We start from the raw sequence: 66,383 nt of genomic DNA, 5'->3' as shown, positions 1-66,383 counted from the left end.
TTTAGGGTTAAGGTGAGGTTTAGGGTTAGGATTAGGGTTAGAGTGAGGTTTAGGGTTAGGCTTAGAGTTAGGGTGAGGATGAGGGTGACGGTGAGTGTTAGGGTGAGGGTAAGGCTTAGAGGGAGAATTAGTGTTAGGGTAACGTTAATGTTTAGATTTGGTGTGATGTTTAGGGTAAGGGTTAGGATTAGGGGTAGGGTGAGTGTTCAGGTGAGGGTGAGGGTTAGAGTGTGGGTGACGGTTAGGGTTAGGGTGAGGGTTAGACTGACGGTGAGGGTTAGTGTGAAGGTGAGGTTTATAGTTATGGTTAGGGTTAGGGTGAGGGTTAGAATTAGGAGTAGTGTGAGGGTTAGGGTGTGGGGTAAGCTAAGAATAAGGGTGAGGGTTAGGGTTAGGGTTAGGGTTAGGTTGAGGGTTAGGGTCACGATGAGGGTTAAGTGTGAGGGTTAGGTTTAGGTTTAGTGTTAGGGTTAGGGTGTGTGTTTGGGTGAGGGTGAGGATGAGGGTTAGTGTTAGCAATAAAGTTAGGATTAGGATTAGGGATAGGGTGAGGGTTAGGTTTAGGTAAGGTTTAGTGTGTGGGTTACGGTAAGGGTGAGGTTTAGGGTTTGAGTTAGGGTGAGGTTTAGCGTGAGGGTTAGGGTTAGGTTTAGGGTTAGGGTGAGGGTTAAGGTGAGGGTTAGGGTTAGGGATAGGGTTAGGGTTAGGTTTAGGGTGAAGGTAATGGTAAGGGTGAGGTTTAGGGTGAGGATGAGTGTTAGGTTTAGGTTTAGGGTTAGGGTGAGTGTTAGGGTCAGGGTGAGTGTTAAGGTTAGGGTGAGCTTTAGGGTTAGGGTGAGGGTTAGGGTTAGGGTGAGGGTTAGGATGAGGTTTAGGGTGAAGATAAGGTTACGTGTGAGGGTTAGGGTGAGGGGGAGTTTTAGGATAAGGGTTAGGGTTAGGGTGAAGTTTAGCATTAGGGTAAGGGTTAGGGTTAGTGTGAGGGTTAGGGTTAGGTTTAGGGTTAGGGTTAGGGTGAGGGTTAGGGTTAGGGATAGGGTTAGGGTTAGGGTTAGGATGAAGTTAAGGGTTAGGGTGGGGGTGAGGGTTAGCGTGAGGTTTAAGGTGAAGGGTTGGTTTATTGTTAGTGTGAGTGTTAGGGTTAAGGTTAGGGTTAGAGTGAGCAGTAGGGTTATGGTTTGGTTGAGCTTTAGGGTTAGTGTGAGAGTTTTGGTTAGGGTTAGGTTTAGGATGAGGGTGAGGGTTAGGGTGAGGTTTAGGTTTAGTGTTAAGGTGAGGTTGAGGGTGAGGCTGAGCATTAGGGTGAGGGTGAGGTTTAGGGATAGGGATAGGTTTAGTGTTCGGATGAGGGTGAAGGTGAGAGGTTGGGTTAGGATTAGGATTAAGTCTAGGGCTGGGCTGACAGTGAGGGTGAGCGTGAGGTTTAAGGTTAGGGTTATAGTGAGAATAAGTGTTAGGGTGAGGGTTAGGGTGAGAGTGAGTGCTACGTTTAGCCTGAGTGTTAGGGTGAGGGTTAGGGTGAGTGTTAGGCTGAAGGTTAGGTTTAGGGTTAGTGTGAGTTTTAGGTTTAATCTGAGGGTTTGGGTTAGGGTTAAGGTAAGGGTTAGGATGAGGGTAAGGGTTGGGGTGAGTATTAGTGTTAGGTTTAGGGTTATGGTTTGGGTTAGGGTGAGGGGTAGGGTTAGGGTTAGGTTGAGGCTTAGTGTTAGTGTGAGGGTCAGAGATAGTTTTGGGGTTAGGGTGAGGGTAAGGGTTAGGGTGAGGTTTAGGAATAGGGTGAGATTTAAGGTTAGAATGAGGATAAGGGTTAGGTTGAGGGTTAGGGTGAGGGTTAGGGTTAGGTTTAGGGTGAGTATGACGGTTACGGTTAAGGTTGGGATTAGGGTTATGGTGAGGGTAAGGGTTAGGTTTAGGTTTAGGGTTAGGTTTAGGGTGAGTGTAAGGGTTAGGGTGAGGTTTAGAGTGAGTGTGTGTTTTAGGGTTAACCTTAGGGTTATGGTGAGGGTTAGGGTTAGGTTTATGGATAGGGTGAGGGTTAGGATTAGGTTTAGGTTTAGGATCAGTGTGAGGGTGAGGGTTAGGGTTCGATGAGGTTTAGAGTTAGGGTGAGGGTTAGGGTTGGGTAAGGGTTAGAGTTATGGTGAGGGTGAGGGTGAAGTTTAGGTTTAGGAGTAGGGTTAGGGTTAGGTTTAGGATTACTTTTAGGGTTAGGTTTCGACTCAGGGTGATGGTGAAGGTGAGGGTTTGGTTTAGGGTTATGGTGAGGCTTAGGTTTAGGGTTAGTGTTAGGGTGAGGTTTAGGGTTAGGGTGAGGTTTAGGGTCAGGGTTAGGGTTAGTGTGAGGGTTCGGGTTAGGGTTAAGGTTAGGATGAGTGTTAGGTTGAGGGTTAGGGTTACAGTTAGTTTGAGAGTTAGGGTTAGGTTGAGGGTTAGGGTGAATTTTAGGATTAGGGTTAGGGTTAGGTTTAGGATTAGTGTGAGTGTTAGGGTTAGCGTTAGGGTTAGGGTGAGTGCAAGGTTTAGGGTGAGGTTAAGGGTGATAGTGAGGGTTAGGGTGAGCGTGAGGGTTAGGTTGAGGGTTAGGGTGAGGTTTAAGTTTACGGTGAGGGTGAGGGTTAGGGTTTGGGTTTGGGTTATGGTGAGTGTGAGGGTGAGGGATAGGGTTCGGTGAGGGTTAGATTTAGCGTGAGGGTTAATGTTGGGTAAGGGTTAGAGTTAGGGTCAGGTGAGGGTCAGGGTGAGGGTTAGGTTTAGGATTAGGTTTAGGGTTAGGGATAGGATTAGGTTTAGGGTTAGGGTTAGATTGAGGGTGAGGTTGAGGGTGAGTGTGAGGGTTGGGGTCGGGTGAGGGTTAGGATTTGGGTTAGGGTTAGCATGAGGGTAAGGGTTGTTGTTAGTTTTAGGATGAGTCTTAGGGTGAGGAGTAGGGATACGCTTAGGGTGAGGGTTAGAGTGAGGGTGAGGGTTAGGGTTAGGTTTAGGTTTAGGGTGAGGTTAAGGGTTACTGTGAGGGTTAGTGTGAGCGTTATGGATAGGGTTAGGGTTAGGGTGAGGTCTAGGGTGAGGGTAAGGTTTAAGGTTTGGGTTAGGGTTAGGCTTAGCATTAGGGTGGGGTTGAGATCTAGGTTTAGGATTAGTTTTTGCTTTAGGGTTAGGCTTAGGGTGAGGGTGAGAGTGAGTGTGAGTTTTAGGGTGAGGGTTAGGGTAAGGGTTAGGGTGAGGGTTAGGGTTAGGGTGAAGTTTAGTTTGAGGGTGAGGTGTATGGTTTGGGTGAGAGTTCAGGTGAGTGTGAGGGTCAGGGTGTGGGTGACGGTTAGGGTTAGGGTGAGGGTTAGGGTGATGGTGAGGGTTAGGTTGAGGGTGAGGTTTAGGGTCAGTTTTAGGGTTAGGTTTAGTGTGTGGCTTAGGGTTATGTTTGGGGTTAGGGTTAGGGTGAGTGTAAGAGTTAGAGTGAGGATAAGTGTTAGATTGAGGGTTAGGGTAAGGGTTAGAGTTTGGGTTAAGTTGAGGCCTAGGAGGAGGGTGAGGGTTAAGGTTTGTGTTTGGGTTAGGGTTATGTTTAGGGTGAGTGTGAGATTTAGGGTTAGGTTTGGGGTTAGGGTTAGGGTGAATGTAAGGGTTAGGGTTAGGGTGAGGGTGAGGGTGAGTGTATGGGTTACGGTGAGGTTTAGGGTGAGGGTGAAGGTTAGGTTTAGCCCTAGGGTTAGGGTGAGGGTTAGGGTTAGGTTTAGGGTGAGGGTGAAGATGAGGGTTAGGGTTCGGGTGAGGGTGAGGGTGAGGGTTAGGGTTGGGCAAGGGTTAGAGTTAGTTTGAGGGTGAGGTTGAAGGTTAAGTTTAGGAGTAAGGTTAGGGTTAAGGTTATGATTAGGGTTAGCGATAGGGTTAGACTGAGGGTGAGGTTGAGTGTAAGGGTGAGGTTTTGGGTTAGGGTGATGGTTAGAGTTAGGGTTAGGGTTGGGGTGAGGGTTAGGGTTAGGGTGAGGGTTTGGGTTGAGTGTTAGGTTGAGGGGTAGGGTTATGTTTAGGGTGAGTGTTAGTGTTAGTGTGAGGGTAGTGTTACGGTTCAGGTTTGAGTTAGGATTAGGGTGATGTTTAGGTTGATGTTGACGATTAGGGTGAGGGTTAGGGTGAGGGTGAGGGTTAGGGTTAGGGTTAGATTTAGGGTGAGGGCTAGGGTTCGGGTGAGGGTTAGTTTTAGGGTTAGCGATAGGGTTAGAATTAAGGTTAGGGTTAGGATTAGCTTGAGTGTTAGGCTGAGGGGTAGACTTAGGTTTAGGTTGAGGGTTAGGTTTAGTCTGAGAGTGATGGTTAGGGTTAAGGTTATGGTTAAGGTGAGTGTAAATATCAGGGTGAGGATTACAGTGAGGGTGAGGGGTAGGGTTAGCATTTCAGTTAGGGTGATGTTTAGGTTGAGTTTTAGCGTTAAGTTTAGGGTTAGGGTAAGGGTGAGGTTAAGGGTTAGGGAGAGGGTTAGTGTGAGGTTTAGGGTTAGGTTGAGGGTTAGGGTTAGGGTTAGGGTTAGCGTGCGGGTGAGGGTGAGGCTGAGGTTTAGGGTTAGGGTGAGAATGAGGGGGAGGGTTATTGTTAGGGTTAGGTTTAGGGTTAGTATGAAGTTGAAGGTGAGCTTTAGGGTTAGGATTAGGTTTAGGGGTAGGGTTAGGCTGAGCGTGAGGGTGAGAGTGAGGCTGAGGGTGAGTTTTAGGGTGAGGTTTAGGGTGAGAGTAAGTGTTAGGCTGAGGTTTTGGGTGAGAGTGAGTTTTAGGGTTGGCCTGAGTGTTAGGGTGAGGTATAGGCTGAGGGGTAGGGTTAGGTTTAGGGTGAGGTTAAGGTTTAGTCTGAGGGTTACGGTTAGGGTTAAGGTCACGGTTACGTTGAGGGTAAGGGTTAGGGTGTGGGTTAGGGTTAGGTTTAGGGTTAGGATGAGGTTTAGGGTTAGTGTGAGGATTAGGTGTATGTGTAGGGTTAGGTTTAGGTGTAGGGTGAGTGGTAGGGTTAGGGTTAGGGTGAATGTTAGGTTGATGTTTAGGTTTAGGGTTAGGTTTAGGGTTAGGATTAGTGTGAGTGTTAGGGTTAGGGTAAGGGTTAGGGTTAGGGTGAGTGTAAGGTTTAGGGCTAAGTTTAGGATGAAGGTGAGGTTTAGTGTTAGCCTTAGGGTTAGGGTGAGGGTTAGGGTGAGTGTTTGGGTTAGGTTTAAGGTTAGGGTGAGGGTGAGTGTTAGGGTTAAGTTTAGGGTTAGGGTTAGGGTGAGTGTGAGGGTGAGATTTAGGGTTCGGTGAGGATTAGTGTTAAGGTGAGGTTGAGGGTTAGGGTTAGGGTGAGGGTTAGAGTGAGGTTTAGGGTTAGGTTGAGGGTTAGGTTTATGTTTAGGGTGAGGGTTAAGGTTAGTGTGAGGGTTAGGGTTACTTTTACGGTTAGGGTGAGGGTGAGGGTTAGGGTTAGCATTTTGTTTAGGGTGAGCCTTATGGTGAGTGTTAGGGTTAAGTGTAGGGTTAGGGTAAGTTTGAGGGTGAGGGTTAGGCTTAATGCTAGGGTGAGGCTTAAGGTTAGGGTGAGGGTTAGGGTTAGTGTTCTGGTTAGGGTGAGGTTGACTGTGAGTCTGAGGGTTAGGGTTAGAGTGAGTGTGAGGGTGAGGTTTAGGGGTAGGGATAGGATTACGGTTTGGGTGAGGGTGAAGGTGTGCGTTAGGGTTAGGATTAGGTTAGGGTTAAGGTTAGGCTTAGGGTGAGGGTGAGGGTGAGGGTTAGTTTTAGGGTTGGGGTTAGGGTGAGAGTTAGTGTTAGGGTGAGGGTTAGGGTGAGGGTGAGGGTTAGGGTTAGCTTGAGTGTTAGGGTGATGGTTAGGCTAAGGGTTAGGGTTAGGGTAATTATGAGGGTGAGATTTAGTCTGCGGGTTAGGGTTAGGTTAAGGTGAGGGTTAGGATGAGGGTAATGATTGGGGTGAGGGTTAGGTTTACGGTTAGGGTTACGGGGAGGTTTAGAGTTAGTGTGAGGATTAGAGTTAGGATTAGGTTTAGGGTTAGGGTTAGGTTGAGGGGTAGGGTTAGGTTGAGGGTTAGGTTTAGTGTGAGGATTAGCGTCAGGCTTAGGGTGAGGGTTAGGGTTAGGGTGAGGATAAGGGTTAGGTTGAGGGTTAGGGTGAGGGTTAAGGTTTGGGTTAGGGTTAGGGTTAGCATTAGGGTGAGGATGAGATTTAGGATTAGGATTAGTGTTTGCTTCAGGGTTAGGCATAGTGTGAGTTTGAGGGTGAGCTTGATGGTTAGGTTGAGGGTTAGGGTAAGGGTTAGGGTGAGGGTTAGGTTTAGGCTGATGTTTAATGTGAGGGTGAGGTTTCTGGTTGGGTGAGTGTTAGGGATAGTTTTAGGGTTAGGGTGAGGCTGAGGGTTCAGGTTAGGGTTAGGGTTAGTGTGAGGGTGGGGATTAGGGTTCGGTGAGGTTTAGAGTTAGGGTGAGCGTTAGGGTTGGGCAAGGGTTAGAGTTAGGGTGAGGGTGAGGGTGAAGGTTAGGTTTAGGAGTAGGGTTAGGGTTAGGTTTAGGATTAGGGTTAGCATTAGGGTTAGACTGAGGGTGAGGGTGAGGGTAAGGGTGAGGTTTTGGGTTAGGGTGAGGGTTAGAGTTAGGGTTAGGGTTAGGGTGAGGGTTAGGTTTAGGTTTAGGGTTAGGTTTAGGGTTAGGGTTAAGATGAGTGTGATTGTCAGTGGTATAGTTATGTTTAGGGTGAGGTTTAGGTTTAGTGTGAGGGTTAGGGTTAGGGTTCGGGTGAGGCTTAGTGTTAGGGTGATGTTTACGGTGATGTTGAGGCTTAGGGTGGGGTTCGGGTTCGGGTGATGGTTAGGGTGAGGGTTAGAGTTAGGGTGATGGCTAGGGTGAGGGTGAGGGTTAGGTTTAGGGTTAGGGATAGGGTTAGAATTAGGGTTAGGTTTAGGGTTAGGGTGAGTGTTAGGCTGAGGGGTAGGTTTAGGTTTAGTGTGAGGGTTAGGTTTAGTCTAAGGGTGATGGTTAGGGATAATGTTATGATTAATGTGAGGATAAGTGTTAGGGTGAGGGTTAGGGTGAGATTGAGGGTTAGGTTTAGCATTTCGTTTAGGGTGAGGATTAGGTTGAGTGTTAGGCTTACGGTTAGGCTTAGGGTAAGGGTGAGGGTAAGGGTTAAAGTTAGGGTTAGTGTGAGGCTTTTGTTTAGGGTTAGGGTTAGGGTTAGTGTTAGCGTGCGGGTGAGGATGAGGCTGGGTTAAGGTTAGTGTGAGGTTGAGGGTGAGGGTTACCGTTAGGGTTAGGTTTAGGTTTAGTGTGAGGTGAGGGTGAGCTTTACGGTTAGGAATAGGGTCAGGGTTAAGTTTAGGCAGAGGGTGAGGGTGAGCTTAAGGGTGAGGATTAGGGTTAGGTTTAGTGTTAGGCTGAGGGTGAGGGTGAGTGTGAGGGTGAGCGTGATTTTAGGGTGAGGGTTAGGGTGAGAGTAAGTGTTAGGCTGAGGGTTAGGGTGAGAGTGAGGGTTAGGGTTAGCCTGAATGTTAGGGTGAGGGTTAGCCTGAGGGGAAGGCTTAGGTTTAGGGTGAGGGTTAGGTTTAGTCTGAGGTTTAGGGTTAGGGTAAAGGTTAGGGTTAGGGTGAGGGGAAGGGTTTGGGTGAGGGTTAGGGTTAAGTTTAGGGTTAGGGTTAGGATGAGTTTTAGGGTTATTGTAAGGATTATGGTTAGGTTTAGGGTTAGGTTTAAATGTAGGGTGAGTGGTAGGGTTATGGTTAGGGTGAGGGTTAGTTTTAGGGTTCTGATTAGTTTGAGTGTTAGGGTTAGGGTTAGGGTTACGGTGAGTGTAAGGGTTAGGGTGAGGTTTAGGTTGAAGGTGAGGTTTAGTGTTAGCCTTAGGGTTAGGGTGAGGGTTAGGGTGAAGGTTAGGGTTATGTTTAAGGTTAGGGTAAGGGTTAGGATTAGGGTTAGGGTGAGTGTGAGGATGAGAATTAGGGAGAGGTGAGGGTTAGAGTTAGGGTGAGGGTTAAGGTTGGGTAAGGGTTAGAGTTAGGGTGAGGGTGAAGGTTAGGTTTAGGATTAGCGTTAGGGTTAGGGTTAGGATTAGGGTTAGGGTTAGGGTTAGGGATAGACGAAGGGTTAGGTTGAGTGTGTTTTTGATGCTTTGGGTTAGGGTGAGGGTTAGGGTTAGGGTTAGGGTTAGTGTGAGGGTTAGGGTTAGGATGAGTGTTAGGTTGAGGGGTAGGGTAATGGTTAGGGTGACTGTTAGCGTGAGGGTGATGTTTAATGATAGGGTGAGGTTTATGGTTAGGGTGCGTGTTAGGGTTATGTTTAGGGTTAGGTTGAGGGTGAGTGTTGGGGTTAGGGTTAGGCTGAGTGTGAGGGTGAGGGTTAGGGTTCGGTGAGGTTTAGAGTTAGGGTGAGGGTGAGGGTTTGGCAAGGGTTAGAGTTAGGGTGAGGGTGAAGGTTAGGTTTAGGAGTAGGGTTAGGGTTAGGTTTAGGATTAGGCTTCTCGTTAGTGTTAGACTGAGGGTAAGGGTGAGGGTGAGGGTGAGGGTTTGGGTTAGGGTGAGGGTTAGAGTTAGGGTTAGGGTTAGGGTGACCGTTCGGGTTAGGGTTAGGTTTAGGGTTAGGGTTAAGTTCAGTGTTAGGGTGAGGGGTAAATTTATGTTTAGGGTGAGGGTTAGGTTTAGTGTGAGGTTAGGGTTAGGGTTCGGGTGAGGGTTAGGGTTAGGTTGATGTTTAGGGTGAGGGTAAGTGTTAGGGTGAGGGTGAGGGTTTGGGTGAGGGTTAGGGTTATGGTTAGATTTAGGGTGAGGGCTAGGGTGCGGGTCAGGGTTAGGTTTAGGTTTAGGTATAGGGTGAGAATTTGAGTTAGGGTTACGGTTAGGATTAGGATAAGGGTTAGGGTTAGGCTGAGGTGAGGGTGAGGGTGAGGGGGTGGGTTAGGGTTAGGGCTAGGGTTACAGTTAGGGTGAGGATGAGTGTAAGTTTTAGTGTGAGGGTTAGGGTTAGGGTGAGGTTTAGGGTTAGGGTTAGGGTTAAGGTTAGGTTGAGGGTGAGTGGGAGGGTGATGGTTAGGGTTAAGGTGAGGGTTAGCGTTAGGCTTAGTGTTAGGGTGAGGGTGAGTGTGAGGGTGAGGGTGAGGGTTAGGGTGAGTGTGAGGATTAAGGTTAGGGTGAAGATTACTGTTAGGATTAGCGATAGCGTGAGGGCTAAGGTGAGGTTGAGGGTTAGGGTTACTTTTAGGGTGAGGGTGAGTGTCAGGGTGAGTGTTAGTTTTAGTGTTATTGTTAGGTTTATGTTGACTGTGATGGTGAAGGTGAGGGTTAGGTTTAGGTTTAGGGTTAGGGTTTTGGTTAGGTTGAGGGTGAGGTTGAGGGTGAGGGTGAATGTTAGGTTTAGGTTAGGGTCAGGGTAAGGGTTAGGCTGAGGGTTAGTGTTAGGGTTAGGATGAGGGTTAGGATAAGGGGTAGGATTGTTGTTAGGGTGACCGTTAGGGTTAGTGTGAGTGTTAGGGTGAGGTTTAATGTTAGGTTGAGGATGAGGATTAGGTTTAGTGCTAGGGTGAGTATTAGGGTTAGGGTGAGGGTTAGGGTTATTGTGAGAGTAAGTGTCAGAGTGAGGATTAATGTGAGGGTGAGGGTTAGTGTTAATATTAGGGTTAGGGTGAGTGTTAGGGTTTGGGTTAGGTGAGGGTAAGAGTTAGGGTGAGGGATAGGCTGAGGGGTAGGTTTAGGGTTAGGTTGATGGTTAGGTTTAGAGTGAGGGTCAGCGTTAAGGTTAGGATGAGGGTTTGGGTGAGAATAAGGGTTAGGTTGAGAGTTAGTGTGAGGGGAAGTTGTAGGGTTAGCATTAGGGTTAAGGTTACGGTTAGGGTTAGGTTTAGGGTTAGGGTTAGGGTGAGGGTGAGGGTGAGGGTTAGGGTAAGGGTGATTGTTAGGTTTAGTGTGAGGGTTAGGGTTAGAGTTAGAGTTATGGTGAGGGGAAGGGTTAGGGTGAGGGTGAGGGTTAGGGTTAACATTAGGTTTAGGGTTAGGGTTAGTGTGAGGGTTAGGTTTAGGATTAGGATTAGGGTGAGGGTTAGGGTGAGGGTGAGGGTGAGGTTGAGGTTGAAGGTGAGGGTGAGGGTTAGGGTTAAGTTTAGGGTTAGGGGGTGAGTGAGGGTGAGGGTTAGAGTTAGGATTAATGTTAGTGTTAATGTTAGGCTGAGGTTGAGGGTGAGGGTTTGGTTAAGTGTGAGGGTTAGGTTTAGTTTGAGGGTTAGGGTTAGGGTTAGAGATAGGGTGAGGTTAAGGTTTAAGGTGAGGTTTAGGGTGAGAGTGAGTGTTAAGCATAGCATGATATTAGGGTGAGTGTTAGGTTGAGGGATAATTTTAGGGTTAGTGTTATGGTTAGGGTCAGGTCTATGGTGAGAGTGAGGGTTAGGGTTAGGGTTAGGGATAGGTTGAGGATTAGGCTGAGGGGTTTAGTATGAGGTTTAGGGTGAGGGTGAGGGTGAGGATTAGGGTTATGGTGAGGTTTAGGCTTAGGGTTAGGGTTAGGGTGAGGGTTAGTGTTAGGGTTAGTGTTAAGTTGAGAGTGACGATTAAGTTGAGGGTTAGGGATGGGGTGACGGTGAGGGTGAGGGTTAGGGTTAGGGTTAGGTTGAGGGTTAGGGTTAGGGTGCATGTTAGGATTAGGGTTAGGTTTAGGCTTTGGGTGAGGGCGAGGGTTAGGGTGAGGGTGAGGTTGAGGTTGAGGGTGAGGGTGAGGGTGAGGGTTAGGATTAAGTTTAAGGTTAGGGAGTGAGTGAGGGTGAGGGTTAGGGTTAGGATTAGTGTTAGGGTTAGTTTTAGGCTGAGGGTGAGGGTGAGGGTGAAGGTTAAATTTAGGGTTAGGGTGTAGGTTAGGGTTAGTGTGATGATTAGGGTGAGGGTGAGTGTAAGGGTTAGGTTGAGAATTAGTGTGAGCTTGACGTTTAGGATTAGGGTTAGGGTGAGGGTCAGGGTGATGGTGAGGGTTAGGCTGGTGGTGAATGTTATGGTTATGGTGAGGATTAGGTTTAGGATTAGTGTTAGGGTGAGGGGTAGGGTTAGTGTTAGGGTAAGCGTTAGGGATAGGGTTAGAGTGAGGTTTAGGTTTAAGGTGAGGGTGTGTGTTTGAGTTTGGGTTATGGTTAGGGTTAGGGTGAGGGTTAGGTTTAGTTTTAGGGTTAGTGTTAGGGTTATATTTAGGGTTAGGGTTAGGTTGAGGGTGAGTGTGTGGGATAGAGTTAGGGTTAGGTTAGGGTGAGGTTGAGAGTGAGAGTGAGGGTGAGTGTTTTAGATAGGAAAGAGTTAGGGTTTGGGTGAGGATTAGGGTGAGGGTGAGGTTTAGGATGAGGGCTAGGGTTTGGGTGAATGTTAGGGTGAGAGTTCGGGTTAGGATTAGGGTTAGGGTTAATTTGAGGGTGAGGCTTAGGTTTAGGGTTAAGGTTAGGCTGAAGTTGAGTGTTAGGGTTAGGGTTAGTGTTATGGTGAGCGTTAGGGATAGTGTGAGAGTTAGGATTAGGATTACTGTTAGGGTTAGGTTGAGAGTGAGGTTTAGGGTTAGGTTTAGTGTGAGGGTGAGGTGAGATGGAGAGTAAGGGTTAGGTTGAAGGTGAGGGCTACGGTGAGGGTGAGGGTTAGGGTGAGGGTTAGTGTGAGGGATAGGGTTAGGGTTATCGTGAGGTTTAAATTTAGTGCGAGGGTTAGGATTAGGGTTAGGATGAGGATAAATTTTAGGGTGAGGGTTTGGGTGAGGGTGAGGGTTAGGGCTAGCGTTAGGGTTAGGGTAACGTTTAGGTTGAGGGTAAGGTGAGGGTTAGGTTTAGGGGTAGGGTTCGGGTGAGGTTTAGGGTTAGGTTTAGGGTGAGTGTGATTGTTAGGATTAGGGTTAGGATGAGGGTTAGGCTGAGGGTGAGGGTTAGTGTGAGCGTGAGGGTTAGGTTTAGGGTGAGAATTAGGGTTATGATTAGGGTTAGGGTGAGGGCTACGGTGAGGGTGAAGGTTAGGGTTAGCGTTAGGGTGAGGGTTAGTGTGAGGATGAGGGTAAGGATTAGTGTTAGAGTTATGGTTAGGTTAGTGTGAGGGTTATATTTAGTGTGAGGGCTAGGGGTAGCCTTAGGGTTAGGGTTATTTTAGGGTTAGGGTTAGGGTTAGGGTGAATGTGAGTGTGAGGGTGAGGGTTAGATATAGTGTTAGGGTTAGGGTGAGGGTGAGGGTGAGGGTGAGGGTTAGAGTTAGGATTAGGGTTAGGGTTATGATTAGGCTGAGGGTGAGGGTTAGGGTTAGGGTTAGGTTGCGGTTTAGGGTTAATTTGAGGTTTAGGTTTAGGGTTAGGATGAGGCTTAGGTTGAGGGGTAGGGTGAGGGTTAAGGTGAGCGCTAGGGTTAGGGTGAGGGTTAGTGTGAGGTTAAGTGTTAAGGTGAGTGATAGGGCGAGAGTGAGTTTTAGGCTTAGTGTGAGGGTAAGGGTTAGGGTGAGGGTTAGGGTGAGGATAAGCATTAGGGTTAGGGAGAATGTGAGATTTAGGGTTAGGTGTAGGGTTAGGCTGAGCATTAGGGTTAGGGTGAGGGTTAGAGTTAAGTTGAGGTGAAATTTAGGGTTAGATTTATGGTGAGGTGCAGGTTAGCGTGAGGGTGAGGGTGAATGTGAGGGTGAGGGTTAGGGTTAAGGTCAGGGCGACGGTGAGGATTAGGGTGAGCATTAGTGTTAGGGTTAAGGTTAGGCTGAGGGTGAGGGTGAGGGTGAGGGTTAGGGTGAGGGATAGTTTTAAGGTTAGGGTGAGGGTTAGGTTTAGTGTTAGGGTTAGGTTTATGTTTAGGGTTTGTTTTAGGGTTAGGGTTAGGGTGAGGTTTAGGGTTAGGGTGAAGGTGAGGGTTAGGGTGAGGGGTACCGTTAGGTTTAATGTGCGGGCTAGGGTTAAAGTTAGCATTAGGGTTAGTGTTAGGGTTAGTGTGAGGGTTAGGGTTAGGGTTAAGATTAGGTTTAGGGTGAGGATAATGGTTAGGGTGAGGGTAAGTGTGAGGGTGAGTGTTAGGGTTAGGGGTAGGGATAGGGTGAGCGTTAAGGTTAGTGTGAGGGTTAGGGTGAGGGTAAGGGAAAGGGTTAGGGTGAGGTTTAGGGTGTGGGTTAGGTTTAGGGTAAGGGTTATGGTTAGGATGAGGGTTAGGGTTATGGGAAGTGTGAGGGTGAGGTTTAGGGTGAGGGTTAGGGTGAGGTTAAGGGTTAGGGTGAGTGTTATGGTGAAGGTGAGGGTTAGGGTTAGTGTGAGGGTAAGTGTTAGAGTGAGGGTTAGGGTGAGGGTGAGAATTAAGGTTAGAGTGAGGGTGAGGTTTAGGGTTAGGGTGCGCACTATTTTTAGGATGACAGTGAAGGTTAGGATTAGGGTTAGAAGACGGTTAGGGTGAGGATGAGGTATAGGGTTAGGTTTAGGGTGAGGGTTAGTGTTAGTGTGAGGATTAAGGTCAGGGTGAGGGTAAGGGTTAGGGTGAGAGTTAAGGTGAGGTTGAGGGTTAGGGTGAGGGTTATGGTTAGGGTTATGGTGAGGATGAAGTTTAGGGTGAGGGTGAGTGTGAATGTGATGGTGAGGGTTAGGGTTAGGATTAGGGTGAGGGTGAGAGTGAGGTTTAGGATTAGGATTAGGGTTAGGGTTCGGTTTAGGCTGAGGGTGAGTGTGACGGTGAGAGTGAAGGTCACGGTTAGTGTTAGGGTGAAGTTTAGGGTTAGTGTTAGGGTTAGGGTGAGGGTTACGGTGAGGGTGACTGTTAGTGTGAGGGTGAGGGTTAGGTTTAGGGTGAATATTAGAGTTAGAATTACGGTTATGGTGAGGGCTAAAGTGAGTGTGAGGTTTAGGGTTAGGGTTACGGTGCGGGTAAGAGTTAGGTTGAGGGGTAGGGTTAGTTTTAGTATGAGGGTTAAGTTAATTTGAGGGTTAGGGGTAGGGTAAGAGTTATGGTTATTTTTAGGTTTAGGGTTAGTTTTAGGGTGAGGGTGAGTGTGAGGGTGAGGGTTAGTTATAGTGTTAGCGTTAGGGTTAATGTGAGGGTGAGGGTGAAGTTGAGGGTTAGGCTTAGGTTTATGGTTAGGGTTATGATTAGGCTGATGGTGAGGGTTAGGGTGAGGGTTAGGGTAAGTGTTAGTGAGAGGGTTAGGGTTAGGGTGAGGGTTAGGTTTAGGGTTAGGATGAGGCTTAGGGTGAGGAGTCCAGTGAGGATTAAGATGAAGGTTAGTTTTAGGGTGAAGATTAGGGTGAGGTTAAGTGTTAGGGTGAGTGTTAGGTTTGGGGTGGGGTTGAGGTTTAAGGTGAGGATGAGAATTAGGGTTAGTGTGAGTGTGATGTTTAGGGTTTTCTGTTAGAATTAGGGTGAGCATTGGGGTTACGGTGAGGATGAGGGTTAGGGTTAGGGATAGGGAGACGGTTAGGTTGAGGGTGAGGTTTAGGGTTAGGGATAGGTGAGGGTTAGGGTTAGTGTGAGGGTTAGGGTGAGGGTGAGGTTAAGGGTTAGGGTGAGAGTTAAGGTGAGGGTGAAGGTTAGGGTGAGGATTAGCGTTAGGGTGAGGGTTAGGGTTATGGGGAGGGTTAGGTTGAGGGTTAGGGTGAGGGTTAGTTTGAGCGATAGGGTTAGGGTTAGGGGGAGTGTGAGGGTTTGGATTAGGGTTAAGGTTAGGTTTAGCGTGAGCATAAGGGTTAGGGTGAGGGTTAAGGTGAGGGTGAGCATTAATTTTAGGGTGAAGGTGAGGTTTAGGGTTAGGGTGAGGGTGAGGGTTACGGTTTGGGTTAGGGAGACAGTTAGGTTGAGGGTGAGGGTTAGGGTTAGGTTTAGGGTGAGTGTTAGGGTTAGTGTGATGTATAGGGTGAGAATGAGTGTAAAGGTCAGGGTGAGAATTAAGTTGAGGGTGATCGTTAAGGTTAGGTTAGGGCAATGGTGAGGGTGATGGTTAGGGTTAGGGTTAAGGTTAGGGTGACAGCTAGATTGAGGGTTAGGTTTAGGGTTACTGTTAAGGTTAGGGTCAGGGTTAAAGTTAGGGTTAGGGTGAGGGTAACTTTAGGGTGAGGGTGAGTGTGAGGGTGAGAGTTATGTTTAGTGTTAGGATTAGGTTTAGGATGAGTGTGAGGGTGAGGTTGAGGTTGAGGGTTAGAGTTAGGTTTAGGGTTAGGGTTAGGATTAGGCTGAGCATGAGGGTTAGGGTGAGGGTTAGGTTTAGTGTTAGGGTGAGGGCTAGGGTTAGGGTGAGTTTGAGGTTTAGGGTGAGGGGTACGGTTAGGTTGTGTGTCAGGGTAAAGTTTAGTGAGAGTTTTAGGGTAAGGGTTAGGTTTAGGGTTATTTTTAGGGTTAGGGTTACGTTTATGGTAAGAGTGAGTGTGAGGGTGAGAGTTATGTTTAGTTTTAGGGTTAGGGTGAGGGTGAGGGTGAGGGTTAGAGTTAGTATTAGGGTTAGGGTTAGGGTTATGATTAGGCTGAGCTTGTGGGTGAGGGTGAGGGTTAGTGTTAGTGTTAGGGTTAGGGTTAGGGTTAGGGTGAGGGTTAGGTTTAGGTTTAGGATGAGGCTTAGGTTGAGGTGTAGGGTGAGGATTAGGGTGAGCATTGGGGTTAATTTGTGGGTTAGTGTGAGGTTTAGGTTTAGGGTTAGGGTGAGGGGGATGGTTAAGGTTAGGATTAGGGTGAGGGTAAGGTTTAGGGTGAGGGTTAGGGTTAGGGTGAGTGTAAGGGTTAGGGAGAGGGTTAGGGTGAGGATGAGGGTTAGTGTTAGCATTAGGGTTAGGGTGAGGGTAGGGTTAGGGTTAGCGTGAGGGTGACGGTTTGGGGGAAGGTTAGGGTTAGGTTACGGGTGAGAATTAAGGTGAAAGTTAGGGTTAGGTTTAGGGTGAGGGGTAGGGTGAGAGATAGGGTTAGTCTTAGGGTGAGGTTGAGGGTGAGGGTGAGGGTGAGAGTTAGGGTTGGGGATAGGGTGAGGATTAAGGTGACAGTGAGGGTTAGAGTGAGGGTGAGGTTTAAGTTAGGGTTAGGGTGAGGATTAGGGTGAGGGTTAGGGTTAGGGTGAGGGTGAGGGTGAGGCTGAGGGTCAGGGTTAGGTTTAGGATTAGAGTTAGGGTTAGGGTTAGGCTTAGGGTGAGGGTGAGGGTGAGGGTGAGGGATGGGGTTAGTGTTAGGGTTAGTGTTAGGGTTAGGGTTAGGGTTAGGGTTAGGGTGAGGTTTAGGGTGAGGGATAGGGTGAGGGTTAGGGTGAGGGTGAGGGTGAAGGTAAGGTTGAGGGTGAGTGTTAGGGTTGGTGTTAGTGGTAGGGTTAATTTGACAGTGAGTGTTAGAGTGAGGGTGAGGGTTAGGGTTAGGGTTAGGATGAGGATTATTTTGAAGGTAAGCGTTAGGGATAGAGTTAGGGAGACGAGCAGGTTTATGGTTAGGGTGAGGGTTAGTGTTAGTATGAGGTTTAGGGTTAGGGTGAGGTTTACGGTTAGGGTTTGGGTGATGTTTAGGGTGAGGTTGAGGGTTAGGGTGAGTTTGAGTTTTCGGGTGAGGGTGAGGCCTATTGTGTGGATGAGGGTTAGCGTTAGGTTGAGGGTTTGGGTGAAAGGTAGGGTTAGGATTAGGGTGAGGTTTAGGGTTAGTGTGAGGGTTATGGTTAGTGTTAAGATTTGGGTAATTTTTAGGTTGAGGTTTAGGGTGTGGGTAAGTGTTAGGATAAGGGTTAGGGAGAGGGATAGTTTTAGGGTGGGGTTTAGGATTAGGGTTAAATTTACGGTTAGGGTGAGGATAATGGTTTGGGTGAGGGTTATGGTGAGGGTGAGGGTTAAGGTTACCTTTAGGATCAGGGTGAGGGTTTGTGTGAGGGTTAGCGTTATGGTTAGGTTGATGTTAATGGTTAGGCTTAGGGATAGGGCGAGGGTTTGGGTTAGGGTGAGGTTTAGGGTTATGTTTAGGCTTAGGGTGAGGGAGAGGGTTAGGGTTAGGTTTAGGGTGAGGGTTAGTGTGAGGGGTAAGGTTAGGGTTAGTGTAATTGTTAGGGTGAGGGTTAGGGTTACGGTTAGGGTTTGGGTGAGGGTTAGGCTGCGAGTGAGGGTTAAGGTTAATGTACGTGTTAGCGTGAGGGTTAGGGTTAGGGTTAGGGTAAAGGTTAGGGTGAGGGTGAGGGTTAGGGTTAGGGTGATGTTAGGGGTGAGGTTGAGGGTTAGGGTGAGGTTTCGCATGAGGGATCGCGTGAGGGTGAGGGTGAGTTTTAGGGTTAGGGTGAGGGTTAGGGTTAGGGTTAGGGTGAGGGTTAGTGTTATGGTTAGGGTTAGAATGAGGATTCGTGTTAGGATTAGGGTGAGGTTTAGGTTTCGGTTTAGGGTGAGGGTTAGGGGTAATGTCATGTTCAGGGTGACGGTGAGGGTTAAGGTGAGTGTTCGCGTTCAGGTTCGTGTGAGGGTGAAAGCGAGGGTGAGGGTTAGGGTTAGGTTTAGGGTGAGGGTTAGGGTGAATGTTAGGTTTGTGTTTAGGATGAAAGTTCGGGTTAGGGATAGGGTTAGGTTTAGGGATAGGGTGAGGGTTGGGGTTAGGGTTAGGGTTAGGGAGAGGGTGAGGTTAGTGCGATGTTAAGGGTGAGGTTTAGGGTGAGGGTGAGTGTTCAGATGAGGGTGAGGGTTAGGGTGAAGGAATTGATTAGGGTTAGGGTAAGGGTTAGGGTTAGGCTTAGGGTTAGGGTGAGTTTTAAGGTGAGGGTTAGGTTTAGGGTGATGTTTAGGGTGAGGGTTAGAGTGGTGGTGAGTGTGAGGGTGAGTGTGAGGGTGACGGTTAGGTTTAGGTTGAGGGTGCGGGTAATGGTTAGGGTTAAGGTGAGGGCTAGGGTGAGGGTGAGGGTTAGGGTGAGGGTTAGTTTTAGGGTAAGGGTGAGGGTGAGTGTGAGGGTGAGGATTAGGGTTAGGGTCAGGCTGAGGTTGAGGTTTACTGTTAGGGTTAGTGTGAGGTTTAGGGTGAGGGTAAGGGTTAGGGTGAGTTATAGGTTGAGGGTTATGTTAGCGTTAGGGTTATGGTGATGGTTAGTTTGAGGGTTATGTTTAGAGATAGGGTTAGGGTGGGGAGGATGTTTAGGGTTAGGGTTAATGTGAGGGTTAAGGTTATGTTGAGGTTTAGGGATAAGATTAGTGTTTCGGTGAGGTTGAGGGTGAGGGTTAATATTAGAGTTATTGTTAGAGTTAGGGTGAGGGTGAAATTGAGGGTGAGGGTTAGGATTAGGTTTAGGGTTTTGGTTAGGCTGAGGGGGAAGGTAATTGTGAGGGTGAGGGTTAGGTTAGGATGAGGGTTTGGGTTATGGTTACAGTTAGGGTTAGGGTGAGGTTTAGGGGTTGTGTTAGGGTCAGGGTGAGGGTGAGGATTAGGATTAGGGTAATGGTTTGAGTTTAGGTGAGGTTGAGCGGGAGAGTTAGGTTTAGGGTTATGGTTATGGTTATGGTTAGGGTTAGTATGAGGGTGAGGGTAAGGGTGAGGTTTAGGGTTAGTGTTAGTGTTAGTATGAGTGTTAGGCTGAGGTGTACTGTTAGGGTTAGCGTGAGGGTTAGGGTTAGTGTGAGTGTTAGGGTTAGGTTGAGGGTTAGGGTTAGGGTGAGGGTGAGGGTTAGGGTTAGGCTTAGGTTTGGGGTGAGGGTTAGGGTTTGTATGAGGGTTTGGGTTAGGTTTAGGTTTAGGGTGAGGAAAAGTGTTAGGCTGAGGGTTAGGGTGAGCATGAGGAATAGGTTGAGGGTGAGGGTTAGGTTTTGTATTATGGTTAGGGTTAGGGTTAGGGAGAGTGTTAGCATTAGGGTTAGGTTAAGAATGAGAGTTAGGCTGAGGGGTAGGGTTAGGGTTAGGGTGAGGGTTAGGGTTAGTGTGATGTTTAGGGTGAGCGTGAGGTTTTGCGTGAGTATGAGGGTTTGGGTGAGGTTGAGGGTTATGGTTATGGTAAGAATAAGGGTTAGGTTGAGGGTTAGGGTGAAGGTGAGGGTTAGGGTTTACATTAACGTGAGATTTAGGGTTCGGTGAGTGTAAGGGTTAGGGTTAGACTGAGGGTGAGGGTTAGGGTTAGGGTTAGGTTTAGAGTTAAGATGAGGGAGAGGGTGAGTGCTAGGGTTAGGATTAGGGTTAGGGTTAGGGTTAGGCTGAGGTTGAGGTTTACAATTAGCGTTAGGGTGAGGTTTAGGGGGAGGGTAAGTGTTAGGGTGAGGTATAGGGTGAGGATTAGGTTAGCGTTAGGGTTAGGGTGATGGTTAGGGTGAGGGTTAGGTTTAGTGTTAGGTTTAGGGGGAGGGGAGGACTGTGTTAAGGTTAATGTGCGGGTTAGGGTTACGGTGAGGTTTATGGATAGGGTTAGGTTTACTGTGAGATGAGGGTGAGGGGTAGGATTAGGGTTATGGTTAGAGTTAAAGTGAGGGTGAAGGTGAGAGTTCGGGTAAGGATTAGGGTTAGGGTTAGGGTTAGGCTGAGGGGGAGGGTAATTGTGTGGGTGAGGGTTAGGTTAGGATGAGGGTTAGGGTTAGGGTTAGGGTTAGGTTGAGGGTTAGCGTTAGGGTTAGGGTTAGGATGAGATTTAGGCTGAGGGGTAGGGTTAGGGTTAGGGTGAGGGTTAGGGTTAGTGTGAGACTTTGGATTAGTGTTTGGGTTATGGTGAGAATAAGGTTTAGGATGAGGGTTATGGTGGGGGTAATGTTTAGGTTTAGGGTTAGGGTAAGGCTTAGGATGAGGGTGAGGGTTAGGGTTAGGGTCAGGCTGAGGGTTAGGGTGATGGTGAGGGTTAGGTTGAGAGTGAGTATTAGGTTTAGGGTTAGGGATAGGGTGAGGATTAGGGTTAGGCTTAGGGTGAGGGTGATGGTGAGGGTGAGGGTGAGGGTTAGGGTTAGGGTTAGGGTTAGGGTGAGGGTTAGGGTTAGGATGATATTTAGGGTGAGGCTGAAGCTGAGGGTTCGATAGAAGGTGAGGATTAGGTTGTGGGTGAAAGATAGGATTCGGGTAATGGTTAGGGTGAGGGTGATGGTTAGTGTTAGGGTTAGGGTGAGGGTTAGGTTTAGGGTGATGTTTAGGAATAGGGTAAGGGTTAGTGTGATGGTGAAGTTGAGGGTTAGTGAGAGGGTTAGGGTTAGTATTAGGGTTAGGTTTAGGGTTAGTGTTAGGGTGAGGGTTAAGGTGAGGGTAAGGGTTAGGATGAGGTTGAGGGTTAGGTTTAGGGTTAGCTTTAGGGTAAGGGTTACGGTGAGGCTTTGGTTTAGGGTAAGGGTGAGGGTTAAGGTGAGTGTAATGGTTAGGGTTAGGGTTAGGGTGAGGGTTAGGGTGAGGGTAAGTGTTAGAGTGAGGTTTAGTTTGAGGCTTAGGATTAGCTTTAGGGTTAGGGTCAGGTTTCAGATGAGGGTTAGGTTAAATGTTACGGTTTGGGTGAGTGTGAGTTTTAGGGGTAGGGTTAGGGTGAGGGTAGGGTTAGTGTGAGGTTTAGGGATATGGTTAAGGTTAGGGTGAGGTTGAGGTTGAGGGTTAGCATTAGGTTAGGGTTAGAGATAGGCTGAGGGTGAGTGTGAGGGTTAGGTTTAGGATTAGGTTTAGGGTTAGGGTTAGGTTGAGACTGAGGATGAGGGTAATGGTGACAGTGAGGGTGGGGGTTAGGGTTCAGTTGAAGGTTAGGGTTAGGGTTAGAGTAAGGGTTAGGATTAGGTTTAGGGTGAGAGTTAGGTTGAGAATGAAGGTTAGGGTTAGGTTTAGGGTTAGGGTGAGTGTTAGAGTTAGGGTGAGGGTTATTGTTAGTGTTAGGTTTAGGGTGAGAGTGAGGGTTAGAATTAGGGTTAGGGTTAGAGTTAGGGTGAGGGTGAGGATGAGTGCTAATATTAGTATTAGGGTTAGGGTTAGTGTGAGGCAGAGAGTGAGGGTGAGGGTGAGAGTTATGGTTAGGGTGAGGTTTAGGGTTAGGTTTAGGTTTAGGGTGAGGGTTAGGGTTAGGTTTAGGGTTAAGATGAGTGTTAGGTTGAGGGGTAGGTTTAGGGTTAGGGTGAAGGTTAAGGTCAGTGTGAGTGTTAGGGTTAATATAAGGTTTAGGATTAGGTTGAGCATAAGGGTTAGATTGAGGGTTAGGGTGAGGGTTAGTGTTAGGTTTAGGGTTGGGCTGAGGGTTAGGGTGAGGGTTAGGGTTAAAGTAAGGGTGAGGTTTAGGCTGAGGGTTACGGTTCGGGTTAGGGTTAGGGTGAGGTTTAGGGTCAGGGTAACGGTTAGGGTGAGCGTTTGAATTAGGGTTAGGTTAAGGGTTAGGGTGAGGGTTAGGGTTAGTGTTAGGTTTAGGTATAGTGGGATGGTTAGAGTGAGGATGCGGTTTAGGGTTAGCATTAGGTTTAGTGTGAGGGTTAGGGTGAGGGTGAGGGTTAGGGTTAGGATGAGGTTTAGGTTTAGGTTGAGGGTTAGAGTTAAGTTTAGTGTTATGGTGAGGGCTAGTGTGAGCGTGAGGGTTAGGTTTAGGGTTAGTGATAGGTTGAGGATTAGGATTAGGTTTAGGGTTAGGGTGAGGGTTAGGCTGAGGGTTAGGGTTTGTGTTAGGTGGATGTTTACGTTAGTGTGAGTGTTAGGGTGAGCATTTGGGTTACAGTGAGGTTGAGTGTAAGGTTTAGGGTGAGGTTTAGGGTGAGGGTGAAGTTTATGGTTAAAGTTTGGGTTAGGGTGTATTTTAGGGTAGGTTTAGGGTTAGGGTTAGTTTTAGGTTGAGGGTGAGGGTTTTGGTTAGGTTTAGTGTGAGGGTTAGGGTTAGGATTAGGTTGAGGGTTAGGGTGACGATGAGGTTTAGGGTGAGGTTGAGGGTGAGGTTTAGGGTTAGCATTAGGGTTAGGGTTAGGGTGAGGTTGAGGTTTAGGGTGAGGTTGAGGGTGAGGCTTAGGCTTAGCATTAGTGTTAGTGTTAGGGGTAGGGTGAGGGCTAGTGTTAGTGCTAGGTTTAGGGTGAGGGTGAGGGTTAGGTTTAGTGTGAGGGTTTGTTAGGGTTAGGGATAGTGTTAGGGTTAGGGTAACGGCGAGAGATAGGGTTAGGATGAGGGTTAAGGTGAGGGTGAGGGTTAGGGTTAGCATTAGGGTTAGGGTTAGGGTTAGGAAGAGACTTAGAGTTAGGTTTAGTGTTAGGGTGAGGGTGAGGGTGAGGGTGAGTGTTAGGTTTAGGGTTAGGATAAGGGTTAGGATTAGGGTGAGGGTTAGGGTTAGGTTTAGGTTGAGGGTTAGTGTTAGGGTGTGTGTTAGGGTGACGATGAGGATTAGGGTGAAGGTTAGGGTTACGGTGAGGTTTAGAATTAGGGTGTGGGTAAGGGTGAGGGTTAGGGTTACCGTGAGGGTTAGATTGAGTTTTAGGATTAGGGTTAGGGTTAGGGTGAGGGCTAGTTTGAGGGTCAGGGTTAGGGTTAGAGATAGTGTGAGGATTAGAGTAAGGGTTAGGGTTAGAGTGAGGTTTAGGCTGAGGTTTAGCGTTAGGTTTAGGTTGAGGGTTAGGTTTAATGTGAGGGTTAGTGTTAGTGTTAGCGTTAGGGTTAGGTTGAGGGTAAGCGTTAGGGTGAGGGTTAGTGTTAGTTTTAGCGTTATGGTTAGGTTGAGAGTAAGGGTTAGGGTGAGATTGAGGGTGAGAGTGAGGGTTAGTGTTAGCATTAGGGTTAGGCAGAGGGTTAGGGTTAGGTTCAGTATTTGGGTGAGTGTGAGGTTGAGGGTTAGGTTTAAGGTGAGGGTTAGTGATAGGGTGAGGGTTAGGGTGAGGTTAAGGGTGAGGGTGAGGGAGAGGGTGAGAGATAATGTTAGGGTTAGGGTAAGGGTTAGAGTGAGTTTGAGGGTTCGGGTTAGGTTTAGGATGAGGTTGATTGTTAGAGTGAGGGTGAGGGTTAGGGTTAGTATTAGGGTTAGTGTGAAGGCTAGGGTGAAGGTGAGGTTTAGGGTTAAGGTTAGGGTGACGGTTAGGGTGAGGGTTAGGGTTAAGGTTAGGGTTAGGGTTAGTGTTAGGCTTAGGGTTAGGCTTAGGGTTAGGGTTAGGGTTAGGGTTAGGTTTAGGGTTAGGGTAAAGTTTAGGGTGAAGGTGAGGGTTAGCGTTAGGATGATGTTAGGGGTGAGAGTGAGGGTTAGGGGAGGGTTCGTGTGAGGGAGCCCGTGAGGGTGAGGGTGATGTTTAGGTTTAGGCTGAGGGTTAGGGTTATGGTTAGGGTGAGGCTTAGTGTTAAGTTTAGGGTTAGAATGAGGGTTCGTGTTTGGATTAAGGTGAGGTTTCGTGTTAGGTTTAGGGTGAAGGTTAGGGGTAGCGTGATGTTTAGGGTGAGGGTGAGGGTTAGAGTGAGGGTAAGGGTTAGGGTGAAGTATAGGTTGAGGGTTAGTTTAGCGTTGGGGTTTGGGTGATGATTAGACTGAGGGCTCTGTTTAGTGTTAGGGTTAGGCTGGGGGCGATGGTTAGGGTGAGGGTTAATGTGAGGGTTAGGGTGACGGTGAATGTTAGAGTGATGGTGAGGGTTAGCGTGTGGGTGAGGGTTAGGGTTATTGTGAGGATTAGAGTGACGGTGAGTATTAGGGTGATGGTGTGGTTTAGGGTGATGGTGAGGGTTAGGGTGAAGGTGAGGTTTTGGGTTATGGTTAGGGTTAGGGTGAGAGTAAGGTTTAGGGTTATGGTTAAGTTTAGGGTGCGAGTTAGGGTGAGGGTGACGGTTGGGGTTAGCGTTAGCGTGACGGTTAGGGTTAGGTTTAGGTTGAGGTTGAGGGTTACGGTTAGACTTAGAATGAGGGTGAGGGTGAGGGTAAGCTTGGGGTTTATGGTTAGCTTTAAGGTGAGGGTTAGGGTTAGTGTGAGGGTTAGGGTGAGGGTTAGGGATAGGGTTAGGGTTAGTGTGAGCAGTAGGGTTAGGGTTAGGGTGAAGGTATAGTTTAGGGTGAGGTTTAGGGTGAGAGTTAGGTTAGCTTTAGGCTTAGGGTGAGGGTGACGGTTGGGGTTAGTGTTAGCGTGACAGTTAGGGTTAGGGTTAGGTTTAGGTTGAGGTTGAGGGTTACGGTTAGACTTAGAATGAGGGTGAGGGTGAGGGTAAGCTTGGGGTTTATGGTTAGCTTTAAGGTGAGGGTTAGGGTTAGTGTGAGGGTTAGGGTTAGGGTCAGAGTGAGGGTTAGGGTTAGGGTAAGGGTTAGGGTTAGGGTGAGGTTTAGGGATAGGCTTAATGTTAGGTAAAGGGTGATGGTGAGGGTTATGATTAGGGTTAGGGTTAGATTTCAGGTGAGAGTTAGGGTTAGGGTGAGGGTTATGTTTAGGGTTACGGTTAGGGTTAGGGTGAGGTTAGGTTTAGGGTGAGGTATTCGGTGAGGGTTAGGGTTAGGGTTTGGATGAGGGTTACGGTGAGGGGAAGGATTAGGTTTATGGTGAGCGTTAGGGTTAGGGTGAGGCTTTGGGTAAGGTTTAGGGTTAGGGTTAGGGTTAAGATGAGGGTGAGGGTTAGGGTTACGGTGATATTTAGGGTGAGGCTGAGGGTCAGGGTGAGTGTGAGTGTTCAGGTAAGGGTGAGGGTTAGGGTGTGGGTGAGGGTTAGGGTTAGGGTTACAGTTAGGTTGAGGGTGTAGGTGAGAGCTAAGGTGAGGATTAGGGTTAGGGTTAGGCGTAGGCTGAGGATGAGGGTGAGGGTGAGGTTGAGTGTTAGGTTAAGTATTAGGTTTAGGGTTAGGGTTAGTCTTAGGTTTAGGGTGAGGTTGAGTGTTAGGTATTATGTTTAGGGTTAGGGTTAGGCTTAGGTTTAGGGTTAGGTTGAGGGTTAGGGTGATTTGTAGGGTTAGGGGTAGGGTGAGGGTTAGGGTTAGTATGATGTTTATGGTGAGGGTGAGGGTTAGGTTGAGGCTGATGGTTAGCGTGAGAGTGAGGGTGCGGGGCAGGGTGAGGCTTAGGGTGTGTGTGAGGGTTAGGGTTAGGGTGTTGATTAGGGTGAAGGTGAGGGTTATGTTTAGGATTAGGGTTAGCATTAGGGTGATGGTTTTGGTTAGGGTAAAGTTGATGGTTAGGGTTCAGTTTCGGGTTAGGTTTAGTGTGAGGATTAGGGTTAGGGTTAGGGTTAGAGTGAGGGTGAGGTTGAGGGTTAGGTTTAGGGTTAGCGTGAGGGCGAGGGTGAGAGTTAGGGTTAGGGTTAGCGTTAAGTGAGGGTTAGGGATACGGTGAGGGGTAGGGTGAGGTGTAGGATTAGTGTTAGGGTGAGGGCTAGGGTGAGTGTGAGGGTTAGGGTTAGGGTTAGTGATAAGGTGAGGATTAGGGTTAGGGTTAGGTTTAGGCTTAGGGTGAGGGTGAGGGTGAGGGTGAGGTTTAGGGTGAGGGTAAGGAATAAGTTTAGGGTGACGGTTAGGGTTAGTGTGATGTTTAGGGTGAGGGTGAGGTTTAGGGGAAGTGTAAGGGTTCGGGTGAGGATGAGGTTTAGGGTATTGGTGAGGGTTAGGGTTAGGGTGAGTGTTATGTTTAGGTTGAGGTTTCGGGTGACGGTGAGGTTTAGGGTTTTTGTTAGGTTTAGGGTTATGGTGAGAGTAAGGGTTAGGGTGAGGTTGACGGTTAAATTTAGGTTTAGGGCTACGGTGAGGGCGAGGGTGAGGGTTAGGGTTAGGGTTAGGGTTAGGTGAGGGTTAGGGATAGGGTGAGGGTTTGAGTGAGGTTGAGGGTGAGGTTGAATGTCAGGTTTAGGGTTAGGGTGAGGGGTAGGGTGAGGGGTAGGGTTTGTGTTAGGGTGAGGGCTAGGGTGAGTGTGAGCGTTAGGGTTAGGGTTAGTGATAGGGTGAGGATTAGGGTTAGGGTTAGGGTTAGGCTTAGGGTGAGGGTGAGGGTGTGGGTAAGGTTTAGGATGAGGGTAAGGAATAAGTTTAGGGTGACGGTTAGTGTTAGTGTGATGTTTAGGTTGAGGGTGAGGTTTGGGGTAAGTGTAAGGGTTCGGGTGAGGATGAGATTTAGGGTGTGGGTAAGGGTTAGGGTTTGGTTTAGGGTTAGTATTAGGGTGAGGGTGAGGGTGAGGGCTAGGGTTACGATTAGGGTTAGGGTTAGGCTGAGGGTGAGGTTGAGGGTGAGTGTTAGAGTGAGTGTTAGGTTTAGGATTAGGGTTAGGGTTAGGTTTAGGCTTAGGGTGAGGGTTAGGGTGAGGGTTAAGTTAAGTGTTAGTGTGAGGGTGAATGTTAGGGTGAGGGTGAGTGTGAGTGTTAGGGTGAGAGTGAGGGTTCAGGTAAGGGTGAGGGTTAGGGTGTGTGTGAGTGTTAGGGTTAGGGTGATGGTTAAGGTAACGTTGAGGGTTAGAGTTAGGGTTAGGTTGACGGTAAGGGTTATGGTGAGGTTTAGGGTGAGAGTGAGTGTTAGGTTTAGCGTTGGGGTTAGGGTGAGGTTTAAGGTGAGGGTGAGGATGAGGGTTAGGATTAGGCTGAGGGTTAGGTTAGTGTTAGTGTTAGGGTTCGTGTTAGGGTCAGGGTTACGTTTAGGGTTATTGTTGGGGTTAGAGTTAGGGTAAGGGTGAGGGTGAGGGTTAGGTTTAGGTTTAGGGTTAGGTTTAGGGTGAGGGTGAGTTTGAGGGTTAGGGTTAAGTTTAGTTTTAGATTTAGGGTTAGGCTGAGGGTGAGCGTGACGGTGAGGTTTAGGGTTAGCGTTACGGTTAGGGTTAGTCTGAGGTTTAGGGTAATTGTTAGGGTTAGAGTTATGTTGAGGTTAAGGTTTATGGTGAGGTTTGGTGTTAGGGTTGAGAATGAGGGTTAGGGTGAGGGAGAGGGTTTGGGTTTGGGTGAGATTTAGGGTTAGTTTGAGGTTTAGGTTGAGGGTGAGGGTTAAGGAGAGGGTGAGGGTTAGGGTGAGATTGAGGGTTCAGGTGAGGGTGAGAGTTAGGGTGGTTGTGAGGGTTAGGGTTAGGGTGATGGTTAGGGTGACGGTGAGGGTTAGGGTTAGGGTTAGGTTTAGTGTATGGTGATGGATACAGTTAGGGTTAAGGTGATGGTTGTGTTTCCTGTTCGGGTTAGAGTTAGGGTTAGTGTGAGGATTAGGGATAGGGATAGGGTTCAGGTTAGGGTGACTTTGATTGTAAGAGTGAGGGTGAGGCTTAGGGTGAGCTTAGGGTTAGTATTAGCGTTAGGGTTAGGCTGAGGGTTAGGGTGAGGTTTATGTTTAGAATTAGGGTTAGGGTTAGGGTTAGGGTTAGCCGTAGGGTGAAGGTGAGGTTGAGTTTGAGGGTGAGGGTTAGGATGAAGGTAAGGGTTATGGTTAGGGTGACATTAGTGTTAGTGTGAAGTTTAGGGTGAGTTTAAGGGTTAGGGTGAGTGTGAGGGTTCGGTTCGGGTCAGGGTTAGGATGTGGGTGAGGGTTAGCTTTAGGTTGAGGGTCACGGTTAGGTTGAGCATTATTGTGAGGGTGAGGGTTAGGGTTATGTTTAGGTTTAGGGTTAGGTTGAGAGTAAGGTTTAGGGTAAGGGTAAGTGTGAGGTTCAGGTTTATTGTTAGCGTTAACGTGAGAGTTAGAGTTAGGATGAGAGCTAGGTTTAGGGTTAAGGTTAGGGTGAGTGTGAGGGTTAGGGTTAGGGTTAGTGTGAGAGTTCTGGTGAGGGTGAGGGTGATAGCTAGGGTTAGGATTAGTGTTAGGTTTAGGGTTAGGCTGAAGATGAGTCTGAGGGTGAGGGTGAATGTTAGGTTTACTATTAGGGTTAGGGTTAGGGTTACGCTTATGGTGAGGGTGAGGGTGAGGTTTAGGGTGAGCGTTAGGCTGATGGGAAGGGTTAGGGTTAAGGTGAGGGTTAGGTTAGTGTGAAGGTTAGGGTTAGGGATAGAGTGAGGGTGAGGGTAAGGTTTAGGGTGAGGGTAAGGGTGAGGGTGAGGGTGAGGGTTAGGGTTGGGGTTAGCGTTAAGGTGAGGTTTAAGTATAGGGTTATGGTAGGGTGAGCGTTCGGTTGAGGGTTAGGGTTAGGTTTTGGCTTAGGGTTAGAGTTAGGGTGAGGGTAAGGGTTAGGGTGATGCTTAGGGTGAGGGTTACAGTTGGGGTTAGGGTTAGGTTGAGGTTTAGTTTTTGGATTTGGTTATTTTTAGGGTTAGTTCTTGGGTTAGGGTTAGGGTGAGGGTGACATTGAGTGGTAGGTTTATGATTTGGTTTAGGGCTAGGGTTAAGTTTACGGTGAAGGTGAGGGTGAGGGTGAGGGTTAGTGTGAGGGTTAGGGTTAAGGTAAGGGTGAGGGTTAGGGTTAGTGTGATGTTTAGGGTGAGTGTGATGGTTAGGGTGAGTATGAGGGTGAGTGTTAGGGTGAGAGTGAGGGTGAGAGTGAGGGTGAGTTTTAGAGTGTGTGTGAAGTTTAGGGTAAGGGTGATGGTTAGGGTGACTGTGAGGTTTAGTGTAAGGTTAGGGTTAGCATTACGGTTATGTTTAGGGTTAGATTGATTGTTAGGGTTTGGTTTAGGGCTAGGGTTAGGGTTAGGGTTAGTGTGAGGATTTGGGTAAGGCTTAGGGTTACAGTGAGGGTGAGGGTGAGGGTTAGGGTTAGGGTTAGGGTAAGGGTGAGGGTGAGGGTTAGGGTTAGGGTTACGATTATGATTAGGGTTAGTTTTTGGGTTAATCTGAGAATGAGGGTAAGAGTGATGTTGAGGGTTAGGTTTAGGGTGATGGTTAGGGTTAGGATTAGGATGAGGGTTAGGCTGAGTGTTCGGTTTATGTTTAGGGTGAGGGTTAGGGTTTGTGTGAGTGTTTGGGTTAGGGTGAGGGTTAGAGTTAATGTCATGTTTAGGGTGAGTGTGAGGGTTAGGGTAACTGAGGTTTCAGGTGATGGTGAGAGGTACTGTTTTGGTGAGTGTTAGGTTTAGGGTGAGGGTTAGGGTGGCGGTGAGGGTTAGGGAGAGGGTGAGGGTTAGGGTTTGGTTTAGAGTTAGGTTGAGGGGTAGGGTTAGGGGTAGGGTTAGCATGAGGGTTAGGGTGAGGGTGAGGGTTAGGGTTAGCGTTAGTGTGAACATTAGGGTTAGAGTTAGATTGAGCGTAAGGGTTATGGTGAGGTTTAGGGTGAGGGTGAGGGTTAGGGTTAGCGTTGGAGTTAGGGTCGGGGTTAAGGTGAGGGTGAGGGTTTGGGTTAGGTTTAGTGTTAGGGTTAGTGTGAGGATTACGGTTAGGGTTAGTGTTAGGTTTAGGCTTAGGCTGAGGGTGAGGGTAATGGTGAGGTTGAGTGTTAGGGTTAATGTGATGTTTAGATTGAGGGTGAGGGTTAGGGTGTAAGTGAGGATTTTGGTGAGGGTGAGGTTTAGGGTGAGGTTAGGGTTTTTGTGAGGGTTAGTGTGACGGTGAGTGTTAGGGTAATGAGGGTTAGGGTGATGCTGAGGGTTAGGGTGAGGGTGAGATTTTGTGTTATGGTTAGGGTTAGGGTTAGTTTGAGAGTAAGAGTTAGGGTGATGGTTAGGGTTAGGGTGAGGGTAAGGGTGAGGGTGAGTGTTGGAGTTAGCGTTAGCATGAGTGTTAGGGTTAGGGTTAGGGTTAGGTTGAGTGTGAGGGTTAGGGTTAGACTTAGGTGAGGGCTAGGATTAGGATTAGGGTTAGGGTTAGCTTTAGGCTGAGGGTGAGGGTTAGTGTGAGGTTGCGGGTTATTGTTAGCGATGGGTGAGGGTTAGGGTTGGGATTAGGTTTTGCTTGTGGGATAGAGTGGGGGTTAGGGATAGGGTTAGGTTTAGTGTGAGCATTAGGGTTAGGGTTAGGGTGAGGGTATAGGTTAGGGTGAGGGTTTGGTTAGCATTAGGATTAGGGTGAGGATTAGAGTGAGGGTTAGGTTTAGGGTGAGAGTGAGGGTTAGGGATAGGGTTATGGTAATGGTTAGGGTTAAGGTGAGGTATAGGGATAGGCTTGGGGTTAGAGTGAGGTTGATGGTGAGGGTTAGGATTAGGGTTAGGGTTAGAGTTAGGATTAGAGTTAGGGTGAGGGTGAGGGTTAGGGTTAGGGTTGGGATAGGGTGAGGATTAGGTTTAGGCTTAGGATTAGGGTGAGGGGTAGGTTTAGGGTTACGGTGAGGTTTAGGGTTAGTGTGAGGTTTAGGGATAGGATTAGGGTTAGGGTGAGGAAAAGGGTTAGGATGAGGGTTAGGGTGAGGGTGAGTGTTAGAGTGAGGGTGAGGTTTAGGTTTATTATTAGGGTAAGGGTTAGCGTTAGTGTCAGTGTAAGGGTTAGGGTGAGGTTTAGGGTTAGGTTTAGGGTGAGGGTGAGGGTTAGGGTGAGGGTGAGGGTTAGGGTTAGGGTGAGGGTTAGGGTTAAGTTTAGGGTTAGAGTTAGGTTGAAGGTGAGAGTGAGGGTGAAGGTTAGGGTGAGGTTAGGGTGAACGTTAGGGTTAGGTTTAGGGTGAGGTGTAGGGTGAGGGTTAGGGTTTGTGTTAGGGTTAAGTTTAGGGTGAGTTTTAGATTGAGGTTAGGGTTAGGTTTAGAGTTAGGGATAGGGTGACGGTTAGGGTGAGGGTGAGTGTTATGATTAGGGTGAGGATTAGGTTAGGGTGAGGTTTAGGGTTAGTATGAGGTTTAGGTTTAGGGTTAGGTTGATTGTACAGGTTAGGGTGAGAGTTAGGTTGAGGGTGAGGGTTAGGGTTAGGGTTAGGTTTAGGGTTAGGGTTCAGGTTAGGGTTTGTGTGAGGGTAAGTGTTAGGTTTAGGGTTAGGATGAGGTTTAGGCTGCGGGGTAGGGTTTGGGTTAGATTGAGAGTTAGGGTTAGCCTGAGTGTTAAATTTAGGGTTAGGTTTAGGGTGAGGGTAAGAGTTAGGGTGAGGGTTAGTGTTTGTGTGAGTATTAAGGTTAGGGTTAGGGTTAGGGTGAGGAAAAGGTTCAGGGTGAGAGTTAGGGTTATTGTTAGGGTTAGATTTAGGTTGAGGTTGAAGGTGAGTGTAACCGTGAGGGTTTGGTTTAGGGTTAGGTTTAGGAGGAGCGTGAGTGTGATTGTTACCATTAGGTTTAGTTCTAGGTTTGGGTTTAGGCTGAGAGTGACGGTGAGTGTGTGGGTGAGGGTTAGGGTTAGTGTAATGTTTAGGGTGAGGGTGATGGTTAGGGTGATAGTGAGGGTTCGGGTGATGGTGAAGGTTAGGACCATGTTGAGGTTTAGGGTTAGGGTGAGTGTTAGTGTTATGGTTAGGTTTAGGATTAGGTTAGATTAAGTGTTAGAGTGAGGGTTAGGGTGAGGGTGAGGTTTAGGGTTAGTGTTAGCATGAGGGTTAGGGTTAGGGTGAGTGTTAGGGTTAGGGTTAGGGTTAGGTTTAGAGTTTGTGTAGGGGGAGGGGGAGGGTTAGGGTTAGTGTGATGTTTAGGGTGAGAGTGAGGGTTCGGGTGACGGTGAAGGTTAGGTTGATGGTGAGGGTTAGGGTTAGGGTGAGAGTTAGGGTTAGGGTGAGGGTAAGGGTTAGGGATAGCATTAGCATGAGGGTTAGGCTTAGGGTGAGTGTTAGTGTTACGGTTAGGGTTAGGTTGAGGGGGAGGATTAGGGTTAGGGTTAGGTTTAGAGTTAGGGGGAGGGGGAGGGGGAGGAGGAGGGTTACGGTTAGATTTAGGGTGAGGATTAGATTTAGGGTTAGTGTTAGGGTAAGGGTTAGGGTGAGCATTATGGGTAGGGTTAGGATTAGAGTTAGGGTTAGTGTGAGGATTAGGGTTAGGGTTACGGGTAGGGTTAGGGTGAGGTTAAGGGTTAGGGTGAGGTTTACGGTTAGGATTAGGGTGAGGGCTACTGTGAGGGTGAGAGTTAGGGTTAGTGTTAGGTTGAGGGATAGGGATAGGGTGAGGATTAGGTTTAGGATTAGGGTGAGGGTTAAGGTGTGGGTTGGGTTAGGGTTAGGGTGAGAGTAAGGGTTAGTGGAAAGTTTAGGGTTTTGGTTAGTGTTAGGGTGAGGGTAAGGCTTAGGGTGAGGGTTAGGGTTTGTGTGAGCATTAGGGTTAGAGTTAGGGTTAAGGTGAGGAAAAGGGTTAGTGTTAGGGTGAGTGTGAGTGTGAGGGTAAGGGTGAGGGTTTGTTTTAGTGTTAGGTTTTGGGTGAGGTTGAGGGTGATGGTTAGGGTTAGATTTAGATTCAGGTTTAGGTTTAGGCTGACGGTGAGTGTGAGGGTGAGAGTGAGGGTTAGGATTAGTGTTAGGGTGACGGTCATGGTAATGGTGAGATTTAGGGTGAGGTTGAGGGTTAGGGTTAGGGGTAGGGATAGGGTGAGGATTAGGGTTAGGCTTAGGGTTAGGGTGAGGGGTAGGTTTAGGGATAGGGTGAGGTTCATGGTTAGTGTGCGGGTTAGGTATAGGCTTAGGGTTAAGGTAAGGGTAAGGGTTAGGGTGAGGCTTAGGGTGTGTGTGAGCGATAGGGTTAGGGTTAGGGTTAGGGTGTGGAAAAGGGTTAGCGTGAAGGTTAGGGTGAGGTTGAGTGTTAGTGTGAGGGTGAGGTTTAGGTTTATTATTAGGTAAGGGTTAGCGTTAGGGTTAGGGTAAGGGTTAGGGTGAGGGTTAGGGTTAGGGTGAGGGTGAGGGTGAGGGTTAGGGTGAGGGGTAGTGTTAGGGTTAGGGTGAGGATTAGGGTTAGGGTGAGGATTAGGGTTAGGGTGAGGATTAGGGTGAGTGTGAGGGTTAGGGTGTGGGTGAAGGTTAAGTTTAGGTTTAGGGTTAGTGTTAGGGTTAGGCTTAGGGTGAGGTTGAGGGTGAGGGTTAGGGTTAGGGTGAGGGTTAGGTTTAGGATTATAGTGAGAGTAATGGTTAGGGTGAGGGTTAGGGTGAGGTTGAGGGTTAGGGTTAGCTTACCCGTCAGGTTAAGGTTAGTGTTTGAGTGAGGTTGAGGGTTAGGGTGAGGGTTATGTTTATAGTTAGATTTAAGGCAAGGGTTAGTGTGAGGATTAGGGATAGGGTTAGGTTTAGGGTTAGGGTGAGGTTGTGGGTGAGGGTGAGGGTTAGGGTTAGGGTGAGGGTTAGGTTTAGGGTTAGGATTAGAGTTATGTTGAGGGTGAGAGTGAGGTTGAGGTTTAGGGTGAGGTTAGGGTGAGCGTTAGGATTAGAGTTAGGGTGAGGTTTAAGGTGAGGGTCAGGGTTAGTGTTAGGGTTAGGTTTAGGGGAGGGTTAGGTTGAGGATTAGGGTTAGATTTAGAGTTAGGGATAGGGTGAGGGTGAGGGTTATCATTAGGGTGAGTATTAGGGTAGGGTGAGGGTTAGGGTTAAGGTTAGCGTTAGGGTGAGGGTAGAGAAGTGTTAGAATTAGGGTGAGGTTTAGCGTAAGCGTTAGCATTAGAGTGAAGGTAAGGGTTAGGGTGAGGGTTAGGGTGAGGGTTAGGGTGAGGGTTAGGGTTAGGGTTAAGGTTAGGGTTAGGATTAGAGATAGGTTGAGTATTATGGTTTGGGTAAGGGTTAAGGTGAGGGGTAGGGTGAGTGTTAGGGTTAGGGTTAGGGTGAGGGTTAGGTTTAGGGTTAGGGGTAGTGTCTGGGATAGGTTGAGGGGTAGGGGTAGGGTTAGGGTCTGCATTCGGGTTAGTGTGATGGTTAGGGTTAGGTTTAGTGTGAGGATAAGGGTTAGGGTGAAGTTTAGGGTGAGGCTTAGGTTTAGCATTAGGGTTAGCGTGGGGGTTATTGTAAGGGTTAGGTTTAGGTTGAGGTTTAGAGTAAGGGTTAGGGTGAGGGCTAGGGTTAGGGTGAGGGTGAGGGTTAGGGTTAAGGTTAGGATTAGTGATAGGTTGAGGATCAGCTTTTGGGTAAGGGATAAGGTGAGGGTTTGGGTGAGGGTTAGGCTTAGGGTTAGGGATAGGGGTAGGATTAGGGTTAGTGTTAGCATTAGGGTGAGGTTTAGGCTGAGGTGTAGGTTTAGGGTTAGGATGAGGTTAGGTTTAGTATGAGTGTTAGGGTTAGGGTAAGGATTAGGGTGAGGGTAAGGGTTAGGGTGATGTTTAGTCTGAAGATGAGGGTTAGGTGTAGCATTAGGTTTAGGGTAGGGTTAGGGTGATGGTTAGGGTTAGGGTTAGGGTGAGGGTGAGGGTGAGGGTGTGTGTTAGGGTTAGGATTAGGGTGAGGGTTAGGGTTATTTTGAGGGTTTGGGTAGGAATGAGTGTTAGGGTTAAGGTTAGGGTTAGGTTGAGGGGTAGGGTTAGGGTTAGGGTGAGGGTTAGCGTTAGTGGGAGTGTTAGGGTTAGGTTTAGGGTTAGTGTGAAGATAAGGTTTAGGGTGAGGTTTAGGGTGAGGCTGAGGCTTAGGGTTAGCCTTAGGGTTAGAGTGAGGGTTAGGTTTAGGGTGAGGGTGAGGGTTAGGGTTAGGGTGATGTTTACAGTGAGGTTGAGTGTTAGGGTGAGGGTGAGGGTTTGGGTTAGGATTTTGTTTAGGGTTAGGGTTAGGGTTAGGATGAGGGTTAAGTTTAGTGTGAGGGTTAGGTTTAGGTTTAGGTTTAGGATGAGGTTTAGGGTTAGAATTCGGGAGATGGTAAGGGTAGGGTGAGGTTTAGGGTGAGGTTGAGGCTTAGGTTTAAGCTAAGGGTTAGGGTGAGGGTTAGGGTGAATGTTGTTTTTAGGGTAAGGTTTAGGGTTAAGTTACAGTTTAGGGTCAGAGTAAGGGTTAAGGTGACTGTTAGGGTGAGGGTGATGAATAGGATTAAGTTGAGGGTTAGGGTTAGTGTTAGGGTGAGGGTTAGGTTTATTGTGAGTTTTAGGTTTAGGGTTAGGGTTAGGTTTTGGGTGAGGGTTAGGATTAGGTTTAGGTTTAGTGTTATTGTTAGTGTGAGGGGTAGGGTTAGGGTTAGGGTGAGGGTTAGGGTTAGTGTGAGGGATAGGGTTAGATTTAGGATTAGGGTTAGTGTGAGGATAAGGGTTAGGGTGAGGGTTAGGTTGAGGGTGAGCGTTAGGGTTAGGTTGGGTTGATGGTTAGGATTAGGGTTAGGTTTAGGGTGAGGGTTAGGGTGAGAGTTAGAGTGAGGATTAGTATTAGGGTGAGGTTTAGTTTTAAGATTAGGATTACGGTGAGTTTTAGGGTTAGGGTTATGGTTAGGTTAAGTGTTAGTGTTAGGATAAATGTTAGATTTAGGGTTAGGGTTATTATTAGGGTTAGGGTTTGGGTGAGGGTGAGGCTGAGGGATGGCGTTTAGGTTAGGGTTAGGTTGAGGGTCATGGTGGGGGTAATGGGTAGGTTTAGGATTAGGGTTATTGTTAGGATGAGCGGCAGGCAGAGGGTGAGGGTGAGGTTTAGGTTTAGGTTTAGGTTTAGAGTTATGGTGAGGGCTAGGGTGAGGGTGAGGTTTAGGTTGAGGGTTAGGGTTAGGGTGAGGATTAGGGTTAGGGTTAAAGTGAGGCTTAGGGTTAGGTTGATGTTTAGGGTGAGGCTGATCGTTAGGGATTGGATGAAGGTTCGGTTTTGGGTTTGGGTGAGGGTGAGTGTGAGGTTTAGGGTGTGGCTTAGGGTTAGGTTTAGGGTGAGGGTTACGGTGGTGTTTAGGGTTAGGCTTAGGGTTAGGTTGAAGGTGAGGGTAAGGGTTAGTGTTAGGGTTAGTTTGAGGGTTAGGGTTAGGTTGAGGTCTAGGTTGAGTGTATGTGTTAGGGTGAGGGTTAGGGTGAGGGTTAGGTTTAGATTTAGGGTTAGGGTGAGGGTTAGGGTGAGCGTGAGGGTTAGGGTTATCGTTAGGGTTAGGGTGAGGTTAAAGTTTAGGGTGAGGGTTAGGGTGAGGGTGAGGGTTAGGGTTATAGTTAGGGTTAGGGTGAGGGTTAGGTGACGCTTAGGTTTATGTTGAGGGTTAGGTTTAGGGTTAGGGTGAGAGTTAGGGTTAGGGTACTGTTTAACGTGAGGGGGAGGATTAGGGTGAGGGTGAGGGTAAGCATTAAGGTTATGGTTAGGTTTACTGTGAGGGTGAGGGTGAGGGGTAGGTTTAGGATTAGTGTTAGGTTTAGGGTTAGGCTGAGGTGGAGGGTGAGGGTGAGTGTGAGGTTTAGGTTTATTGTTAGGGTTAGGGTGGGTGTTAAGTTTAGGGTGATGTCCAGGGTGAGGGTGAGGGTTAGCGTGAGGGTTAGTGTGATGGGTAGGGTTAGAATTAGGGTGAGAGTTAGGGTTAGTGTGAGGGTTAGTGTCAGGGTTAGGGTTAGGATTAGTGTGAGAATAAGGGTTAGGCTGAGGGTTAGGTTGAGGGTGAGGCTTAGGGTTAGCTTTAGGGTTAGTGTGAGGTTTAGGTTTAGTACTAGGGTTAGGGTTATGATTAGGGTTATTGTTCGGGTTAGGGTTAGGGTTTGGGTGAGGTTGAAGGTGAGGGTTGGAGTTAGTGTTAGGGTTAGGGTTTGGGTGATGATGGGGTGAGGGTAAGGTTTAGGATTAGGGTTATGTTTAGGCTGAGGGTGAGGGGGAGGAGGAGGGGGAGGTTTGGGTTAGTGTTAGGATTAGGGTTACAGTGAGGGCTAGGTGGAGGGTGAGTGTTAGGGTGAGGGTGAGGATGAGGAGGAGGGTGAGGGTGAGGGTGAGGGTGAGGGTTAGGTTTCGGGTGAGGGTTAGGATTAGGATTAGCGTTAGGGTTAGGGTGAGGGTGAGGGTTGGGTTAGGGTTAGTGTGAGGGTTAGGGTTCAGGTTCGGGTTAGGGTGACCATGAGCGTTAGGGTGAGTATTAGGGTTAGGGTTAGTTTTAAGGTGAGGGTAAGGGTTAGGGTTAGTGTTAGTGTAAGGTTTAGGGTTAGGGTGAGGGTTAGAGTAACGGTTAGGGATAGGCTGAGTGTGAGGGTGAGGGTTAGGGTTAGGGTTGGGGTGATGGTTAGGGTTAGGGTTAGGGTAAGGTTTAGGGTTAGGGTGAGGTTTAGGGTTTGGTTTAGGGTGAGTGTTAGGGTTAGGCTTAGGGTTAGGTAAGGGTTAGTGTTAGGGTGAAGGTTAGGGTTAGGGTTGGGGTGAGGGTAAGGGTGAGGTGAGTTTGAGGGTTAATTTTAGGGTTAATGTGTGTGTGTGAGGGTTAGGGTGAGGGTTAGTGTTAGGGTTAGGGTGAGTGTGTGGGTAAGGATAAGGTTTACGGTTACGGTTAGGGTTACGGTTAGTGTGAGGGTGAGGTTGAGAGTTAGGGTTAGGGTTAGGTTTAGGGTTAGGGTTAGGCTGAAGGAGAGGGTGAGGGTGAGGCTGAGGGTGAAGTTTAGGGTTAGGATTGGGGTTATGGTGAGGGCTAGTGTATGGGTGAGGGTGACGGTTTCGGTTAGATAAGTGTTAAGGTTAGGGTGATGGTGAAGCTTAGTGTGAGAATTAGGGTTAGGGTGACTGTGAGTGTTAGGGTTAGGGTTAGGGTAAGGGTTAGGGTGAGGGTTAGGGTGCTGGTGAGGGTTAGTGTTAGCATTAGGGTTAGGGTGAGGGTGAGGGTTAGGGTGAGTTTTAGGGTTAGGGATACGGTTAGGCTTAGGGTTAGCGTTAGAGTTAGGGTGAGGGTTAAGCTGAGGGGTAGGGTTAGGGTTAGTGTGAGGGTTACGTTTAGTGTGATGATTAGGGTTAGGCTTAAGGTTAGGTTGAGGTTGAGGATTAGGTTGTGGGTTACGGTGAGGGTGAGGGTTAGATTTAGCATTGAGGTTAGGGTTAGGGTGAGGGTTAGGATTAGGGTTAGGGTTAGGTTGAAGATAAGGGTGAGGATTAGGGATACTGTTAGGTTGAGGGTTAGGGTTAGGGTTGGGTTAATTTGAGGGTGAGGGTGAGGTGAGGGTTTCGGTTAGGTAAGGATATGTTTAGGTTAGGGTGAGGAGTACGTTGAGTTTGATGGTTAGATTTAGAGTTAGGGTTAGGGTGAGGGTTAGGGTTAGGCTTGAGGTGAGGGTTAGGTTTAGCGTGATGTTTAGGGTGAGGGTAAGGGTTAAGGTGAGGGAAAGGATTAGGGTTAGAATTAGGGATAGGGTGAGGATTAGTGTTATTGTGAGGGTTAGGGTTAGGGTTAGTGTGAAGATGAAGGTTAGTTTGAGGGTTAGGGTGAAGGTGAGGGTTAGCGTTAGCTTTAGGGTTAGGGTTAGGGATAGGGTGAGGATTAGGGTTAGTGTGAGGTTAGGGTTACTGTGAGGATAAAGGTTAGGGTGAGTGTTATGGTGAGGGTGAGGGTTAGGGTTAGCCTTAGTGTTAAGATGAGCGTTAGCATGAGGGTTAGTGTTAGGGTGAGGGTTAGGGTTATGGTTCGGTTGACAATTAGGTTTAGTGTGATATTTATGGTGAGGGTGAGTGTTTGTGTGAGAGTGAGTGTGAGGGTTAGGGTTAGGGTTAGTTTTAGGTTTAGGTTTAGGGTGCGAGTGAGTGTGAATGCGAGGGTTAGGATTAGCGATAGGGTGAGGATTAGGGTTAGGGTTAGGGTTATAGTGACGGTAAGTTTTAGGATGAGGTTTAGGGTGAGGTTGAGATTTAAGTTTAGCGTGAGGGTATGGGTGAGGGATGGTGTGAGTATTAGAGTTAGGGTTAGGGATAGGGTGAGTGTAAGAGTTAGGGTGAGGGTTAGGGTGATGTTGAGGGTTAGGGTTATCATTAGGTTAGATTGAGGGTGAGGGTTAGGGTGATTGTTAGGGTTAGGGTGTGTTTATTGTGAGGGTGAGTGTTAGGCTCAGGGTGAGGTTGAGGGTTAGGTTGAGCGTTAGGGTTAGGTTTAGGGTGAGGGTGAGATTGAGGGTGAGGGCAAGGCTTGGAGTTTGGGTGCGGGTGAGGGTGAGCGATACTGTTAGCGTTAGGGTGAGGGTTAAGATTAGGGTGAGGGTAAAGGTTAGGTTGAGGGCTCGGGTGACGGTGAGGGTTAGGGTGAGTGTGACTTTGAGGGTTTCTGTTAGGTAAAGGTTAGGGTTAGGGTTATGGTGAGGATTAGCGTGATTCTGAGGTTTAGGTTGCGTGTTAGCGTTATGGTGAGGGTTAGGGTGAGGGTTAGGTTTAGGGTTTTGGTTAGGGTTAGGGTGAGGATTAGTGTGAGGGTTAGGGTTAGGGTTAGGTTTAGGGTGAGGGTGAGGGTTAGTGTTAGGTTTAGGGTGAGTGTTAAGGTTAGGGTTTGGGCTAGGGTGATGGTGAGGGTTATGGTGAGGGTGAGGGTCAGGGTTTCGGTTAGGTAAAGTTTAGGGTTGGGGCTATGGTGAGGATTAGGGTGAGGGTGAGGCTTAGGTTGAGGGTTAGGGTAAGGGTAAGGGTTAGAGTTAGGGTTAGGGTGAAGGTTAGGGTTAGTGTGATTGTTAGGGTGAGGTTGAAGAATAGGTTGAGGGTGAGGGTTCGGTTTAGGGTGAGGGTTAGGGTTAGAGTGTGTTTATGGTGAGGGTGAGTGTTAGGGTGAGGGTGAGGTTGAGGGTTAGGGTTAGGGTTAGGGTTAGGTAGAGAGTGAGGGTGAGGGTGAGGGTTAGGTTTTGGGTGAGGGTGAGGGTGAGGGTTAGGGTTAGGGTGAGGGTGAGGGTTTCGGTTATGTAAGGGTTAGGGTTAGGGTTATGGTGAGGATTAGGGTTACAGTGAGGTTTAGCTTGAGGGTTAGGGTTAGAGTGAGGGTTAGGATGAGGCTTAGTGTGAGGGGTAGGATTAGGATTAGGGTGATGGTTAGGGTTAGTGTGAGCGTTAGGGTTAGGGTTAGGTTTAGGGTTAGTGTGAGGATAATGGTTAGGGTGAGGGTTAGGTTGAGGGTGATGGTTAGGGTTAGCGTTAGCTTTACGGTTTGCATTAGTGTTAGGGTGAGGGTTTTGGTTAGGGTGAGGTTTAGGTTGAGGTTGAAGGTTAGGGTTAGGCTTAGGTTTAGGGTGAGGGTTAGTGTGAGGGTTAGGGTTAGGGTTAGGTTTAGGGTGAGGGTGAGGGTTAGTATTAGGGTTAAGGTGAGGGTTAAGTTTAAGCTGAGGCTAGGGTGAGTGTGAGGGTTAAGGTGAGTGTGAGGGTGAGTGTTTCTGTTAGGTAAGTTTTAGGGTTATGTTTATGGTTAGGATTAGGGTGATGGTGAGGGTTAGGTTGAAGATTAGGTTAAGGGTGAGGGTGAGGATTAGGGTTAGGGTGAGGTTATGTGTTAGGGTGATGTTTAGCATGAGGTTGAAGTTTAAGGTGAGGGTTCGGCTGAGGATTAGGGTTAGTGTTAGGGTTAGGGTTAGTTTGAGGGTTAGGATTAGGTTTAGGGTTAGGGTTAGGGTTAGTGTTAGAGTTAGGGTTAGGTTTAGGATTAGGGTTAGTGTGAGGATAAGGGTTAGGGTCAGAGTTAGGTTGAGGGTGAAGTTTAGGGTTAGCCTTAGGGTTGGGGTTAGCGTTAATGTTAGGGTGAGGGTTAATATGAGTGTTAGGTTTAGGTTCAGGGTTAGGTTGAGGGTGAGCGTTAGAGTTATGTTTATGTTGATGGTTAGGTTTAGGGTTAGGTTTAGGGTGAGGGTTAGGGTGAGGGTTAGAGTGAGGATTAGTGTTAGGGTGAGGGTTAGGATTAGGATTAGGGTTACGGTTTGTTTTAGGGTTAGGGTTATGGTTAGGGTAAGGGTTAGGATTAGGATTAAGTTTAGATTTAGGGTAGGGTTATTGTTAGGGTTAGGGTTAGTGTTACGTTAAGGGTTAGGGTGAGGGTTGGCTTTAGGGTTAGGGTTAGGTTTAGGGTGATGGTGGGGGTGACGGGTAGGTTTAGGATTAGGATTATGGTTAGGCTGATGGGGAGGCAGAGAGGGGGGGTGAAGTTTAGGGTTAGGCTTAGGTTTAGAGTTATGGTGAGGGCTAGGTTGAGGGTGAGGTTTAGGTTGAGGTTTACCGTTAGGGTGAGGGTTAGGGTTAGGGTTAGAGTGAGGTTTAGGGTTAGGTTGAAGTTTAGGGAGAGGCTGAGTGTTAGGGTTCTGGTGAGGGTTCGGGTGAGGGTGAGTGTGAGGGTGAGGGTGAGGTTTAGGGTGTGGCTTAGGGTTAGTGCTAGGGTGAGGGGTAGGGTGAGGTTTAGGGTTAGGGTTAGGATTAGGTTGAAGTTGAGCGTGAGTGTTAGGGTTAGGGTTATGTTGAGGGTTAGGGTTAGGTTGTGGGCTAGGGTGATGGTGAGGGTTAGGGTGAGGGTTAGGTTTAGAGTTAGGGTTAGGGTGAGGGTTAGGGTGAGGGGTATTGTTAGGGTTAGGGTGAGGGTTAGGGTTAGTGTGAGGGTTTGGGTTAGAGTTAGGGTTAGTGTGAGGTTAAAGTTTAGGGTGAGGGTTAGGGTGAGGGTGAGGGTTAGGGTTATGGTTAGGGTTACGTTGAGGGTTAGGGTAAGGGTTAGGTTTAGTGTGAGGTTTAAGTTTAGGGTTAGGGTGAGAGTTAGGGTTAGGGTACTGTTTAGCGTGAGGGTAAGGGTTAGGGTGACGGTTAGGTTTAGGGTGATGTTTAGAGTGAGTTGAGGGTTACGGTGAGGATGAGGGTGAGGGTTAGAGTTAGGGTTAGGTTTAGGGGTTGGGTGAGGGTGATGTTGAGGGTTAGGTTTAGGATTAGGTTTAGAGTAAGGTGAGTGTTAGGGTGAAGGTAAGGATTCGGTTGAGGGTGAATTTTCGGGTGTGGGTGAGGGTTAGGTTTAGGGTGAGGATTAGGTTTAGGGTTAGGATTATGGTGAGGGAAAATATTAGGGTTACTTTTAGGGGGAGTTTGTGGTTTTGGGTTAGCGTTAGGGATAGGGTGAGGGTTAGGTTGAGGGTTAGGGTTAGGGTGATGTTTAGGGTGGGATGAGGGTTAGAGTGAGGATGATGCTGAGGGTTAGGGTTAGGGTTAGCGTTAGTGTGCGAGTGAGGGTGAGGTTGAGGGTTAGGTTTAGGATTTTGTTTAGAGTAAGGTGAGTGTTAGGGTGTGGGTAAGGATTCGGATGAGGGTGAATTTTAGGGTGTGGGTTAGGGTTAGGTTTAAGGTGAGGATTAGGGTTAGGGTTAGGGTTATGGTGAGGGTAAGTATTAGGGTGAGGTTTAGGGTGAGGTTGAGGTTTTGGGTTAGCGTAAGGGTTAGGGTGAGGGTTAGTGTAAGGGTGAGGGTTAGGTTTAATGTTAGGGTGAGGGTGAGGTTTAGAATTAGGGTTAGGGGGAGGGTTACGTTTAGGGTTAGGGTGATGGTAAGGGTTAGGGTGAGGGTTAGGGTGAGTTTGAGTGTTAGGTTTAGCATTAGGGTTAGGGTGAGAGTGAGGGTTAGGGTGAGGGTTAGGATTTGGGTTTGGTATAGGGTGAGGATTAGGGTTAGTGTGAGAGTTAGGGTTAGGTTTAGTGTGAGGATAACTGTTACGGGGAGGGTTAGGTTGAGGGTGAGTTTGAGATTTTCGGTTAGGTAAGGGTTAGGGTTAAGGTTATGGTGAGGATTAGGGTGAAGTTGGGGGTTAGGTTGAGGATTAGGGTTAGGGTGAGGGTTTGGGTGAGGGCTAGGGATAGGCTTAGGGTTAAGGTGATGATGGGGCTGAGGTGTAGGTTTAGGAATAGGGTTAGGGTTAGGCTGAAGGTGAGGGGGAGATTGAGGGGGAGATTTAGGGTTAGGTTAGGGTTAGGTGAAGGCTAGGTTGAGGATGAGCGTTAGGGACAGGGTGAGGGTGAGGGTAAGAGTGAGGGTTAGGGATAACTTTAGGATTAGCGTGAGGGTTATGTTTTGGTTTTGAGTTAGGGTGAGGGCGAGGGTTAGGGTTCAGTTTAGGGATATAAGGTTAGGGTTAGGGTTAGGGTGAGGTTTAGGGTTAGGGTTAGTTTGAAGGTGAGAGTAAGGGGTAGGGTGAAGTTGGGTGTTAGGGTTAGCATTAGGGTTAGGGTGAGAGTGAGGGTTAGGGTGAGGGTTAGGGTAAGAGTTAGGGATAGGGTGAGGATTAGTGTTAGTGTGAGGGTTAGGGTTAGGTTTAGCGTGAGGATAAGTGTTAGGCTGAGGGTTAGGGTGAGGGTGAGGGTTAAGGTTAGCATTAGGGTTCGGGTGTGCGTTAGGGTGAATGTTAGCATTAGGGTGAGGGTTAGCGTTAGTGTTAGGGTGATGGTTAGAGTTAGAGTTAGGGTTAGGGAGAGGGTGAGGGTTAGTTATAGGGTTCGGGTTCGGGTTAATGTTAGGTTGAGGATTAAGGTTAGGGTGAGGTCTAGGGTGAGGGTGAGGGTTAGGGTGAGGCTGAGTGTGAGGGTTTCCTTTAGGTAAGGGTGAGGGTTAAGGTTTTGGTGAGGATTACGGTGAGGGTGAGGGTGAGTTTGAGGATTAGGGTTAGGGTGAGGGTTAGAGTGAGGGTTAGGGTTATGGTTATGGTTATGGTGAGGGTTAGGGTGAGGGTTAGGTTTAGGGTTAGGTTTAGGGTGGGGGTGAGGGTTAGTGTTAGGGTTAGGGTGGGGGTTAATGTTAGAGTGAGGTCTAGGGTGTGGGTGAGGGTTAGGATGAGGGTTAGTGTGAGGCGTAGTGCTAGGGTTAGTTTGAGGGTGAGGGTGAGGGTGAGGGATAAGGTTAGGTTTAGGGTGAGGGTTAGCGTGAGGGTTAGGTTTAGGTTTAGAGTTAGGGTGAGGGTGAGGGTAAGGGTGAGGGTGAGGGTAGGGTTAGCGTTAGGGTTAGGGTGAGGGTTGGGGGTGAGTAGTAGGTTTAGGATTAGGGTTAGGGTTAGGCTGAGGGCTGGGGTTAGGTTGAGGGTGAGGGTGAGGTTGAGGGTGATGGTTTCTGTTATGTAAGTGTTATGGTTTTTGTCAAGGTGAGGATTAGGTTCAGGGTGAGGTTTAGTGTGAGGGTTAGGGTTAGTGGGTGTGTTAGGGTTCCTGTTTTGGTGAGGTTTAGGGTTAGGTTGACGTTTAGGGTGAAGGTGAGTGTTAGGGTGAGCGTTAGTGTTCGGTTGAGGTTGAGCGTTAGGGCTTGGATGAGGGTTAGGTTTAGGTTGAGGGTTAGGATGTCAGTGAGGGTTAGGGTGACTGTGAGGGTTAGGGTTAGATTTAGGGTGAGAATTAGAGTTACGGTTAAGTTTAGGGTGAGGTTTAGGGTGAGGGGTAGTGTTAGGGTTAGGATTAGGTTGCGGGTTAGTGTTAGGGTTAGGTTGAGGGTAAGGGTCAGCGTGAGGGTGAGGGTGAGGGTAAGGTTTAGAGGGAGATTTAGGGTGATGGTAAGGGTTAGGGTTAGCGTTAGGTTTAGGGTGAGGGTTAAATTGAGGGTTAGTGTTTGGGTTAGATTTAGGGTTATTGTGAGGGTTAGGGTGTGGGTTAATATTAGGGTTAGGTTGAGGGTGAGGGTTAGGTTGAGGGTGAGGGTGAGGCTGAAGGTTAGGGTGAGGGATAGGGATAACTTTACGGTTAGAGTGAGGGTTAGCGTGAGGGTTAGGTTTACGTTTAGAGTTAGGGTGAGGGTGAGGGTTAGGGTCCAGTTTAGGGTAGGGTTATCATTAGGGTTAAGGTGAGGTTTAGGGTAAGGGATAGGGTTAGGTTGACGGGGAGGTTGAGGGTTAGGTTTAGGGTTAGGATGAAGATGAGGCTGATGGTTAGGGTTAGGGTTAGGTTGAGGGCTAGGGTGAGGGTTAGGGTGAGGGTGAGGGTGAGGGTGACGGTGAGGGTTTTGATAAGGTAAGTGTTAGGCTTAGGGTCAGATTGAGGATTAAGGTGAGGGTGAGGGTTAGGTTGAGGGTTAGGGTTAGGGTGATGTTTAGGGTGAGGATGAGTGTTAGGGTGAAGGTGAGTGTTCGGGTGAGTGTGAGTGTTCGGGAGAGGGAGAAGGTCAGGGTGTGGGTGAGGATTAGGTTAGGGAGTAGTGTTAGGGTCACAGTGAGTGTTAGGGTGAGGGTGAGGGTTCGGGTTACAGTTAGGGTTAGGGTGAGTGTTAGGGTTAGGTTTATGGTTAGGGTTAGGGTCAGTGTTAGGGTTAGGGTTTGGGTGAGGTTGAGGGTTCGGGTGAGTGTGAGTGTTCAGGTGAGGGTGAGGGTTAGAGTGTGGGTGAGGGTTAGGTTTCGGCTGAGTGTTAGGGGGATGGTGAGGTTTAGGGTTAGGGTTACCGTTAGGGTTAGGGTGAGGGTTACGTTGAGGGTTAGGGTTAGGGTGAGTGTTAGGGTTAGGGTGATGTTTAAGTTGAGATTGAGTTTTAGGTTTTGGGTGAGAGTTAGGGTTAGGGTGAGGATTATGGTTAGGGTTAGGGTTAGGATTATGTTGAGTTTAAGGGATAGGGTGAGGTTTATTGTGAGGTTGAGGGTTATGGTTAATGTTAGGGTTAGGGTGAGGGTTAGGCTTAGGGTGCGGTTTAGGGTGACAGTTATGGAAAGGGTGAAAGTTAGGGTTAGGTTTAGGGTTAGAGTTAGGTTGAGGGTGCGAGTAGGGTTAGAATCTGGATTAGGGTTATGGTTAGAGTTAGGGTGAGGGTGAGGGTTAGGGATAGGATTAGAGTTAGGGTGAGAGTGAGGGTGAGGTTCATTGTTCAAATTCAGGTTAGTGTTAGGGTTATGGTGAGTGTTAGGGTTAGGGTTAGGGTTAGGGTTAGGGTGAGTGTTAGGGTTCGGGTTAGGGTGAGGTTGAGGATTCGGGTTAGTGTGAGTGTTGGTGTGAGGGTGAGGGTTAGAGTGTGGGTGAGGGTTAGGTTTCGGCTGAGTGTTAGGATGATGGTGAGTATTAGGGTTAGATTTAGCGTTCTGGTTAGGGTGATGGTTACGTTGTGGGTTAGTGTTAGGGTGAGTGTTAGGGTTAGGGAGAGGGTTAGGATTAGCGTGATATTTAGGGTGATGGTGAGGGTTAGTGTGAGGGTGATGGTTAGGGTGAGGGTTAGGTTTAGGATTAGGGTTAGGGTTAGGGTTAGAGTGAGTGCAAGGCTGAGGGTGAGAGTTAGGGTTAGGGCGAGGATTAGGGTTAGATTTAGGGTTAGGGTTAGGGTGAGTTTAAGGGTTAGGGTGAGATTTAAGATGAGGGTGAGGGTTACGGTTAGCGTTAGGGTTGGGTTGAGGGTTAGGGTTATGGTGAGGTTTAGGGTTAGGGTGAGAGTGAAGGTGAGGATTAGGGTTAGGGTTAATGTTAGAGTTAGGGTGAGCGTGAGACTGAGGGTTAGAATTTGGATTAGGGTTAGGGTTAGAATTAGGGTGAGGGTGAGGGTTAGGATTAGAGTTAGGGTGAGAGTGAGGGTGAGGTTCAGTGTTAGGATTAGGGTTAGGGTTAGGGTTAAGGTGAGGATATTGGTGAATATTAGGGTTAGGCTTAGGTTTAGTATAAGGGTTAGGGTGAGGGTTAGGGAGAGGTTGAGGGTTAGGGTTAGGGTTAGGGTTAGGGTTAAGGTGAGGGTTAGGGTTAGGATGAGGTTTAGTGTGAGGGTTAGGTTTGGGGTTAGGGTTAGAGTGAGTGTTAGGGTGAGGGTTACGGTTAGGTTTAGGATTAGGGTGAGGGTGAGGGTTAGTGTTAGGGTTAGGGTGAGGGATAAGTTTAGAATGAAGGCTAGGGTTAGGGTGTTGGTTAGGGTGAGGGTGAGTGTGAGGGTGAGTGTTTCAGTTAGGTAAGGTTTAGGGTTAAGTTTATGATGAGGATTAGGGTGAGGGTGAGGTTTAAATTGAGGGTTAGGTTGAGTTTGAGGGTTAGGGTGAGGTTTAGGGTGAGGGTTGGGGTTAGGGTGGTGTTTAGGGTGATGGTGTGATTTAGTGTGAGTTTTAGGGTTAGGGTTAGGGTTATTGTATGGGTTAGGGTTAGAGTTAGGGTGAGTGTGAGGGTAGGGTTAGCGTTAGGGTTAGTGTGGGGGTGGGGGTAGGTTTAGGATTAGGGTTAGGGTTAGGCTGAGTGCTAGGGTGAGGTTGAGGGTGACGGTGAGGGTGAGGGTTTCAGTTAGGTAAGGGTTATGGTTATTGTCAGGGTGAGGATTAGGTTGAGTGTGAGGGTTAGTGTGAGGGTTAGTGTTAGGGTGAGTGTTAGGGTTACCGTTTTGGTGAGGGTTAGGCTTCTGCTGAGGTTTAGGGTGAGGATGAGTGTTAGGGTGAGCGTTAGGTTTCGGGTGAGTTAGAGCGTTAGGGTGTGGGTGAGGGTTAGGATTAGGGTGAGTGTTAGGGTGTCGGTGAGGGTTAGGGTGACTGTGAGGTTTAGGGTTAGATTTAGGGTGAGAATTAGAGTTAGGGTTAAGGTTAGGGTGAGGTTTAGGGTGAGGGGTAGGGTTAGAGTTAGGGTGAGGGTTATGATTAGGTTGAGGGTTAGGGCTAGGGTTAGGGTTAGGTTGAGGGTAAGGGTCAGCATGAGTGTTAGGGTGAGGGTAAGGTTTAGGGTGAGAGTTAGGGTGAGGGTAAGTTGTAGGGATAGCGTTAAGTTTAGGATGAGGGTTACATTGAGGATTAGGGTTTGGGTTAGATTTAGGGTTATTGTGAGGGCTCGGATGAGGGTTAGGTTTAGGGTTAGGATTAGGCTGAGGGTGAGGGTGATGGTTGGAGTTAGGTTTAGGGTAAGGGCTAGGGTGAGAGTGAGGGTGAGGGTGTGGGATTCGTTTAGGTAAGGGTTAGGGTTAGGGTGAGGATTAAGGTGAGAGAGGGTTAGGTTGAGGGATAGGTTAAGGATTATGGTTAGGGTGAGGGTTAGGTTGAGGTATAGGGTTAGGATTAGTATTAGATTTAGGGTGAGGGTGAAGATTAGATATAGGATTAAGATTAGGGTTAGAGTAAGGCTGAGGTTGAGGGTGAGGGTTAGGTTTAGTGTTAGAGTCAAGGTGAGGGTGAGGGTGAGTGGTAGAGTGAGGTTGAGGGTTAGGGTTAGGGTTAGGGTGAGGGTTAGGGTTAAGTGTTAGGGTGAGGCTTAGGGTTAGGGTGAGGTTTAGGGTTAGGGTGAGTGTTAGGGTGACTGTTAGGGTTAGGGTTTGGTTTAGGGTGAGAGTGAGGGTTAGTGTTAGTGTTACATTGAGGGTTAAAGTTAGGGTGAGGGCTTGGGTGAGTGAGGCTTATGGTGAGGGTGAGGGTGAGTATGAGGGTTTCTTTTAGGTAAGGTATGGGGTTAGTGTTATGGTGAGGATTAGGATGAGGTTTTGGTTTAGTTTGACGGTTAGGGTGAGGGTGAGGGTTAGGGTTAGGTTTATGGTGACAGTTAGGTTTTGGATGATGTTTAGGGTGAGGGTGAGAGTTAGGGTGAGTTTGAGGGTGAGGGTGAGGGTTAGGCTTAGTGTTAGGTTTAAGGTGAGGATTTGTATTAAGGTTAGGGTTAGGGTGAGGGTTAGGTTGAGGGTTAGGGTTAGGGTAAGGGTGAGGGTGAGGGTTAGTGTGAGGGTAAGGTTAGGGTTAGGGTTAAGGTTAGTGTGAGGATAAGGGTTAGGGTGAGTGTTAGGTTTAGGGTGAGGATTAGGGTTAGCGTTAGGGTTAGGGTGAGGTTTAGGGTGAGGATTAGGTTTAGGGTGAGGGTTAGGGTTAGGGTTAGCGAGAGGGTTAGGTTTAGGGTGAGTGTTAGGGTTAGGATTAGTGTTAGGGTGAGTGTTAGGGTTAGGCTTAGGGTTAGGGTGAGGGTTAGGTTTAGGATTAGGGGTAGGGGTAAGGTTATTGTTAGAGTTAAGGTTAGGGTTAGGGTGAGGATGAGGGTGAGGGTTAGTGTTAAGGTTAGGGGTAGGTTTAGGGTGAGGGTGGGGGTGAGGGTTAGGTTTAGGATTACTGTTAGGGTTAGGGTTAGGCTGCGGGAATGGGGGAGGTTGAGGGGGAGGTTTAGGTTTAGGGTTAGGTTTAGGTTTAGGGTGAGGGTGAGTGTGAGGCTGAGGTTTAGGGTGAGACTGAGTGTTTGGTTTAGGTAAGGGTTTGTGTTATTCTTAGGGTGAGGATTAGGTTGTGGATTAAGGTTACTGTGAGGGTTAGGTTAAGGTTCAGTGTTAGGATTAGGGTTTTGGTGAAGGTTAGGGTTAGGTTGAGATTTAGTGTGAGGGTGAGGTTTGGGGTGAGGGTTAGGGTGAGGGTGAGATTGAGCGTTAGGTTGTGAGTGAGGGTTAGGTTTAGGGTGAGGCTTAGGGTGACGGCGAGGGTTAGGGTGACTGTGAGGTTTAGGGTTAGGTTTAGGGTGAGGGTTAGGGTTAGGGTTATGGTGAGGTTTAGGGTGACGGGTAGGGTTAGGGTTATGGTGAGGTTTAGGGTTTGTGTGAGTGTTAGGGTTAGGGTTAGGTTGAGCGTAAGTGTTAGGGTGAGGTTTAGGGTGAGGGTAAATGTTAGGGTTAGCGTTAGCGTTATGGTGAAGTTTAGGTGAGGGTTAGGTTTATGGTTAGGGTTAGGGTGAGGGTTAGGGAGAGGGTTAGGGTTAGGGTTAGGCTAAGAGTGAGTCTAAGGTTTAGGGTTATGTTTAGAGTGAGGATTAGGGTGAGAGTGAGGGTGAGGGTGAGGCTTTCGGTTAGGTAAGGGTTAGTGTTAGGGTGAGTGTGAGGATTAGGGAGAGGGTGAGGGTTAGGTTGAGGGTTAGTGTTAGGGTTAGGGTTAGGGTTAGGGTGAGGATTAGGGTGAGGGTTAGGGTGAGGGTTTGTGTAGGGTTATCCTTAGAGTCAGGGTGAGGGTTAGGTTTGGGGTGAGGGTTAGGGTTATGGTTAGGGTGAGGGTTAGGTTGAGGGAACTGTTGAAGGTGAGGGTGAGGGTTAGGGTGAGGGTGAGTTTGATGGTTAAGGGTAGGTTTTGGGTGATGGCTAGGGTAAGACTGAGGGCTAGGGTGAAGGTGAGGGTTACAGTGAGGGTGAGGGTGAGGTTTTCGGTTAGGTAAGGTTTAGGGTTAGGATTAGGGTGAAGATTAGGTTGCGGGTGAGGGTTACCTTGAGGGTTAGGGTTAGGGTGAGGGTTAGGATAGGGGTTATTGTGAGGGTTAGTGTGTTGTTTAGGGTGAGAGTGAGGGTTAGGTTTACGGTGAGTGTTAGGATTCGGTTGAGAGTGAGGGTTAGGGTGTGGGTGAGGGTTAGGATTAGGGTGAGGTTTAGGGTGACGGTGAGCGTTAGGGTGAGTGTGCGGGTTAGGGTTTGGTTTCGGATGAGGGTTAGGGTTAGTGTTAGGGTGAGGGTGAGGTTTAGGGTGAGGGGTAGGTTTAGGGTTAGGGTGAGGGTTAGGGTTGATGTGAGCATAAGGGTTAGGGTTATGGTTTGGTTTAGTGTGAGGATAAGTGTTGGGATGAGGGTTAGTTTGAGGGTGAGGGTTAGGGTTAGTTTGAGGTTTAGGGTGAGCGTTAGGATTAGGGTTAGATTTAGGTTGATGGATAGGATGAGGTTTAGGGTTAAGCTTAGGTTTACAGTGAGGGTGAGAGTTAGTGTTAGGTTTAGGGTAAAAGTTAAGGATAGGGTGAGGGCTAGGGTGAGGGTGAGGCTTAGGATAAGGGTGAGGTTGAGGGTGAGGGTTTCGGTTATGGAAGAGTTAGGGTTAGGGTTATGGTGAGGATTAGGGTGATGGTTAGCATTAGGTTGAGGGTTAGGTTTAGGGTGAGGGTTAGGGTTATGTTTAGGGTGAGGGTTAGGTTTAGCGTGATGTTTAGGGTGAGGGTGAGGTTTAAGGTGAGGGGGAGGGGGAGGGTGGGTGTGAGGGTTAGGGTTAGGGTTGGGTGATGGTGAGGGTTAGCATTAGTGTCAGAGTTAGGGTGAGAGTTCGTGTGAGGGGTAAGGTTAGGGTTCGGGTGAGTGTTAGGGTTAGTGTGAGGGTTAGGGTTAGGCTTAGGGTTAGTGTGAGGATAAGGGTTAGGGTGAGGGTTAAGTTGAGGGTGAGGGTTAGGGTTACTGTTAGATTTTGGGTTAGTGTGAGTGCTAGGATGAGGGTGAGGTTTTGGGGGAGGGGGAGGGTGAGGGTAAGTGTTTAGGTTAGGTAATGGTTAGGGATATTTTTAGGGTTAGGATTAGGTTGAGGGTGAGGGTTTGTGTGAGGGTTAGTGTTAGGTTGAGGGTTAGCGTTACGGTTTTGGTAAGGCTTAGGGTTAGACTGAGGTTTAGAGTATGGGTGAGGATTAGGGTGAGTGTTAGGGTTCGGGTGATGTTGAGTGATCGGTTGTGGCTGAGGTTTAGGGTAAGGATGACGGTTAGGCTGACGGTGAGGGTTAGGGTGACTGTGAGGGTTAGGCTTCAGGTTAGGGTTAGGTTGAGGCTAAGGGTTAGGGTGAGGTTTAGGGTTAGGGTTAAGGTGAGTGTTTTGGTGATAGTGAGGGTGAGGGTGAGGGTTTTCTTTAGGTAAGGGTTAGGGTTAGGGTTAGCGTGAGGATTAGGTTGAGGTTGAGGTTTAACTTCAGGTTAGGGTTAGGGTGAGGGTTAGGGTTATGGTTAGAGTGAGTGTTAGGGTTAGGGTGATGTTTAGGGTGAGGCTGAGGGTTGGGGTGAGATTGAGCGTGCGGGTCAGATTGAGAGTTCGGGTGAGTGTGACGGTTAGTTTGTGGGTTAGGGTTAGGGTTAAGGTGAGGGTTAGGGTGAAAATGAGGGTTAGGTTGAGGGTGAGGATTCGGGTGCGGATGAGGGTTCGGGCGAGGGGGAGGGTTAGGGTGTTGGTTAGTGTTAGCTTTATTGTGAGGGTTAAGGTGACAGTGAGGGTTAGGGTGAGGGTGAGGATTAGGGTTAGGTTTAAGGTGAGGGTTAGGGCTAGGGTTAGGTTTAGGGTGAGGTTTAGGGTGAGGGGTAGGATTAGGTTTATGGAAAGGTTAGGGTTAGTGTGAGGGTTAGGGTTAGCGTTAGAGTTAGGGTTAGTAGGAGGATAAAGGTTATGGTGAGGTTTATGGTGAGGTTGAGGGTTCGGGTGAGGATGAGAGTTCGGGTGAGGGTGAGGGTTAGGGTGTGTGTTAGGGTTAGGGCTAGGTTTAGGTTTAGGGTGAAGGTGAGGGTTAGGGTTAGGGTGAGGTTTAGGGTTAGTGTTAGTGTGAGGGTGAGGGTTAGGGTGAAGTGTAGGGTTAGGGATAAGTTGAGAGTTAGGTTTACAGTGAAGGTTAGGGTTAGGGTTAGGGTTAGGGTTCGTGTGAGGTTAAAAGTTAGGATTAGGGTTAGGGTGAGGTTGAGTGTTAGGGTTAGGATTAGGGTTTGGTATTGCATGAGAGTGAGGTTGAGGGTGGTTTTAGGGTTAGAATTAGGGTTAGGGTTAGGCTGAGGGCGAAGTTGAGATTGAGGGTAAGGTTTAGGTTTAGGGTGAGGGGTAGGTTGAGGGCTAGGTTGAGGGTGAGGTTTAGGGTGAGATTGAGGGTGAGGGTGAGGGTTTCGGTTAGGTAAGTGTTAGGGTTATTGTTAGGGTGAGGTTTAAGTTGAGGGTGAGGGTTAATGTGAGGGTTAGGGTTAGGGACAGGGTTAGGGTTAGAGTTACGGTGAGGGGTAGGGCTAGGGTGATGTTTAAGGTGAGGGTAAGGGTTAGGGTGAGGGTTAGGGTTCGGTTGAGAGTGAGGGTTAGGATTATGGTGAGGGATAGGGTTAGGGTGAGGTTTAGGGTGACGGCGAACTTTAGGGCGAGTGTGCGGGTTAGGGTTAGTTTTCGAGTGAGGGTTAGGGTGAGGGGTAGATTTAGGGTTAGGGTGAGGGTTACTGTTAATGTGAGGGTTAGAGATAGGGTTATGTTTAGGTTTAGTGTGAGGATAAGTGCTAGGATAAGGGTTAGGGTGAGGGTGAGGGTTAGGGTGAGTATTATTGTTAGGATTACGTTTAGGGTTAGGGTTAGTGTTATTGTTAGGATTAGGTTTAGGGTTAGGGTGAGTGTGAGGGTGAGGTTTAGCGTTAGGCTTAGGGTTATGGTGAGGGTGAGCGTGAGTGTTAATTTGAAGGTCAGGGTGAAGTTTGGGGTGAGGGATAAGATTAGTGTTAGGTAGAGGGTTAGGGTCAGGGTTAGGGTTAGAGTTAGGGTTAGTATGAGGATTGAGGTTAGGGTGAGGGTTAGGGTTAGTGTTAGGGTTAAGATTAGGGTTAGGGTGAGAGTTAGGTTTAGGGTGATGTTCAGGGTGAGGCTTAGGGTGAGGGTGAGGTTGAGGGTGAGGGTGAGGGTGAGTGTGATGGTGAGGATTAGGTTTAGGGTGAATGTGATGGTTAGGGTTAGCGTTAGGTTTAGGTTTAGGGTTAGGGTGAAGTTGACGGTGAAAGTGAGGGGTAGGATTAGGGTAAGGGTTAGGGTTAGTTTGAGGGTTAGGGTGAAGGTGAGTTTGAGGATGAGGATTAGGGTGAGGGTGACGGTGAGGGTGAGGGTTAGGGTTAGGATTAGGGTTAGGGTTAGGGTTAGGTTGAGGGTGAGGTTGAGGGTTAGTGTTAGTGTTAGCATTAGGGTGAGTGATGGGGTTAGGGTTAGGGTGAGGATTAGGGTTAGGGTGAGGGTTAGGGTTAGCATGAGGGTTATGGTGAGGGTTAGGGTGAGAGTACTGCTTAGGGTGAGGGTGAGGGTTAGGGTGAGGGTGAGGTTGAGGGTTAGTGTTAAGGTGACGGTGAAGGTGATGGTGACGGTGAGGGTTAGGTTTAGGATTAGGCTGTTAGAGTGATGATGAGGGTTAGGGTTAGTATTGGCGTTAGGGTTAGGTTTAGGATGAGGGTGAGGGTGAGGGTGAGGTTTAGGGTGAGAGTGAGGGTGATGGTGAGTGTTAGGGTTAGGATTATATTTAGAGTGAGTTTTAGGGTTAGGGTTAGGGTGTGGGTGTGGTTGAGGGTTAGGTTTGGGCTGAGTGTTAGGGTGACGGTGAGGGTTAGGGTGAGTGTGAGGGTTAGGGTTATGGTTAGGGTTAGGGTCAGGTTTAGGTTTAGGGTGAGGGGAAGGTGAGGGTTAGTTTTAGGATTAGGCTTAGGTGTTTGGTAAGAAGGGTAAACCATAGGAGGAGGCTGTAATGCTTGGTAAGAAATGTACGCATTATCCTGCCTCTGTAATTGTAACCCCTCTGTACAGATTGTTCACAAATAAAATTAAATTAAATTAAAAAAAAAAGATTAGGGTGAGGGTTAGGGTTAGGGTTAGGCTGAGGGTGAGGATGAGGGTGACGGTTAGGTTAGGTTGAGTGTTATGTGAGTGTGATGGTGAGGTTGAGGGTTAGGTTTAGGGTAAGGTTTAGGGTTAGGGATAGGGTTAGAGTGAGTGTGAGGGTGAGGGGTAGGGTGAGTGTGATGGTGAGGTTGAGGGTGAGAGTGAGGGTTAGGGTTTGGGTGAGGTGTAAGTTTAGGGTTAGGGTTAAGGGTTAGGGTTAGGGTTAGGTTTAGGATGACGGTTAGGCTGAGGGTTAGGGTGAGGGTGAGGTTTAGGATTAGGATTAGGGTTAGTGTTAGGGTGAGGTTTAGGGATAGGTTTAATGTTAGGGTGAGGGTTTGTTTAGAGTTAGGTTTCGAGTTAGGTGAGGGTTAGGGTGAGGGTTACGGTTTCGATTAGCATTAGTGTTAGGGTTAGGCTGAGGGTGAGGTTGAAGGTGAGTGTGAGGGTTAGGGTTAATGTGAGGGTTAGAATTAGGGTTAGGGTTAAGGGTAAGGTGAGGGTTAGGGTTAGGATTAAGTTTAATATGAGGGTTAGGCTGAGGTTTAGGGTTAGGGTTCGTGGGAGGGTAAGGGTTAGGGTGAGGGTTAGTGTGAGGGTGAGGGTTAGGGTTAGGCCTTAGTGTTAGGGTGAGGGTTAGGGTGAGGCTTAGTGTTACGGTTAGGGTTAGGTTTAGGGTGAGGGTTAGGGTAAGGGTTAGGGTGATTGTTAGGGTGAGGGTGGGCGTTAGGGTGAAGGAGAGGGTTAGGGTTAGGTTTATGGTGAGGGTTAAGTTTAGGGTGAGGACTAGTGTGTGGGAGAGGTTTAGGGTGAGGGTGAAGTGTAGGGGTAGGTTTAGGGTTAGAGTTAGGATTAGGCTGAGGGTTAGGTTTAGTGTGAGGGTGAGGGCTGGTTTTATCATTAGGGTTAGGGTTAGGGATAGGGTTAGGGTGAGGGTGAGGGTGAGGGTGAGGTTGAGGTTAGGGTTAGGGTTAGGGTTAGGCTGATGGTGGGGGTGAGGGTGAGGTTACGGCTGAGGGTTAGGGTTAGTTTTAGGGTGAGGGCTAGGGTGAGAGTGAGGGTTAGGGTGACGGTTAGGGTGAGGGTGAGGTTTTCGGTTAGGAAAGGCTTAGGTTTAGGGTTAGGTTAAGGATGAGGGTTACGGTGAGGGTGAGTGTTAGGGTTAGGATTAGGGTCAGGGTTTGGGTTAGGCTGAGGGTGAGGGTTTGGTGAGGGTGAGCGAGAGGGTTAGGGTTAGGGTTAGGATGAGGTTTAGGGTTAGTGTGAGGGTTAGTGTGAGGGTGAGGTTGAGTGTGAAGGTTAGGGTCAGGGTGAGTGTGAGGGTGAGGGTTAGCGTTAGGGTTAGGGTTAGGGTTAGGGTGAGGTTGGGGGTTAGGTTTAAGATTAGTGTTAAGGTTTGGGTTAGGCTGAGGCTGAGGGTGAGGGTGAGGTTGAGGGTTAGGGTTATTCTGAGGTTGAGGGTGAGAGTTAGGGTTAAAGTTAGGGTGAGGGTTAAGGTGAGGGCTAGGGTGAGGGTGAGGGTTTCGGTTAGGAAAGGGTTAGGGTTAATATTAGGGTGAGGCTTAGGTTGAGTGTGGGGGTTAGTGTGAGGTTTAGGGTTAGGGTGAGAGTTAGAGTTAGAGTTAGGGTGACGGTTAGGTTTAGGGTGATGTTTAGGGTGAGGGTGAGGGTTAGGGTGAAGGTTAGGGTGACGGTGAGGGTTAGGGTGAGGGTATGGTTTAGCGTTATGTTTAAGGTGACAGTTAGGGTTAAGGTTAAGGTTAGGGTGATGGTTAGCGTGAGGGTTAAGGTTAGGGTTAGTGTGAGGGTTAGTGTTAAAGTAAATGTGAGGATAAGGGTTATGTTGAGGGTTAGGAAGAGGGTGAGGGTTCGGGTTAGCGTTTAGGTTATTGTGAGGTTTAGGGAGAGGGTTAGGGTTATGGTGAGAGTTAGGGTTAGGGTGATGTTTAGGGTGATGTTGAGGGTGAGGCTGAGGTTTGGGGGTGAGTGTGAGGGTTAGGGTGAATGTGAGGGTGAGGGTGAAGGTGAGGGTGAGGGTTAGGTTTAAGGTTAGGGTGAGGGTGAGATTTATTTTTAGAATTACGTTTAAGGTTAGGGTTAGGCTGAGGGAGAGGCTGAGGGTTAGTGTTAGGGTTATGATTAGGTTTAGGGTTAGGTTGACGGCTAGGGTGAGGGTGACGGTTAGGGTTAGGGAGAGGTTTAGTGTGAGTGTTAGGGTTAGGGTTAGGATGAGGGCGAGGATGGTGTTGAGTGAAAGGGTTAGGGTTAAGGTTAGGGTTAGGTTATGGATAGGGTGATGTTTATGGTGAGGGTGAGGTTTAGGGTGAGGGTTAGTGTTCGGTTTCAGGTGAGGGTTAGGTTGTGGGTGAGGGTTAATGTTAGGGTGAGGGTTAGGATGACAGTGAGGGTTAGGGTGAGGGTGAGGGTTATGGTTATGTTTAGGGTGAGAGTTAGAGTTAATTTTAGCGTTATGGTGAAGGTTAGGTTTAGGGTTAGTGTGAGGGTTCATGTGAGGGTTCGGGTTCAGGTTCGGTGAGGATGAGGGTTAGGGTGTGGGTGAGGGTTAGGGTTCCGCTGAGTTTTAGGGTGAAGGTGAGGATTAGGGTGAGGGTGAGGTTTAGGGTTAATGTTATAGTTAGTATGAGGGGTAGCGTTAGGTTTAGGGTTAGGGGGAGGGTTAGGGTTCAGGGAAGGGTTAGGCTTAGCGTGAGGTTTAGGGTCAGTGTGACGGTTAGGGTTATGTTTAGGGTTAGTGGTAGTGTGATGATAAGGGTTAGGGTGAGGGTGAGGGTTAGAGTTAGGATTAGGGTTAGGGTAGGGTTTATGGTGAGGGTTAGGGTTAGATTGAGTGTTAGGGTTAGGGTTAGGGTTAGTGTTATTGTTAGGATTAGGGTTAGCGTTAGGGTTAGTGTTATTGTTAGGGTTAGGGTTAGGGTTAGGGTTAGTGTGAGGGTGAGGTTTGGCATTAGGGTTAGGGTAAGGGTGAGGGTGAGGGTGAGTGTTAGGGTTAGAGTCAGGGTGAAGGTTGGGGTGAGGGGTAAGGTTAGTGTTAGGGAGAGGGTTAGGGTTAGGGTTAGGGTTAGAGTTAGGGTTAGTATGAGGATAATAGTTAGGGTTAGGGATAGGGTTAGTGTTAGTTTTCAGGTTAGGCTTAAGGTGAGGGATAGGATTAGGGTAATGTTTAGGGTGAGGGTGAGGGTTAGGGTGAGGGTGAGGTTGAGGGTGAGGGTGAGGGTGATGGCGATGGTGAGGGTTAGGTTTAAGGTGAATGTGAGGGTTATGGTTAGGATTGTGGTTAGGTTTAGAGTTAGGTTGAAGTTGAGAGTGAGGGTGAGGGTTAGGGTTAGGGTGAGGGTTAGGATTAGTTTGAGGGTTAGGGTGAAGGTGTGTTTGAGGGTGAGGATTAGGGTAACGGTGATGGTGAGGGTGAGGGTTAGGGCTGGGATTAGGGTTAGGATTAGGGTTAGGGTTAGGTTGAGGTTGAGGGTGAGGGTTAGGTTTAGGGTTAGCGTTAGGGTGAGTGTTGGGTTTAGAGTTAGGGTAAGGATTAGCTTTAGGGTTAGGGTTAGGTTGAGGTTTAGGGTTATGGTTAGGATTAGGGTGAGGGTTAGGATTATGGTTAGGGTGAGGGTGAGGGTTAGGGTGAGGGGTAGGTTTAGGGTTAGGGTAAGGTTTAGGGTTAGGGTGAGTGTTAGGGTTAGGTTTAGGGTTAGGTTGAGGGTGAGGGTGAGGGTTAGTGTTAGGGTTAGATTTAGGGTGAGGGTTAGAGTGTTGGTGAGAGTTCGGCTTAGGGTGAGGTTCAGGGTGACCGTGAGGGTTAGGGTGAGGTTGAGGATTAGGGTTAGGTTTAGGGTGAGGCTTAGTGTTAGGGTTAGGTTTAGGCTTAGGGTGAGAGTTAGCATGAGGTCTAGAGTTAGAATTAGGGTGAGGGTTAGTGTTAGTGTGAGTGTTAGGGTTAGGTTTAGACTTAGGTTTTGTGTATGGTTTAAGTTTAGGCTGAGGGTTACGGTGAGGTGAGTGTTAGGGTTATCATTAGTGTTAGGGTGAGGGTTAGGTTTAGGGTGAGGGTTATGGTGAGGGTAATGTTTTTAGTGAGTATGAGGGTTAGGGTGAGGTAGAGGATTAGGGTTAGATTTAGGGTTAGGGTTAAGGTTAGGGTGAGGGATAGGGTTAGGATTAGGTTTAGGTTGAGGGTGAGGTTGAGGGTTAGAGTTAAGGTTAGGTAAGGGTTAGGGTTAGGTTTAGGGTGAGGATTAGGTTGAGGGTGAGGGTTAGGTTGAGGTTTATGGTTATGGTGAGGGTTAGGTAGGGGAGGGTGAAGGTTAGTGTTAGGATGATGTTTAGAGTGAGTGTGAGGTTTTGGGTGAGGATGAGGGTTACGGTGTGGGTGAGGGTTAGTTTTTGGCTGAGTGTTAGGGTGACGATGAGGGTTAGGGTGAGGGTGAGCGTTAGGGTTATGATTAGTGTTAGGGTAAGTGTTAGGGTTATGGTTTGTGATAGGGTGAGTGTTATGTTGATGGGTAGGGTTAGGGTTAGGGTCAGGGTTAGTCTTAGTGTGAGGGTCAGGATTAGGAATAGGGTTAGGGTTAGTGTTAGGATAAGGGTGAGGGTGAGGGTTAGGATTAGGATTAGGGTTAGGATTAGGGTGAGGTTTAGGGATAGGTTTAAGGTTAGGGTGAGGGATTGTTTAGGGTTAGGTTTAGAGTTAGGGTGAGGGTGAGGGTGAGGGTTAGGGTTTGGATTAGGGTTAGTGTTAGGGTTAGGCTTAGGGTGAGGTTGAGGGTGAGTGTGAGTGTTAGGGTTTGGGTGAGAGTTAGGTATAGGCTTAGGATTAAAGGTAAGGTGAAGTTTAGGGTTAGGGTTAAGTTTGATATGAGGGTTAGGCTGAGGGTTAGAGTTAGGGTTCATGTGTGGGTAAGGGTTAGGTTGAGTGTTAGGTTGAGGGTGAGGGTTACGGTTAGGCTTAGGTTTAGGGTGAGGGTTAGGGTGAGGGTTAGTGTTAGGGTTAGGGTTAGGTTGAGGGTTCAGGTGAGGATAAGTGTTAGGGTGAGTGTTAGGGTGAGTGTTAGTGTTACTGTTAGGGTTAGGGTTAGGTTGAGGGTTAGGATGAGGGTAAGGATTAGGGTGAGGTTTAGGATGAAGGTGAGGTTTAGAGTCAAGGAGAGGGTTAGGGTTAGGGTTAGGGTGAGTGTTAGGTTTAGGGTGATGGCTAGTGTAAGGGAGCGGGTTGGGGTAAAGGTGAGGGTTAGGGTAGGGTTAGGGTTACGGTTAGGGTTAGGCTGAGGGTTAGGGTTAGTGTGAGGTAAGGCCTAGTTTTAGCATTAGGGTTAGGGTTAGGGTTAGGGTTAGGGTGATATTTAGGGTGAGGGTTAGGGTTAGGGTGAGTGTGAGGGTGAGGGTGAGGTTCAGGGTTGATTAAGGGTTAGGCTGAGTGTGAGGGTGAGGGTTAGGGTTAGGGTTAGGGTTAGGGTGAGGGTTAGGGTTAGGGTTAGGGTGAGGGTGAGGGTGAGGTTCAGGGTTAGGTGTAGGGTTAGGGTTAGGTTTAGGGTTAGAGTGAGTGTGCACGTGAGGGTTCGGGTTCGGGTGAGCTTGAGTGTTAGGGTGTGGTTGAGGGTTACAGTTAGGGTGAGGATTAGGGTTACAGTTAAAGTTAGGGTCATAGTGAGCTTTAGAGTTAGAGTGAGGTTTAGGGTGAGGGTGAGGTTTAGGGTTAGCAATAATGTTAGGTTCAGGATTAGGGTAAGGTTTAGGTTTAGTGATAGGGTGAGGGTGAGGGTTAGGGTTAGGGTTAGAGTTTTGGTGAGGGTTAGGGTTAGGATTAGGTTCAGGTTTAGGTTTACAGTTATTGTTAGGGTCAGGGTTAGGGTTAAGTTGAGTGTGAGTGTCAGTGTTAGCATTAGGGTTATGGTTAGGATTAGGGTAAGGGAGGGGGTGAGGGTTAGGTTTAAGATTAGGGTTAGGGTGTGGGTGAGGCTGATGGTGAGTGTGAGTGTGAGGATGAGGTTTAGTATGAGGGGTAGGGTTAGGGTTAGGGTGAGGTTTATAGTGAGGGTTAGGGTGAGGGTTAGGGTTAGGGTTAAGTTTCGGGTTAGGGTCATGGTTAGAGTTAGGGTGAAATTTAGGGTCAGGTTTAGGGGTAAGGTTAGGGTGAGGGTTAGTGTTAGGTTGAGTGTTAAGGTTAGGGTTAGGGTGAATTATTATGTTATGTTTAGTGTTATTGTGAGTGTTAGGGTTCGGATTAGGGTTCGGGTTAGGGTTTCACTTATTGTTAGGGTTACGGTTAGGTTTAGGTAGAGCTGAGGGTGAGGGTTAGCATTAGTTTTATGGTTAGTGTTAGGGTGAGTGGGGGGGTGAGGGTTAGGTTTAGGATGAGGATTAGGCTTAGGGTTAAGGTGAGGCTGAGGTTGAGGGTTAGGGTTAGGGTGACGATTAGGGTTAGGGTTAGGATGAGGGTTAGCGTGAAAGTTAGGGTTAGGGTTAGGGTGAGGGTTAGGGTGAGGGTTAAGTTGAGGGTTAGGGTTAGGGTTAAGTTTGAAGTTAGGGTGAGAGTTAGGGTTAGGGAGAAGTTTAGGGTGATGGTGAGGGTTAGGGTGAGGGTGAGGTTGAGAGTGAGGGTTTGGGTAAAGGTGAGAATGAGGGTGATGGTGAGGGTTATTGTTAGGGTTAGGGTGAGGGTGAGTGTGAGGGTTAGGGTTAGGTTTAGGGTTTGATTAAGGGTTAGGCTGAGTGTGAGGCTGAGGGTGAGGGTTAGGGTTAGGGTTAGGCTGAGGTTTAGGGTTAGTGTGAGGGTTAGGGTGAGGGTGCGGTTGAGGGTCAGGTTTAGGGTGACTGTGACAGTGAGGGTGAGGGTTAGGGTTAGGATTAGGGTTAGGGTGAGTTTTAGGGTTATGGTTAGGTTTATTGTTAGCGTTAGGGTTAGGGTTAGGGTAAGAATGAAGTTTAGGGTTAGGGTTAGGGTTAGCGTGAGGGGTAGGGTTAGGTTTAGCATGAGGGCTTCGGGGAGGGTGAGGTTTAGGGTGAGTGTGAGTGTTAGGGTGAGGATTAGGTTTACGATTTGGGTTAGGGTTATGGTAAGGGTGAGGGTGACGTTGAGGGTGAGGGTGAACTTTAGGTTTAGGGTTAGGGTTAAGGTGAGGGTGAGGTTGAGGGTTAGGGTTAGGATTAGGGTTATGGTTAGGTTTAGGCTGATGGTGACAGTGAGGGTGAGGGTGAAGGTTAGGAATAGGGTTAGGGTTAGGGTTAAGGTGAGGGTTAGGGTGAGGGTGAGGGTTAGAATGAGAATGAGGGTGAAGGTGAGGGTTTCGGTTAGGTATGAGTTAAGGTTATTGTTAGGGTGAGGATTAGGCTGAATGTGAGGGTTATTGTGAGGTTTAGGGTTAGGGTGAGGGTCAGGATTGGAGTTAATATGAGGGTTAGGGTTAGGTTTAGGGTTAGGGTGAGGGTTAGGCTTAGGGTGAGGGTGAGGGTCAGAATGAGAAGTAGGGTTAGGTTTAGTCTGAGGGTTAGGTTTAATGTGAGGGTTAGGGTTAGGGTTAGGGTTAGGGTCAGGTTGAGGGTAAGGGTTAGGTTGAGGGTTAGGTTGAATGTGAGAGTTAGGGTTAGGGTGAGGTTGAGCATTAGCGTGTGGGTGAGGTTGAGGGTTAGTTTGAGTGTTAAGGTGATGGTGAGGCTTAGAATGACTGTGAGAGTTAGGGATATGTTTAGGATGAGGGTTAGTTTTAGGGTAAGGGTTAGGGTTAGGGTGACGGTAAGGGTGAGGGTTAGGGTTAGGGTTAGGTTGAGGGTCAGGGTTAGCGTGAGGGTTAGGGTTAGTGTTAGGGTTAGTGTTAGGTTGAGAGAAAGGTTTAGGGTGTGTGTTAGGGTGAGGGTAAGCGTTAGGGTTAGCGTTAGGGTTAGGGTTAGGGTGAGGTTAGTGCTAGGATCAGGGTTATGGTTAGGTTTAGGTTTATTGTTAGGGCTAGGGTTAGGGTTAGGGTGAGTGTGAGGGTGATGGTTAGCGTTAGGGTTAGGGTGAGGGTGAGGGTGAGGGTGAGTGTAAGGATTAGGGTTAGGGTTAGGGTGAGGGTTATTCATAGCGTTAGTGTTAGGGTGAGGGTGATGGTTCGGGTGAGGGTTAGGGTTAGGGTTAGGGTGAGGTTTAGTTTTAGTATGAGGATTAGGGTTAGGGATAGAGTTTGGGTTAGTGTGAGGTTAAAGGTTAGTGTTAGTGTAAGCATTAGGGTTAGGGATAGGGTTATTGTTAGGGCTAAGGTTAGGGTTAGGGTAAGTGTTTAGGGTTAGTGTTAGGGTGAGGGCGAGGGTGGGGATGAGGATAAGATTTAGGGTTAGGGTTAGGGTGAGGGCTACGTTGAGCGTGAGGGTTAGTGTGAGTTTGAGGGTGAGTGTGAGGTTTTCGGTTAGGTAAGAGTTAGGGTTATTGTTAGGGTGAGGTTTAAATTGAGGGTGAGGGTTAGTGTGAGGGTTCGGGTTAGGGTTAGGGTTATGGTAAGGTTTATGGTTAGAGTGAGTGTTAGGGTTAGGGTTAGGGTTTGGGTGAGGGTGAGAGTTAGGGTTAGCGTTAGGGTTAGGATCAGGGTTAGGGTGAGTGTTAGGGTTAGGGTAGGGTTAGGGTAAGGGTTAGAGTTAGGGTTTGGGTTAGGGTAAGGTTTAGGTTTAGGGTTAGGGTTAGAGTGAGGATTAGGGTGAAGGTGAGGATGAAGGTGAGGGTTCAGGTGAGGGTGAAGTTTAGGGTGTGGGTTAGGGTTAGGGTCAGTTTAGGTTGACGATGAGGGTTAGGGTGAGGGTGAGGGTTAGGGTTAGTGTTAGGGTATATGTTAGGGTGAGGTTTTGGTTGAGGGCTAGGGTTAGATTTAGGGTAAGCCTTAGGGTTAGTGAGAGGGTTAGGGTTAGTGGTAGGGTTACTTTTCGTGTGAGGTTAACGTTTAGGGTGAGGGTTACTGTGAGGATGAGGTTTAGGTTGAGGGTTAGGGTTAAGGTAGGGTTGGGGTTAGGTTTACAGTGAGGGTTATGGTTAGGGTGACGTTTATGGTGAGGGTGAGCGTTAGGATGAGTATGAGTTTCGGGTGAGGGAGAGGGTTGAGGTTAGGGTGTGGGTTAGGTTTAGGGTTAGGGTCGGGTTAGGATGAAATTGAGGGTTAGGGTGAGGGTGAGGGTTAGTGTTAGGGTGATTGTTAGGGTGAGGGTTAGGTTGATCATTAGGTTTAGGTTTAGGGAGAGGGTTAGGTTTAGTGTGAGGGTTAGTGTTAGGGTTAGGGTTAGGGTTAGTGTTAGGTTAAAGTTTAGGATGAGGGTTAGTGTGAGGTTGAGGGTTAGGGTGAGGATTAGGGTGTTGGTTAGGGTTAGGTTGAGGGTTAGGATTAGGGTTAGGATGAGGGTTAGGGCGAGGGTAAGGGTTAGGGTTAGGATTAGGGTCAGGGTTAGGGTTAGGCTGAGGGTGAGGGTTTGGGTGAGGGTGAGCGAGAGGGTTAGGGTTAGGGTTAGGATGAGGGTTAGGGTTAGTGTGAGGGTTAGGGTTAGGATTAGGGTCAGGATTAGGTTTGGTTAGTTTAGGGTTAGTGTGAGGGTTAAGGTTAGTGTGAGGGTTAGGTTTAGGGTTAGTGTGAGGATAAGGGTTATGGTGAGGGTTAGGGTTAGCGTTAAGGTTATTGTGAGATTTAGGAAGAGGGTTAGGGTTAGGATGAGGGTTACGGTTAGTGTGATGTTTAGAGTGAGATTGAGGGTTAGGGTGAGGTTTGAGGGTGAGGGTGAGTGTTAGGGTAAGTGTGAGCGTGAGGGTGACGGTGTGGGTTAGGGTTAGGATTAAGGTTAGGGTTAAGGTGAGGTTTTTCGTTAGGATTACGGTTAGGGTTAGGCTGAGGGAGAGGCTGAGTGTTAGTGTTAGGTTTCTGATTACGGTTGGGGTTAGGGTGAGGGCTAGTGTGAGGGTGAGGGTTAGGGTTAGTGTGAGTTTGAAGGTGTGTGTTAGGGTTAGGGTTAGGGTTAGGCTGAGGGCGAGGTTGGAGTGGAGGGTAAAGGTTAGAGTTTGGGTTAGGATGGTTAGGGTTAGGTTGAGGATTAGGTTGAGGTTGAGGTTTAGTGTGAGGGTTAGGGATAGGGTGATGTTTAGGGTGAGGGTGAGGGTTAGGGTTCAGTTTCAGTTGAGGATTATTGCGAGGGTGAAGGTTAGGATTATGTTTAGGATGAGAGTTAGAGTTAATGTTAGGGTTAGGGTGAGGGTAGGGTTAGGGTTAGGGTCAGGTTTAGGGTTAGTGTGAGGGTTAGGTTTAGGGTTAGGGTTAGTGTGAGGATAAGGGTTAGGTGAGGGTTTGTATTGGCATTAGGTTAAGGATGAGGTTTAGGGTGAGGGTTAGGGTTGGGGTAAGGGTTAGTGTAAGGGTCAGGTTTAGGGCCAGGGTTAGGTTTAGGTTTAGGGTAATGGTGAGGGTGCGGGTTAGGGTTTGGTTTAGGATTAGGGTTAGGTTTAGGGTTAGTCTTAGGGTGAGGGTGAGGGTGAGATTGAGGGTTACGGTTACGGTGAGGGGTAGGGATAAGGTTAGGATTAGGGTGAGGGTAAGTGTTACGCTGAGGGTTAGGGTGACGGTGAAGGTTAAGTTTAGGGTTAAGGTGAGGGTGAGGGTGAGGTTGAGTGTTAGGGTTAGGTTGAAGGTTAGGGTTAGGGTAAGGGCTAGATTGAGGGTGAGAGTTAGGGTTACCATTTGGTTTAGGGTTAGGTTTAGGGTGAGGGTTAGGCTTTTGTTAGGGTTATGGTGAGGGTGAGGCTGAGGGTTAGGGTTAGGTTGAGTGTTAGGGTTAGGGTGAGGGTTGGGGTGAGGGTGAGGCTGAGGGTTAGGGTTAGGTTGAGTGTTAGGGTTAGGGTTAGGCTTATTGTGAGTGTGAGGGTGAGGGTTAGGTTTATTATTAGGGTTATGGTTACCGGTTAGGCTTTGTGTGAGGTTGACCGTGAGGGTTAGGTTTAGGGTGAGGATTAGGCCTAGGTTTAGGGTGAGGTTTAGGGTTAGGGTGATGTTCAGGGTGAGGGCGAGGATTAGGGTTAGGTTGTGGGTGAGAGTTAGGCTTAGGGTGAGGGTTAAGGCGATGGTGAGTGTTAAGGTGAGGGGTGGTTTAGGGTTAGGGTTAGCGTTAGGGTGAGGGTAAGGGTTAGGGTGAAGATAGGTTTAGGGTTAGGGTGAGGTTTAGGGTTACTGTGAGGGTTAGGTTAGTGTTAGGGTTTGGGTTAGTGTGCGAATAAGGGTTAGGGTGAGGGTTAGAGTGAGGCAGACGGTTAGGGTTACCGTTAGGTTTAAGGTGAGGGTTAGGGTGAGGGTTAGGTTTAGGGATAGGGTTAGAGTTAGGGTGAGGGTTAGGGTTAGTGTTAGGGTTAGGTTGAGGGTGAGGGTGAGGGTTAGGGTTAGGGTTAGGGTGAGGGTGAGGGTTAGGGTGAGGGTGAGGGTTAGGGTGAGTGTGAGGGTTAGTATTAGCATTAGTGTTAGGGTGAGGATGAGGGTGAGGGTTAGGTTTAGGATTAGGTTTAGGATTAGGGTAAGGGTGAGGGTTAGGGTGAGGGTGAGTGTTCAGTTGAGGTTGAGGTTTTTGGTGTGGCTTAGTGTTATGGTTAGGGTGAGGGTTAGGGTGATGGTGAGGTTTAGGTTGAGGGTGAGGGTTAGGGTTAGGGTTACGGTTTGGGTTAGTGTGAGGATTAGGTTAGGGTTAAGGTTAGGGATATGGTGAAGGTAAGGGTTAGGGTGTGATTTAGGGGGAGGGTGAGGGTTAGGGTTAGTGTTAGGTTTAGAATAAGGGTAAGGTTGAGGGTTAGGTTTAGGTTTAGGGTTATGGTTAGGGTTAAGGTTAGGATAAGGGTTAGGGTGAGGGTTAGTGTGAGGGTTAGGTTTAGGGTAAGAATTAGGGTGAGAGTGAGGGTTAAGTTTAGGGTTATGTTTAGGTTGAGGGTGAGGGTGAGGGTTAGGATTAGACTTAGTGAGGATTAGGGTTAGAGTGAGGTTTAGGGTGAGGGTGTGGGTTAGTGTTAGGATTAGGTTTAGGATAAGGGTTAGGATGAGTGTGAGGGTGAATTTTAGGGTTAGGTTTAGGGTTAGGGTGAGGGTTAGTGTTAGGATTAGGGTTAGGGGTAGGGTTAGGCTTAGGTTGAGATTGAGGGTGAGGGATAGGTTTAGGATTAGTGTTATTGTTAGGGTAAGGCTTAGGTTTAGGGTGAGGGTGAGAGTTAGGTTTAGGATGAGGATTAGGCTTAGGTTTAGAGTGAGGGTTAGGGTTAGGATGATGTTCAACGTGAGGATGACGATTAGGGTTAGCTTGTGGGTGAGGGTTAGGCTTAAGGTGAGGTTTACGGCGATGGTGATGGTTAGGGTAAGGGGAGGTTTAGGGTTAGGGTTAGCGTTAGAGTGAGGGTAAGGGTAGGGTGAGGGTTAGGGTCAGGTTAAGTTTAGGATTAGGTTGAGGTTTAGGGTTATTTTGAGGGTTAGGATTAGTGTTAGGGTTTGGGTTAGTGTGAGGATAAGGGTTAGGGAGAGGTTTAGGGTGAGGGTTAACATGAGGGAGAGGGTTAGGGTTACCTTTAGGTTTAAGGTGAGGGATAGGGTTAGGATTAGGTTTACGGATAGGGTTAGGGTTAGGGTGAGGGTGAGGGGTAGGGTTAGGGTGAGTGTGAGGGTTAGGGTGAGGGTGAGGGTTAGTGTGAGGCTGAGGGTTTGTATTAGCGTTAGTGTTAGGGTGAGGATCAGGGTGAGGTTTAGGTTTAGGATTAGGGTTAGGGTTATGTAAGGGTGAGGATTAGGTTGAGGGTGAGTGTTCAGTTGAGGGTGAGGTTTTCGGTGTGGCTGAGTGTTAGGGTTAGGGTGAGGGTTAGGG

This window comes from Dipodomys merriami, unplaced genomic scaffold (genome assembly GCF_024711535.1).
Source record: "Dipodomys merriami isolate MVZ:Mamm:240054 unplaced genomic scaffold, mDipMer1.0.p SCAF_83, whole genome shotgun sequence".
Lineage (NCBI taxonomy): Eukaryota > Metazoa > Chordata > Mammalia > Rodentia > Heteromyidae > Dipodomys > Dipodomys merriami.
This window is presented reverse-complemented; position numbering follows the sequence as displayed.